The 72,089-nt window shown below is 36.8% G+C and overlaps 3 protein-coding genes and 3 pseudogenes across 6 annotated transcripts; 2 read left to right on the forward strand and 4 right to left on the reverse strand.

Moving 5' to 3' along the window:
- Positions 1-12,103: 12,103 nt before the first annotated feature.
- Positions 12,104-13,421, forward strand: LOC143610800 (enhancer of rudimentary homolog; annotated as a pseudogene). The gene is made up of 4 exons (XR_013149650.1): positions 12,104-12,159; positions 12,846-12,939; positions 13,118-13,238; positions 13,339-13,421. The product of XR_013149650.1 is annotated as an enhancer of rudimentary homolog (transcript).
- Positions 13,422-13,530: 109 nt separating this feature from the next.
- LOC143610801 (putative folate-biopterin transporter 6) lies at positions 13,531-19,241 on the reverse strand (annotated as a pseudogene). Its single transcript, XR_013149651.1, has 5 exons — positions 18,535-19,241; positions 18,336-18,439; positions 17,707-17,877; positions 17,584-17,641; positions 13,531-14,128 (listed from the first exon to the last, which is right to left on the reverse strand). The product of XR_013149651.1 is annotated as a putative folate-biopterin transporter 6 (transcript).
- Positions 19,242-21,791: 2,550 nt separating this feature from the next.
- LOC143610803 (E3 ubiquitin-protein ligase At1g12760-like) lies at positions 21,792-25,548 on the reverse strand (annotated as a pseudogene). The gene is made up of 4 exons (XR_013149652.1): positions 24,604-25,548; positions 24,405-24,530; positions 24,037-24,328; positions 21,792-23,235 (listed from the first exon to the last, which is right to left on the reverse strand). The product of XR_013149652.1 is annotated as an E3 ubiquitin-protein ligase At1g12760-like (transcript).
- A 2,930-nt stretch (positions 25,549-28,478) lies between these two features.
- On the reverse strand, positions 28,479-33,411 carry LOC143610802 (cyclin-A2-1-like). The gene is made up of 12 exons (XM_077085180.1): positions 33,381-33,411; positions 31,048-31,407; positions 30,644-30,929; positions 30,369-30,502; positions 29,994-30,086; positions 29,722-29,855; positions 29,567-29,642; positions 29,414-29,490; positions 29,272-29,305; positions 29,029-29,178; positions 28,820-28,951; positions 28,479-28,744 (listed from the first exon to the last, which is right to left on the reverse strand). The coding sequence occupies exons 2-12, from the start codon at positions 31,369-31,371 to the stop codon at positions 28,691-28,693; spliced, it is 1,494 nt and encodes a 497-aa protein (XP_076941295.1). The 5' UTR covers positions 31,372-31,407; positions 33,381-33,411; the 3' UTR covers positions 28,479-28,690.
- Positions 33,412-57,782: 24,371 nt separating this feature from the next.
- Positions 57,783-59,690, forward strand: LOC143610798 (tryptophan--tRNA ligase, chloroplastic/mitochondrial-like). The gene is made up of 9 exons (XM_077085177.1): positions 57,783-57,878; positions 57,997-58,109; positions 58,198-58,219; positions 58,327-58,392; positions 58,468-58,524; positions 58,675-58,721; positions 58,841-58,922; positions 59,036-59,125; positions 59,243-59,690. The coding sequence occupies exons 1-9, from the start codon at positions 57,783-57,785 to the stop codon at positions 59,375-59,377; spliced, it is 708 nt and encodes a 235-aa protein (XP_076941292.1). The 3' UTR covers positions 59,378-59,690.
- Positions 59,691-59,785: 95 nt separating this feature from the next.
- On the reverse strand, positions 59,786-63,080 carry LOC143610799 (lipase-like). The gene is made up of 11 exons (XM_077085179.1): positions 62,899-63,080; positions 62,730-62,820; positions 61,605-61,684; positions 61,409-61,474; positions 61,231-61,278; positions 61,078-61,145; positions 60,923-60,995; positions 60,687-60,848; positions 60,418-60,612; positions 60,219-60,307; positions 59,786-60,145 (listed from the first exon to the last, which is right to left on the reverse strand). The coding sequence occupies exons 2-11, from the start codon at positions 62,803-62,805 to the stop codon at positions 59,938-59,940; spliced, it is 1,065 nt and encodes a 354-aa protein (XP_076941294.1). The 5' UTR covers positions 62,806-62,820; positions 62,899-63,080; the 3' UTR covers positions 59,786-59,937.
- Between the last annotated feature and the right edge of the window lie 9,009 nt (positions 63,081-72,089).

A 72,089-nucleotide genomic window follows, 5' to 3' on the forward strand; every position in this document is an offset into this window, starting at 1 on the left:
AAATTATATAATTAGTAATTAATAAAAAAAAATAAGATGAAAATTAAAAATTTTTACAATTATAAACAATGAATAAATTAAAACTTGGATCGTTCTTAGAAAGACCATGACCCCGGCAACGGCGCCAAAAACTTTAATGTATGTGCGCTGGTGATGGTAAAATATAAAGGGATTGGATATTATCTTGTAATTACTAATTCGCTAAGATCAAGGGCTCTGATACCAACCTTGTCACACCCCCTTCTAAGGCCTAGGAGTATGACCAACAGTTGGTACCACAATTGTAAATAAATCAGAATTACGTGTTTAAGCGGAAATCTTTAAAAACTTGTGGATTTAATTTATAGAATTTACTTAACAAAAACGGGATTATAAAATACCCGTTTAAGTTATAACAAAAGCAGTACTTGTTATTTACAAACCACCATTTTAATATTTATAAGTTTAAACAAAAAGATCCGAGCCATCGGATATCTTGAGCTTCTTCGTTCATCAAGCGCTAACTTTGATTACATGCAAATTGTAAATAAAATACGTCAGCAACGAATGCTGGTGAATATGCTGACGCTAAAAATATTTTCTTTTACTTTATTACCCCTCGAGACTACATCTACCTAGGCCCATCGTGGCTTAGGAATAACAAAGCTAAAACAACACGATTATAAATTCAAGTATCTACACTAAATACCTAAGCAAACACCGCAGCGTTCAACTTCTAGGAAACAAACACGGAAATCGAGGAATCGGGACACGCTTTTCGAGGTGGATTGATAATATGAATATTGGAACTTAGAGAGATGTTAGAGAGAGAGTTATAAGCTGATTTGAGGTGTGAATTGTGAAGAACCCGTGGTATCCTATTTATAGGCAAATCTGGACGCCCGTAGCGATTCGCGATGGCCTCCTAGTCACCCGTCGCGTATCACGACGTAGGCCAGGACAGTCACCATATAGGTCTGCCATGTGTCGCCACGTGGCAGACGGTGTGCCACGTGTAAACACGTGGCGGACGATGTGCCACGTGTCGGGACACGTGGCAGACGGTGTGCCACGTGTGGACACGTGGCAGAACTTGTGCCAGATGTGTCAGGCCACGTCATCGCGATACGCGATGACGTAGCTTCCACGACGATCGCGTATCGCCGTTGACTTTCTTCTAGAAGGTTTGACTAAGCCCTTCGCGATACGCGATGGGATTGTCCTTTGTCCCGTCGCATATCGCGACGGGACAGAAAGTCTGAATTTTTATTTCTAAGCCCTAAGGTTTGGAATTTTGACGTTTTTGGTCCCTAGACTTTGGAAAGTTGACATTTTGAACTCAAAATTTTCACGATGTTACATCCTCCCCACCTTGAAATAAATCTCGTCCTCGAGATTGCATTCTTTAGAATAGATGGGGGTAATTCCTTCTCATTTCGGATTCGAGTTCCCATGTATACTCGGGTCCTCTTCGTGAGTCCCATTTTACTTTAACAATTTTCAATGTTCGTCTTTTCAATTTCTTTGTTTTCGAATCTTCTATTTGAATTGGTTTTTCAACAAATTTTAAGTTTTCATTAATTTCAACATCTTTCAGTGGCATCGATAGAGATTCATCGGCCAAACACTTTCGCATATTTGAGATATGGAATACGTTGTGTATCCCTTGCATTTCCTCGGGCAGTCGCAAACGATATGTGACGGTACCAATTCGTTCAAGTACATCGAAGGGTCCAGCGAATCGAGGACTTAGTTTTTCTTTCTTTCCAAAGCGAACGACGCCTCTCCATGGCGAGACTTTCAAAATAACTTTGTCACCAACATTGAATTCCAACGGCTTACGACGAACATCAGCGTAACTCTTTTGGCCATCACGTGCTGTCTTAAGTCGTTCTCGGATTTGAAGAATCTTGTCGGTGGTTTCTTGGACTATCTCGGGTCCAGATAATTGATTGTCTCCGGTTTCAGACCAACACACGGGCATTCTAAATTTACGACCATATAACGCCTCAAATGGTGCGACTTAAATACTTGTGTGATAGCTATTGTTGTACGAGAATTCCATTAGGGGTAAGTGGTCATCCCAACTTCCATCTAAGTCAATCACACAAGCGCGGAGCATATCTTCTAACGTTTGAATTGTCCTTTCGCTTTGCCCATCAGTTTGTGGATGATAGGCGGTGCTAAGATTTAGCTTTGTGCCAAACGCTTGTTGGAAGCTTTTTCAGAAGTGAGACGTAAAACGAATGTCTCGATCAGAAATTACAGATAGCGGTACTGCATGCAAAGCAACGATGTTGTTCACATAAATACGCGCTAGTCTATTCATTGAGTATAATTCATTGATGGGTATGAAATGTGCGGATTTTGTTAATCGATCCACCATAACCCATATAGCATTATGTTGTCGAGTCGTTTTCGGGAGTTTAGTAATGAAATCCATAGTGATTAACTCCCACTTTCACACGGGAAGTTCGGGTTGCTGGAGCAATCCCGAAGGCTTTTGGTGTTCAGCCTTGACCTTCAAACATGTTAAACATTTTGCCACATGCGAAGCGATGTCCTTTTTCATCCCATTCCACCAGTATTTTGGTCTAAGATTTTGGTACATTTTATCAATACCGGGGTGCATCATGTACTTGGACTTATGAGATTCGTTCATGATTTTCTCACGCAAGTCCCCAACGATTGGTACCCAATCCTATTACCGAGTCTAAGGATACCATCGTCACCCTTGACTAATAAGTCAATGGTGTCGTTACGTTTTTCATCGGAGATTTGGTTTTCATTGATCGCTTGAGTTTGGGTAGATTTGATTTGCTAGAAAAGATCGACTTGAAGTTCTAGCCGCAACGCTCGGACTCTTTTTGGCTTTTCATGTTCTTTACGACTCAAGGCGTCAGCCACAACGTTGGCCTTACCTTCGTGATAGACAATTGCGCAAACATAGTCGTTTAGAGTTTCCATCCAGCGTCGTTGGCGCATATTAAGCTCTTTTTGATCGAAGATGTGCTTTAATCTTTTATGATCGGTATACACGATAAATCTTACTCCATAGAGATAATGCCTCCATATCTTAAGTGCAAAGATTATGGCGCCTAACTCTAAATCGTGAGTTGTGTAGTCTCTTCGTGCAGCTTGAGTTGACGAGAGGCATAAGCGATTACTTTCTTGCGTTGCATTAGTACATATCCCAAGCCGGAATGAGACGCGTCACTATAAACAACAAAATCCTCAGTACCTTCTGGCAAGGCCAGTATAGGTGCTTGGGTGAATTTTTGTTTGAGTATATTGAATGCCTCTTGTTGTTTTGTTCCCCATTTGTACTTGATGTTTTTGCGAGTTAAAGAAGTTAGGGGAACGGCTATACGAGAGAAATTTTCAGTGAACCTTCGATAATAGCCGGCCAAACCCAAGAAACTTCGATTCTCGGTTGGCGACTTTGGAATTTCCCACTTCGAGATGGCTTTGATTTTAGCGGGATCGACATGAATACCATTCACATTGATGACAAGTCCAAGAAATTTCACTTCGTGCAACCAGAACTCGCATTTTGAGAACTTGGCGTACAATTTCTCGGTTCTTAGTAATTCAAGTAAGGTTCAAAGGTGGGCTTCATGATCATCCTTAGACTTAGAATAAATAAGTATGCCGTCGATGAATACGATAACAAATTTATCCAAGTAAGGCTTGCATATTCGATTCATCATGTCCATGAACGCGGCTGGCGCATTAGTAAGTCCAAACGGCATAACGATGAACTCATAATGGCCATACCTTGTTCGTAAGGTGGTTTTCGGAATATCTTCGGATTGAATTTTGAGTTGATGGTAACCAGAACGAAGATCGATTTTTGAAAAGAAAGTAGCACCTTGGAGTTGGTCGAAAAGATCATCGATTCGAGGGAGTGGATAACGATTTTTTATTGTGACTTTGTTTAACGCACGATAATCAATACACATACGTATAGATCCATCCTTCTTCTTGACGAATAGAATTGGGCTCCCATGGTGACGAACTCGGTCGAATAAAGCCTTTCTCGAGAAGTTCGTCGAGTTGTTTCTTTAGTTCCTTCATTTCGGTCGGAGCAAGACGATATGGTGCCTTTGCGATCGGAGCAGTACTGGGAATAAGATCGATCTTAAACTCTACTTCATGATCGGGAGGGATTCCAGGAAGTTCATCTGGAAAGACATCAGAAAAGTCGGAGACGACAGGTACGTCCTTTATCTCCTTTGGCTTGGATTCCTCAGTGACGTAGGCCATGAATGCTAGGCATCCTTGATTCAAACATTTGTTAGCTCTAACCATTGAAATTATGCTAACTTGGCCCGCATCTTTGTCCCCTTCAATTCGAATGGTTCGTTTATCAGGGGCTCGAAGTTCGACGGTTTTGCTATTACAAATGATACAATCATGGTTATCGGATAACCAATCCATACCAAGTACAATATCAAAACCAGCAAGAGTCATGGGCAACAAACGAATAGGCAAAATATAACCAGCTAAGAGAATTTTTCTGTTTTCAAGGGCTTCGGAGATTTTAACGATTTCGCCACTAGCAGTCTTGACGCTTAGAGTTTTATTTAACTTTGTTAAAGGTTCGTTTAATAGACTACAAAAGCTATAATCTATAAAACTTAAATTGGCACCCGAATCAAATAAAACTCTAGCATAGGTGTTGTTGACTAGAAACGTACCGGTGATGGTTTCCGGCATCTCAACAGCTTGTTTTGTTTCGAGCACAAAGACTCTTACGTTTCCTTTCTTTTTTGACCACTTCCACCTGCACCACCAATTGCGGGTTTGTTCTTCGGACACTCGAAACTTAGATGCCCCATCTCTTTTCAGTTGTAGCAGGTCATCCTTTTCTTCCAATAGTCGACCGTTGCATGGCCAGGTCGATTGCATGATTCACAGACCTTTGTAGGCGGAGCGAAATTACATCGACCCTTGTGATATCTTTTACATGTTTTGCATAGCGTGGCATTAGAATTGAATCGAGTTTGATGTTGGTTTACGCATTTGCCCTTGAATCGGGCGCTTCCTCCAATCCTTCTTTGGTCGTTAGGTGACACGACCTTTTTATCTTCCTCCTTGTTGCGGATCATTCCGCCCATCAGATAACTAGCCAATTCCATTGCGGAGTCGGCGGTTTGTGGCAAGTGTGACCTCACCATGTCGCGGATTTCCCGCGGCAATCCCCATATGTAACGTGTGACTTTGTTGGACTTAGGGTTAACCAGCTGGGAAACGAGTCGGCAGTACTCGTGAAATTTGGTGTTATACTCGCGAAGATTTGTTCCTATGACCTTATGATTAAAGAATTTGGTTTGAATTTGATCGGTCTCGTGCATTGGACAAAACTTCGCCATCAGCATCTCTTTGAATTCTTCCCACGTGATATTGTACAACGTTTGTCGTCCCTTGCTCATGATCATAGTGTTCCACCATTCTAACACTTCACCTTTAAACATTTGAGCTGAGTATTGAATCTTTTTTTTATCAGAACATTTACTTATAATAACTATTGACTCCATCTCTTCTAGCCACCTCACGGTTGAAATGGCTCCTTTGTCACCATGAAACTCCTTGGGTCCAAAATACTTGAAATCCTTAAACGAACAACCACTTATTTTCAACTTTTTGAATTCTTGCCTAACCACATTATCAGCATTTGACTCATGAACACTTTCTTCTTCAAGAGATGGTTTAGGTCGAGATTTAACGGATTTATGGGAAAGATTAACAGATTGAGAACGTATGGAATGTTTTGATTGAGATCTAGCCATATTTTCTTCCTTAAACGCTTCTTTAATCATTCTTTGTATTTGACTCATATACTTATCAGGGATTGGTTCATCTTGTTTATTCTCGGGGTCTTTCCTTTTTTCTTTTCTTATTTCGGCTTCTTTTCAAGAATCCTCCAAGTTGTTGCTTTGTTGAGACATTTTATCTTTTCTTTATCATCTTTTTATCTGAATTTTTAACAATTTTTTTCTTTAAACATACACTTTTTTATTTATTACACACATGTATATATCATAAAATGATATATATATTATTTTTACAACATACTTATAAATATCGTTCATTCGATATATATATTCACCTATCCTTATTTCTTATTACAACTTTTATTACACATAGCATCAAAAGCTAACTTAACACATAAGATTACATTAACACACACCACTTCCACATCACATCCTTCATTATCATCTCTTCAATCTCTCATAAAATTTCTCACCACCTTGGTTAATTTGTTTCATTTCCGAAGAAGCATCTCTCCTATCTTCTTCTTTTTCTTCCCATCAACGGCTATCTTCTTTCTTAAGTCATTCGTCTCATGCAAGGCGCGGTCCAAGTGTTCCTCCTGTGACTGTGGGATTTCGTTGGGGTATCCGTATCTTGGAGGTGGGTCGCGGTAAACCATCATCACCATGTCATAATTATTCTTCGGTTGTGGATACGGAGATGCAGTCACATCGGATGAGTAGTGGAAGAAAGCTTCGGCAGCCTTGTTTTGTTCCCGAATTTCATTGGCTTGCTCTTCCTCCGTCGGGATCGTGCCTTGAAAAGGTGGAAAACTTGATGAAGCTTGGTTCTTGAGTTTCTCGAGGTATTTCACATAAGGATCGACAGAACCATAGCTTGGGGTTTGGGAAGAGGGTGATTCCTCCATTGGAGTTGACACTTCGTTGGGATTATCAGGATATTCTTCTTCCGGTTCTTCCTCAGATTCTTCTTCAGGATCCTCTTCTTCTTCTTCAGGGTCCTCGTCTTCCTCCGGTTCCTCTTCTTCCATCAGTTGAACAGTCTCCTTCACAATGGGGGGCATTCGGAAACTTTCATACGGCATCTACTCTCATCTTGGGTTTGCGGGATGGTTCTGCGCCATTATTGGGATGGGAATCAATAGAATTGAAGGCAGAGCTTCCGGTATGCCATCTTTGTTGGTCGGAGTGGCATTGCATCCAGTCAGATGAGGGAGATCTTGGTTCCTCCTTGATGGGTCGGTTGGAGAGGAAGGCGTATGATGGGTGAGGATTTGGTGGTAGGTATGTGGAGACACCGGTTGGGTAGTATGGCGGAACCTCCGATGGTTGATATGTTGGGACTTCTGATAGGTGGTACATGGGTGTTGTTGGCGGATGGTAACTTGAGTGTCTTGGCGCTTGATATCCTTGCCATGGTGTATCATCAGGTAGATTGATCGGGTTTTGTTCAGTGCCGGGGAATTGAAATGGTTTGGTTAGGTCATGCTCCACGTCTTGATAGAAAAATGCTTCATAATAATCTTCACTCATATTATCCTTGAGTATTGGTTCGGCAATTCCAGCCTCCTTAGCCTTGCGTACATAGTTCTCCATCATGCTCTTGAACGACATCTAACATTTTGGGTGTTTTAGAGTGAGGAGGGAAAGAAAAAGGTTTACCGGCCTATCTTATCCCTATTTCAAATAAAACAAGTATTGTAAATACTTCCATATACTCGGATCGAAGCTTAGGTATTATCTTGTAATACCTAATTCGCTAAGATCGAGGGCTCTGATACCAACCTTGTCACACCCCCTTCTAAGGCCTAGGAGTATGACCAACAGTTGGTACCACAATTGTAAATAAATCAGAATTACATGTTTAAGCGGAAATCTTTAAAAACTTGTGGATTTAATTTATAATATTTACTTAACAAAAGACGGGATTATAAAATACCCTTTTAAGTTATAACAAAAGCATTACTTGTTATTTACAAACCACCATTTTAATATTTATAAGTTTAAACAAAACGATCCGAGCCATCGGATATCTTGAACTTCTTCGTTCATCAAGCGCTAACTTTGATTACCTGCAAAATGTAAATAAAATACGTCAGCAACGAATGCTGGTGAATATGTTGACGCTAAAAATATTTTCTTTTACTTTATTATCCCTCGAGACTACGTCTGCCTCGGCCCATCGTGGCTTAGGAATAACAAAGCTAAAACAACACGATTATAAATTCGAGTCTCTACACTAAATACCTCAGCAAACGCCGCAGCGTTCGACTTAGTTAAGTACCTGTATGTATACACATGGTCGTGCTCCCCGCAGGAAAGCGTCCTACGACCAGGTGTGGTGCGGTGCGCCCACCGCGTACTACCACATATGTAAGGATCCAGACAAACGTATACCACAGCCTGAGGTCTAGGCTTATACTCTTATTTATAACGGTTTTAGAAAGACATAGTCCCTTGTAAATCATTTTCATATAACACGTTTGACTCGTTTGTAAAGTTTGGGGGCGTATTCACCTTTTCAATTTGGGATCGGCTTCAAACATCGTCCGAGGGTCTTTCCTTTGCTATCTCGCACCTATAGTACGAGTATAACCATTTGTTAGTCGGATATACAATCCGGCTTAAGACCTTTAGTCTTATTTTATAATCTTTACCTCGATGAACCTTTAGTTCAAAATCTCTTTTACTTTAAAACCTTTAGTTTTAAAAGTAATTTATAAACCTTTAGTTTATTTATAAAAACCCTACGTTTCTTCTTCTCTAAGAAATGTATTCTTTTATTTTCTTTATTATTTAAGAATAATTATTATTACTTAAATAATATTTTCATAACAAATAATATATATACTTACACACATATATATATTTATCGATATTCATAATTCTATCTTTTATTCTTTCTTTGTTATGTTTTCTTTTCTTTTATCGAGGTATCGAGTATAACCTCGACTTAAGGTTTAAGCCTTTTATAATATTTTATTATTATTTTCATCGGCGTTACGCCAACCTTTATTGGCTTATGGAAACCCTAATCACTTGAGCAACACTCCAACGCCGCTTCACCTTCTTTTCCTTCTCAATCAATCCTTCTTCTTGTTACTCTTTCCTTGGCACGCCAAAGGACAAACACCAATCCTTCACCACTTGTCGACACGCCTTACGAGACTAACCATCATGATGTCGAAGAATAACAAACACCTTCTTGGTTGATACGTCGGTGGAATGTGGCACGTACTTCGAGGAAACAAACACGAAAATCGAGGAATCGGGACACGCTTTTCGAGGTCGATTGATAATATGAATATTGGAACTTATAGAGATGTTAGAGAGAGAGAGTTATAAGCTGATTTGAGGTGTGAGTTATGAAGAACCCGTGGCCTCCTATTTATAGGCAAATCTGGAAGCCCGTCGCTATACGCGATGGCCTCCTGGTCACCCGTCGAGTATCGCGACGTAGGCCAGGACAGTCACCATATAGGTCTGCCACGTGTCGCCACGTGGCAGACAGTGTGCCACGTGTAGACACATGGCGGACGATGTGCCACGTGTGGCCACGTGTCGGGACACGTGGCAGACGGTGTGCCACGTGTGGACACGTGGCAGAACTTGTGCCAGAGGTGTCAGGCCACGTCATCGCGATACGCGATGACGTAGCTTCCACGACGATCGAGTATCGCCGTTGACTTTCTTCTAGAATGTTTGACTAAGCCCTTTGCGATACGCGATTGGCTTGTCCTTTGTCCCGTCGCGTACCGCGACGGGAAAGAAAGTCAGAATTTTTATTTTAAGCCCTAAGGTTTGGAATTTTGACGTTTTTGGTCCCTAGACTTTGGAAAGTTGACATTTTGAACTCGAAAGTTTCACGATGTTACAAGAATCGACAATCACCAACTTTGAATTTTTGATTTAATATGGTGAAACATTTTTCATCAAAAGATAATTGCAAGATAACCATGTACTTATCCAAGCTAAACCACATGTTTTATATAATCATCAAGTAAAACAAAGCTTCTTTATAGATTTTAGATGGTAAATGGAGTTTAGCTCATAATGAGCATTATTATGAACATTAGGATGGATGATAATAATAAACACATGATTAAACTAGAACAATCTAACCAAATGTGGATGAATCTTCCTTCTTAATGATGATGGTGGATGGATGATGATAATGATTGATGATGATGACCTCCAAGCTTTCAAACTCTTCACTAGATCTTCAATGTGAGTGTTAGTGGTTAGTGGGTGTTTTATAAGTGAAAACCGGATAGAACTCTTTTCAAGGCACACTTCTCAAATGACACAAGAGCCTCTATTTATAGGTTGTCTGGAGGTAGAAGCACGGCCCCGTGCTTTATTAAGCACGGCCTCGTGTCTACGTGTCCCAGTTGCATGTTGTCAGATCGTACATGATGACTCACCACGGCCCCGTGCTTCCTGAGGCACGACCCCGTGCTTTTCAGTGACATATGCTAATTCTTTTTGTCGTTTCCAAAAGGTGACCACGGCCCCGTGCTTTTTAGTGACATGTGCTAATTCTTTTTGTCGTTTCTGAAAAAGGTAACCACGGCCCCGTGTCTATTGAAGCACGGCCCCGTGTCTAGTTGTCCACTATTTTGTCTTTTCTTGTAGATTTTTGTCTTTTCTTATAGGTAAGCACGGCCCCGTGCTTCTAGAAGCACAGCCCCATGCTTTCTGAAACATAGCCCCATGTTTTGCTGTTTTCTTGGGTTTTCTTTGGTTTTTCTTCGGTCTTCATTCGTTTCTTTGTTTGAGGCTTGGATTCACCTGAGAATACATTTTAACATGATAAGTAGTTAGTTTAACTATATTATATAATAGAAGTTGTAGTTTTTAGAGATTATTTAATGCTAAAAATATGTATATTTTTATATACATCATGCACATCATGTGAGGGCAATTTAGACTTTTTACCCCCTTAGGGGTTATTTATGTAATTGACTTAAAACTTTGGTCAATAAATAAATAAATGTTTTTAACCGTTATATTATTTCCCAAATATTTATAACCCACCATTAAACACCATAACCAAACACCTGGGCAACCACCCACCACCCATCATCATCATCATCATCATCTTAGAAACCCTATATCTACCAATTGTTACAAAGATCTAATCAATGTACCCAAAACATAAAGGAATCGTGTCGTTGATTGCATCCTTCCGTCGTTCACGGTGTCCTTCCGTCGCCGTCAATCAATCAATAATAAGCCCTAGCACAATTAATTGCAGTTAATCCGTACGGTTTTCAACTTCAATCTTCTCTGATTCCGGCATAAAATATAATTAATTCCCCTAATTTTAATCACCAATTCTGTTTCTTACTTTTCGATAACAAACCTAATTGTCGGTTTACTTTACTACAATAAGACTTAGATGAATGAGTGAATTAATTGTATTAGTTTATGGATTGTTGCTGTAATTAGACATCAACGAGAGTTCAGTTTAATGTTAGGGTTTTGAAAATTAGATGATTGTACATGATTATGTGGGAAGAAGGAGAAAGATGGAAGCTTGGGAGAGGCGGTGGCCGGAGGAATGGTGGTGGGTGGCTGCATTGATTAGATCTAACCATTGGTAACTTATTAATTAAAAGGAAATACTACTGGTAAGAAATAGACCTAATCACTTTGCATTGAACATTGATTATTAGATCTAATTAATGCTTTGCACAGGTGTTTGGTTATGATGTTTGATGAAGAAGAAATGGAGATGAGGATAAAGATTGGTGGGATGAGAGTGAGAGATGAGTACTTTTTCAAAAAGCCAATTCTTTAGTTTAATTACAAAAACAGTCCTTAAATGGGTAAAATGACCACACTGACCTCATGTGCAAAGCACATGACCATATTTAACGAAAAAAATTAACTGGGTTAGTACCAAAGGACGTAACGTGAACAAAATTTGAAACATGAAATACGTTCTCTGTCATTAAGTTTGCCAAAGGACGACTATTGAAAAATCATGAAAACATAAAGGACAAGTTTTATCATTTTGTCTTTTATATATTATATGTGAAAAATCCCAATTAAACCCCTACATATTCCAAATAGGTACAAAACACCAAACATACCTATACCTGTACCCAATTGTACCTGTATCGAAATTTAACGAGTACTAATACTCGTACCGAAAAGGTTAAATCAATACGCGCACGGTACAATAGCCTTAAATAATTATTCAAACAAAACCAAGGAGAAAGTGTAAGCATTTATTTATATTTTAAATCTCAATAAATTCCAAAAAAATAAATAAATAAATAAATAAAACCTAGGAGCAAACAAATTGTTATTTTCTTTCCTTTTAAAAGACGCCAAAAGAACAAGACTTCTTCATTCATTGTTCACTCCCTGGTCAACTTTCGGTCAACCTCTAATGGTGAGTTAAATTATTTACATCCTGCCGTTTGCTTTCTTTCAATCTTCATCATCATACAAGAAAGAGCCTTGATATCAAATTAATGGTTGTTTTGTTTTTATTGTTTCTGGCCTTGTATTCTATCCTAGAGTTTATTTAGGTCACTAGTAGATAATAAGCTGATTAATTTTTATTTTTGTTTTTTTACTTTGTATAGTTTGATATCTTATATAGAGTTACAAATGTTTGTCACCAAGCCTAGAAATAGTAAACCTCATCCTACGAAAAATAAAGTTTTGGGTCCTAGGGCCCCAAAAGTAACCCTGCCCAGACTTCATAATTAACTCGTGGCTCGCTCGAATAAAACTAGCTAAAAAGAATATGATTTGAAACAACCGTTGGCTCACTTTTGTAAATGAGCAAAACTCGTCCCAAGCTCGGCTCGTTTAACTTCAAAATCAAGCTCGAGCCTAGCTGAACTGCCTTGTTTAATTTCGAGCTCGAGCTCAAACCACAAATTAAGTGTTTGGCAAACTCTGATCTGTAAAATAATTAATTCAAATAAGTCATCAGATTTAGTTATTTTAGTTGAATTCATGATGAAACTGGTTTTTATGGCTAATTATGTGAGCCCTAGATGACTGTATCACAAGCAGCAGAATAAGTTTCTGTATTTGTAACAAATGTGTTGCTTTTTTTTAATGCAGTCGAATAGGCACACTATTATACTTATGCAGCCGTCTCAAAACCGAGCAACAAGGACGTTTATGGACTATGAGTCGATAAGCCAAGCAATGGACGGTATGTTTTTGTACTTCAGTTTACCTATTCACCTATTAACAAAATTTAAGATATTTTCTTCTGTTTAATATCGAGAGTTCGAGTCATTGACGTATTCATCAATCTAGCATATTCATTAACTAGTATATTGTGGAATTAAATGTTTTTATGTTATCTTGCATTTGGTTTGTATGTGCAGGTATATGTGCAATATACGAAAGGAAAATTAAGAATTTGAATCCGGTCATGAGAAACATAACCTATGACATCCAAGATCTCTATAATTACATTGATGGCCTTGCTGATATGAGTGTGTTGGTGTACGTTTTCTTTCTGTCACCGCCCGCAAATACCTCTTGTCGATTTTTGCCATATAAGTTTTATATACTTTTTAATCTAAATAAATGTTCTCCTCTGCAGTTATGATCATTCTATTCAGGCATACCTTCGACCGAGAATGGATTCGAACCAAAATGTTTCAACACTTGAAGAAATTGGCTTAAGCAATCCTGCTCCCAGTTTCCTGGTTTGTTTATCTGAAATTCTGAATTTGTGATCTAGAATTCGGACTATTAGTAATTCCCGAATATGTGACTTTGAATGTGACTCAACTTTTATTATGTTGCATACATAAAGTACATGGTTTTAAAACTATACAATCAAACTTCATGTCTCTCCTTTAATGGTACTAATTGCAAACTATCACGGGTCGTTTCAAGATCTGTGCTTTTGCTTTCGGGCTGCAAGATATCATTAGGATTTTGTGTGTCAAACCGAGTCGTGTTCGGGAGAAGGAAAATGAAACCCAGTGTAGCAAGTCTCAATAGATTCCTAATAAGAATGACCAGCCACAAGTTTTCAAAATCGGTTCTTGTGACGTGAAATACGTGTAAGATTACCGCACCACCCCACTTGGAGGAAAGTGAACCGAAGCTATCGATGCTCATTAATAATGCAAAAAACGTGCCTTCGATCCCGATGGGGCATAAACTCGTGCTCAATACAATCATAGGCATCCACCTAACTCGGGATACAACACGAGAAACGCATTCTTCCATGACTACAAATAGGTAATCAGGAAGCCCGAGAACAAGGTTCAACCGTAAGATGAACATGAGGTCTAGAAACCCCGAGAGGCCATACACGAGTTGAGCAAAAAAGAGGAGTTTTCTAAACGGGTAGTCTTTAAGAAGCTTGTGGTAGATTAGGACTCCAACTAGAGATGGCCAAAAAAACCGGTTGGGGAACCGGTTTACCAGTTTAAACCGGAAACCGGTTTTTACGAAAACCGGTTTTTTAAAACCGGTTTGACCGGTTTAGAAACCACCGGTTCGTCTTTCGGTTACAAGTTCTAGATCCAAAACCGGTTAACGAACCGGTTAATGGAAAAACCGGTTTTTTTTATTAACCGGTTATGGAAAAACCGGTTAACCGGTTTATAAAAAAACCGGTTTATAACGGCTATATGCCCGTTTTTTTTGTTTTTGGACCGTTTTTTTTTTTTTTTTTACCATTTTACCCCCACAAACATCTATATATAGTTTAGGTTGGGTATTGGTTAGATCACACTCGATTATACAACTCCAAACGCTCTAAACGTTTATTTCATACGCGATTATTTTGTTATCCCACGCTCAATTATACCACATTACCACTCCATACGCTCTTATTTCGTAGTCGTTTATTTCATACTCGAGTATACCACTCTTATTTCGTAGTCGATTATCATGGCCCCCAAAGTGCTGCTTCATCCGTCAACATGGGTGCCTCGAACACGAGAGAAACGGTCGTTCGGGTCATCCCCACGAAACGAAACCATGATGTTTGGCAACATTTCGACCTATGCGAAATGTCTAACGGTAGCCAAAAAGCTCGATGCAAACATTGTTTGAAGTTTTATGGCAAAGATGCAAACTCCACTTTAAAAGCGCATGTACAAAGGCCCTTTTGCAAGGCCTTGAAGGACGAATCGGGAAGTAGTTCGCAGCCGGAGATGACGAATCAAGGAGCGGTGTTTACGTACGACGTTGAAGCGGTACGTCAACAGTTTTCAAACTTTGTGATTCAACAAACACTTCCTTTCAACCACTTCGACAACCCTCAATTCACGGAGATGATGCAAAACTATGTTCAACCACGCTACCAACACGTAAGTCGTTCGACCCTTAGAAGAGATTGTCTTAAAGCATGGAAAAACGCTAAATCCGAACTAATTTCATACTTTTCAAACTTACAAACTGGTGTAAACTTAACAACGGATGTGTGGTCGGTACCTCATGGTTCGCCCGACTCATACATTTGTGTGACGGCTCATTGGGTTGACCCCGAGTCGTGGCAAATGATGAAACGAACCGTTGCGTTTCAATTATTTGATTACCCGCACACGGGTAGAAATATTTTTCAAATCTTGGATAAAGTCATTCGACAATACAAGATTGAACATAAAATCTTTTCAATTTCGTTTGATAACGCGTCCAACAATACGGCCGCGGTTGGCCATTTAAAATTAAAGTATAAACCTATTTGTGATGGAGCGTTTTTTCATAGCCGATGCATTGCACATATTATCAACTTGGCCGTGCAAGATGGGTTAAACGTGATCGAAACGCAAAGAAACAATTTTAAAAGAATGTTACGAGATGTTTTTAGCAACAATAAAACATTTTCAAGATACAAAAAATTTTGTGTAGAAGCTAATTGTCAATGGTTGGGGCCAAATTGGGATTGTCCAACAAGATGGAACTCGACTTGTAATATGTTTGAGAAAGCCATCCAACAAAAAGAATCATTAATTGCGTTTCATCAAATTTTGTCAAGTAGGGGTAAATGTGCACCGTACGATCCTAGAAACTGGTTATTGATTGAGATCGTTACGGAGGTCCTTCAAATTTTTAAATCTTGCACAACTAGTTTATCCGGGGTTTACTATCCAACAAGCCCCATTGCTTTACCAAAAATTGTTGTCATGTGCACAAAGTTGAGTGAACTTCATTGTAGGGGTGCACCTTATTTTGATATGGGTGTAAAAATGAAAGAAAAATTTAGAAAATATTTTCAAGAACTACCCGCTGTTTTGACATGTGCTGTTGCGTTAAACCCTTGCATCAATGTTGGTGGTGTTGAAGCTTTAATAGAAAAAATTTGTGATGAGCTAGGGTTAAACGACGATCAAAACCCCTATTATAGCCAAACTTTAAAGAATGCTTTCAACACCACCTTGTCAAACATGTATGATGTCTACCTTACAAAATACGGGTCGTCTTCCCAAATTCATGACTCGTTAAGAGCTGTTGCCCAATCCCAATCCCAAACCGACCTTGAAATGGGGATGTACTACATGATTTGGGAAGACGCCGGTAAACGTCAAAAGGTAAACACCCCAAGCAGTGAACTTGGAAGGTATGGTGGTACCAACTTTGTGAAACACATGACTCCGGATGAATTTAGAAGTCTTGATTTGCTGGCTTGGTGGAGAGGTAAGGAGGATGAGTTTCCGATCCTCGCCGCCATGGCCAAAGAGTTACTAACGGTCCAAGCTTCCACGGTAGCTTCGGAGTCTGCTTTTTCTGTTTCTGGCAGGGTTATATCGATTAGGAGGACTCGACTCACTGCACCAGCTATAGAGATGTCGATTTGCTACAAGGATTACTTGGACTCTTTAGATAGGGCACAACATCAACGCTCACTCGAGGGGGAAATGGAGTATGAAGCGGGCTTGTATGAAGACGAGGTCAATGAATGACACACTCAACCAATGACCGATGAAGAAGCCGCGTACGACGATTACCTAAGAAATAGCTCGGGATCGGGTAGCGAAGAAAATTAGTTAAAGAAACAGCAAACATGGAGGCAAATCATGAGTAAGAAACAGCAAGTTGTTCATGTAATCGTGTCTAAGCATTCTTTTTCCTAATATGTGCTCTTATTTACTTGTTGATTTGGATTTTTCTAATTTAGTTAAAGAAACAGCAAACATGGAGGCAAATCATGAACAAACTGCGATTGGGAACAACAGGAGCATCTGCTAGTTCACGATTTAATGTTTGTATTTTTGAGTTAAATCATGAACAACAGTTCTTGGCAGAGATTTCTTCAGTGTTAATGATTTAATGTTTGTATTTTTGAGTTACGAATATGCGATAACGATTTAATGTTTGTATTTTTAATGTAAAAACTATAAATGAAAGTTATGTGTTTTTAATCTTTGGTTTGTTGAAAACACATTCACCAACACACACTCATACTCATCTTCCAAGCAAAGAACCCTAACAACGAAAGCAAAGAATGGCTTCGGTCAGTCCGTTTTGCCTTGTAGTTACCGTTTTGCCTTGTAGTTACCGGTTTGTTTATACTGTGAAAAAATAATGGTCTTCATTAAGTACAAAATATAAAAAACAAATATTCGTATTTGAAACCGCGAAATTTAAAAAAAAAAAAAAAAAAAAAAAAAAAAAAAAAAACGGTTAATAAAAAAAACCGGTTTATTAACCGGTTCTAACCGGTTTCTAAACCGGTCCTAACCGGTTAGACCGGTTAGGGTTTTGACAGCAAAAAACCGGTTATTAACCGGTCCGGTTATTCACCGAACCGGTTTTTTTCCGGGCCAAAAATAACCGGTCCTGTTAATAACCGAACCGGTTTTTTTAAAAAAACCGGTTTGTGCACCTCTAACTCCAACAATAGAGGCTAATGCTCCGATTGCGTGTACCATGCCAACGAGTTCCTGTATATAAAAACTCAATTGGTCATTTTTGTTAGGTGTGTATAATAATGGGCCAATAAAAGTACCTGTGAAAATGCAGGACCCGCCTTCGAGTCGGTGTATCAATAAAACTGGCCTTCATGGGTGCTAAAACTTAGAGCTATGGAAAGGTACATGTAAAGTGATGGCTTCCAGACTTGTGGGAACTGGATTGTCTCATACATGCCTTTTAGTGCTCCTCCCAGGTTTAATAGTGCCTGAGATATTAGCTTATTATTTAAGACCATATAAGCAGTTTTCAGATATTTTTCTTTTTTTTAAAACAAACTGTCTTCAGGAACTTATGTCTACGCGCCTGCAGACATAACCCTCCTACAGACGTTTGAAGCAAAGACAAACACAACCTAAGTTTATCAAATGGTTGGTCTCATTTTCCCATATATACCATAACAGAAAAGAGATGCTATAGGACACCACTAACACACTATCCACACGCCACTAACTATACACGTGTGACAGGCGAGCCAAAACGATTCATTGGGGCCGGGGCCGTATGAGTTGGTGTTCGCCAAAATCATGTTTAATGATGTGTTTAATTAACACAGAAATAACTGAGACAACGGTGTACGCCATTGACAGTCCATACGCTTGGTACGACATTATTTTCATGTCATATGGCCCGAGTGATAACTTTTAGTTGACTGAAGAAACTAACCTGTTTTTTCTTGGCAGATAAGTCATCAGATGCTTTCTTTTCATAGATCACAAATCCTAAAAATATTTGTGATGCTGCTGGAATTGCCAAAATTCCCAAAGCAAGCATTATATACATAATACCATAGAAACAATTTTGTCACTATTTTTATAAAAAACAGAATAAGTTCAACAAATTACATGTTATAACAACAAACCAACCTGAGGACCAAGATGATCAACAAAGAACCCGCTGGTGGCATACCCGACAAGCGCCCCAGCCGACGAGCACACCCCACACAAGCTCTGCATATCCAGAGCCACTTCCTTCAACTCGATACTATTCCTTGCAATGCAAGCATCAATAGTAACATCCGCCATCGCCATCCCAGCCGCAATAGCTATCAAACACCACAACGCCGTCGCCACTCCCAGCTTCACACCACCCTCAGCCACCATAGCCGCAGCCACCACCCCCACGACACCCGCCACAACAAAATACGGACGTCTTCGATAGCCCATTATCGGAAACACATCGGTCATGATCCCCCAAACTGGCTTCATGACCCATGGGATGGAGTATAGTCCATTAAACACTTGCACCTTTGAAGGTTGTATTTTTTGGACATCTTTCCAATAGTAATCGGTTACGACTTTGAAGAAGGATCCGGAGAAGCCCTGGCTGAGGGCGTAAACGAGGAATATTCCAAGGATGAACGACGGGTTGAGTTCGGTTGATAGCATTTTTAGCCATTGGAATGGTTGGAATATGAATGATGTTATTGGGTTGCATTGGTTTTTGGTGGTTTCCGGTGGCTGGTGGCTGGTAGCTGAAGAACGTGGGATGAGGTTTTGGGTCTCAAAGTTAGACATGTTGAGATCTGATTCTCTTGCAAGTAGATATGTTGACTAATGGGGAAGTGTTCAAAGATCACAGTTGAAGGATAAGCTATTCAATGTGATTTGTTTATTGTTAAATTTCGAATCATTCATGTTTTTTAAGACTTGGAATCATTTCTAACAAATTCAAGACAAATACTTGTGGTCCCAGGCTCATATACAGATTGGGACATTTTTTAAGAATTTCTACTCGGTTAACGTTCGTGAACAGGTTTAATTCTAACAAACAAATATGAACAAGGTTCCGTTCGATTTGTTTACAACCCTACCCTCAACTCGTTTATATTAACGAATCGAATATTGAGCTTAAGTCAACTCATTACCCTTAATATTTTTTTATATTTGTTTTAACACAGACACTATTTATTTCTTTTTTTGAACGCCCATAATATAAAACGAGCCTAGCAAAAGCTAGCCAATGAAAAACAAAAAATTACTTGATAAGACGTGGATTTTTTATTCACTTGGTAAATTACTTGATAAGACGTGGATTTTTTATTCACTTGGTCCAATAGCTGACGCTGCATTTTCGATATCTATTTGTTATCCACACAAATGAATATGTAAGAATAGAATCGAAGATATGATTTCATTAAGGCCGTCTTTGAGAATTGTTAAATTTTTTGGGCCTTAAGTAAAAGGTTTTTTTTGTTGGGTTTAAACAACTAAATTTTTAAATAGGCTTACATGGTTATAATTTTGGTTGTGCAAAAAAATTTTGTTTATAAAAATAAGCTTAAGTTAAGTAATTGAATTTAAAAGAAAAAATCGGGCATAGCAGGGTGTTGGCCCGGTGTCGGTCGTCCACTTTGCCCTCCTTGAGAGCTAGCGTTGATCTATAAATAATGATGCTAACAATCACGGTTCCTCTTCTGTAACCGATAAAGAGTCAATCCAGATATTCGAAACTGAAAAAACCTGTAACAAAGGCATGTCAGGCCACTTCTCCAATAGCGATCCACACTCTACTCTGCGCACACAGGGAATAGTTTCAACCAACACCGCGTTTAATTTGAAAACTCGTGAAAACCAGTTTTTTTCATAATTATTATGTAATAATTTTGCAAACCACATATATTTATTTTTTTTATGTATTTTCTGTTTTGGTAAAGATTAAAAAAACGTATAAAAGTGGTTTTCACGAGTTTTCAAATACGCTACTGTTTTTATTTGAACAATTTCATGTGTTGTTCAAAATATCTGTGATCCCCGATGACCCATTCGTCTCATAATCGAACTAACTGAGTCTGGAACAAAACTTTTAGCTAAATCTTGTAGTTGAAATATATATTTTTAAATGTACTTAAACCTCCTCCAGTTGCTTGATTTATCAACATTTTTAAATATATTAAAACAAGATGAGCGTGTGGGACCGAGTTAGGTTTCCTTAATTTATCACTATGAAGAGCATAAAAACAATTAGGTGGATGTTAAAAGATCAAGAAAAAATGTCTTAAAGGTTTTGACGATATTGATGCTAGTGACGATATCCTTGAATTCGAAGTTCGTAGTTACTTCGACTGGATGAATCGTAGCAATGGAATAATTAAGTCATAGTTCATTAGTTAAATGTATCATTAACCATTTTTTTTTGTACGAGGAACTTATCATGAATCCACTGATTTCTGCCGCTTCCATTATTGCTGCTGGATTGGCTGTAGGGCTTGCTTCTATTGGACCTAAGTAATCGATACTACGCCTTCGCCCTTTGAGAAGTTACTTTGTGAAATAGGATTGCTCCCTTGTACAATTTCTTCATTTTAGATAGCTAGAGCTAAGCCTGTCCTAAGTATGAGTCGGGTAGGACCTTTCAGTCAAGTGCCTTGCCTTCCTTGCCTATTCATTTAGTCCAACAATTGAAATACCTATTCGCATTGCTTCCCAGTGACATAAAAAATACAGATTCAACTGTCAAAGTGGTAGAGAGATTATAAAGACATGGGTTACCTTCAGATTAAAAATAAATCTTTTAAGTCTCTTATGTGAAAAGATTGGTGTAACATTTCGTTTTAGCTGTTTGTTGTTCCTTTGGCATCTAGCGTCTTGCTAATTATGATGTTTTTTAATGAAAGTCGTCGTTCAAAACAAACAAACCAAAAATGTCTTAGAAGGTGTTTTTAAAAAAAAACGTGATACAAGAAAGAGAAAATCAATTACTTTGAATTTGATGTTAGCGTTTACTTACTTTGAGAAAACAATTTGCTTTGATTTTCCATTACTTCATATATGTGTAATCTTATTACACTAAACTAACAATCAAATTTTCTAGTTTCAGGTTACTTTTAGTTTAAATAAACAAAACGCGGTTGATAGAGACAGATTCGAGATGGTCAATCTCCCGATATACCCATAGAGTGAGTTAGACTCCAAAAACAAGATAGAAGAAGAGAAACCAAACTTAAGACAATTTTCTAATTATTTTTCTTATTGAAACGATTACAACTTAAAGGAAAAAGAAAACACATCAAATAGGAAAAGATAAACAATACGAAAACATAATTATAGTACAATAAGAGAACTAAATAAAAGATAAACTTTAATAGTATATTAAACTTTAATTAATATAATATATGTATCAGCGGCTCACTTCAGTTTAAGTTTCGTTAAGACAAATTGAGAAATTATCTACACATTGCATTTAACCCTTTTCCGGAAAAGTTGTAGCTCCGAATTCTTTTTCTTGATCGAATGACTGGCATCCAATCTCCGGCCCGCGGTTTAGGAAAATGATAGCTAATTCTAAGTCGGGTTCAAACCATTTGTAAGAGTAAACAATTCGCTCATGATACAAGCCAATGCATACATGAGTACCTAAGGCTATTGTAATGGGCTAATGACATCACCACCTCATTTAAGGTAATGAACACCAGCCAGACCCGGTGGGGCGTTTTGGGTTCATGGATGGGCGAATAAAAAGCGTCGAGCCATAGGTGAGGGTGTTTGTTAAATTAATTTCATTGACCAATCATATGCATACAACTTACATTCTTTTTATTTTATTTTTCTTAATTTAAAATTCATACGAAGCCATTACACACCTTAATGAATACAGTTAATGAATTGCCTAGTCCTAGAACACACTAGTATGCAACACAGCTTCCAGACTTGAATATTCAGAGGTTCGATGTGCATGGTCTTTTACATATAGCTTGTATGTTAGCGCCTTACCGGTAAATTGTTGTGCATGGTTGGTTTATCGCTATATACTGGTGGAGTGGTGGGTTAACAATATTATTAGAAGAATAAAGATGATCACTTCTTGAATTAATAAATATGCGCATCACGTCTATATTTCCACATAATGGTTGTAAAATACATAAATACAGTATATGCATCACAGCCATAAATTGCAAAAATACAATTTATGTTGCACAAGATGCACAAATTATGTGCATCACAATTCACAATTATATAGTTTCACATTATAGCTATATGTTTTAGTTTAACACATTAGGTTGATAAATTGGCATCTCACGCATACAATACTCTGCTGCGGATCAAAAACTCGAAGAATTACTGCAGAACTTTCATATTTTATGTTTATAACATGTCAAAGTATTATGGAAGTTTTTAATAATTATCGCATATAGTTTTTATAGAATTAACCCAACCCGCATAAAATAGCAAATAAAACTGTAGATTTGAAATGCAAGATCATGATGCATCTTACCAGAAGCAATAAACTAGTCATTAGTGTTTAGGGGTAGTATTCAACTATTCATTATGAAACAAGTCAACAGCAATCTTTAAACCGCCATGCCATATGCATATTAACAGATATATATGTAATATAAAAGCCGTGAACGAAACTAACCTAGCAAACCAGCCACTCATGTTTATGATTGCACCGTTGATCCTGTTAATGGACTCAAAGTGGTCTCCCCGACTTCAGCCTTACAGAGTGGGCAGGAAGCATTGATCTTTAACCACTTGTCCACACAATCCTTGTGAAAGAAGTGAGTGCAAGGTAACTCCCTTAGTTCATCATTGTTGGCATACTTTGCCAAACAAATGCAACATACCTATGGAATAAATAACAGTAAAAACACTTTTCTCCCAATATTATTACCTTTAATAAACAATTGACATTGTCAAAGATGAAGATAATAGTATAGTATTCATAATAAATCTAACTTCTTGAATGAAGTGACATATGTAGTTTTAATCATCAAAAGTATACTAGAGCTTTCAAAAAGAGATCAAATACTATGGGAAATTTTCGACCCATTTGACCCCTTGCTAAATAAGCCAACTTTTTTGGATTTTACCTGTTTGACCCGTTTGAGATAAAACATAACCCAAACTACCCATTGAAAGCATACATGCTAGAAATTAGAGGTGTTTATAAACTGTCGAAACCGACCAAACCGCCATTACCGAAGAAAGTTGGCACGCTTGGCCAGTTTGAAATATATATGGTCTGGTTCACGGTTCCTTATAATAGTTTGTCGGATTACGCTTTGGAAGTTGGTACTAGCTGTTTAATATTATTATTTTTCTCATTTTAGGACCATAAAGTTATGTATATACATATTACATATTATATTCATAAACAACCCTTATCATTTTTTATTATCTAATACAAAATTACGCTTTCGATAGAATGTTTTTTGTCTAAAACAACTAACTGCCAAAACCAAATCATAAAACCATGAGAAGCAGCTGGTTCGACCAACCCAACCAACCTAGCAGTTTAGTAGATTTACCAAGACCGTAGTTAGTGATTCAGCTCAAAATTTCCACCAAAACCGGTCAAACCAAACCGTGACCATAGTAGAAATAAGCGAGAAATAAACATGAAAAGGATTGACTGTTTGACTTACAGCATCTTCTCCAGACACAACCCGTTCTTTTTCTGTTCCTGCAGCCACGACCCCACCTTCATTGGCGCCCGCATGACTTTCTTTACTATATCCATGTTTATGTTTTTTAATTTTAAATTTATACGTAGGAAGAGAATTTATAGATTCGGTAGTGGCCCCTCTATTTTGTGACAAGTCCTCCCTGAACCCCAGAACTGAAATTATACAAGGAAGACAGCAGCAGATTGTGGCACATAATATGAATGGCATCGCATACCCAACACAGCTGAACGTAAGAAACACTAAACATAGCCTGTCAAAAGATGACAAAACAACGTCAAAGACAATAGAATTGATGAGGTGGCGGATAACATGGCGTTGACTTGTACCTGTACAGGTTGGGAGCATCAGCAGCAGAAGAATGACCTCCAAATATCCACACGTTCCCAACAACAAACCACACTGCAAAGAAACAATCCAAACCCATTTTGAAGTATTCAACAAGTACTTTGAGTCTGCAACAGTAACAACATGTTTGTTATCAGACATGTGCATATTTGGTAAAAGAAGAATTAACATGTTACATACCTTGCACTCAGTAAACCTACTATAGGTCTAGTGGTACCGGTGGTGTTGTGAGTGTTAACTACTGAAGTGGTTGCGTTTGAAGATGGAGTTAAAGAAGTGGCTATTGCGGAAAGGCTGCCAGAAGGAGGTCGAACAGGATCTTGATCTGATGATTGATTTCTAAAATAAAAACGCCACATTAGCACGGGAGAGTTGCAACACATCCAGAAGCATAACCAATGACCCATGTGAATAATGGAGCGTGAGGATGTTCATGTCTTGATAAGGATAAAACAATAATTGCTGCTATTATTTGACTAACTGTTATAACTAACTCTATAGATATCCAATAACCAGAATTCACCGGGCTTCTGCGCCTTCGATATGTGTTCCCTCTTCTAGCAAACGGTGTTCTTCTTTCATTTGTTCCATTTGTAGTCAAAAAAGGAAGTTGAAAAATAGGATTATTGATACTAGTGGAAGGTATATCTTCATTTTGCTGTGAGTTTGACTCGGTGACCGGTCTATCTTGTGTTATATCAATCACATGCCCACCATGTTCAACAGTCTGTGGTCTATCCATTACTAGTGGTGGTTTGTTTGTTTGGACTTTGGAATGTTGGGCTAATAGTGAAGTAGTAAACCCATGAGATAAAAATAGCAAAGAACGCCTTCAAGACAATCAAACGGCACACTTTTATTTTATGCTGTAAATCAACTTCAAAATTCAAAAAACCAATATATGATGACAATATTGTGAAGTTCAGCCTGCCAAGATGAAAAACGCATATCATGAAAAACAAACTGTCACTTATAAAGGTGGAAATTCAAGTTCTAAGTACTTTAATCAGCCATAACTAATAACAGCCCTCTTAATTAACCAAATTAATATCTTAAATACAGTACTGATAACTAGGCCTGTACACGAATCGAACGAACACAAAGGGGGGCATGCTTGTGTTCGTTCATTTAGCTTTGACCGAACACGAGCATATAATTAAACAATTTTAGTGTTCATGTTCGTTCATTAAGAAAACGGCCATGTACGTGTTCGTTCATGGTTGTTCGTTTAAAAACCTAAACAAACAGTTCATAAGCACAAACAAACAAACAAACTTAAACGAACATAATAGAACAAACATAAAATGTACGCAAATGAACATAACTGAGCAAACATAGCCAAGTATATGCGTGTGTGTGTGTAGACACATATAACTTAAACAAGCCCCTTTTATGTTTATATTTACATAAAAGTAACTACTTAACTATTCATTAAAATTTAAACAAACGTAAATAACCGAACATTCATGAACATAAACGAACGAACAAAACGTGTGTTTGTTCATTTAATCGAACGAACAAAGAAAACTTGTTTACGTTCATACGCTTATGACATAAACGAACTTCCCACCAAACAGTTCAAGAACGTTCGGTTCATTTGCAATCAAACATATCCCTACTTATCCACTAAGCCATATTCAACAAATAACATAATAGAATCAATATCTTGTAAATGCACCAAAACATAAACCCTAATTTACCAATAATTAAACATACACACCATCTGTTCAAAAGACAAAGCCCTATGAAATATTAACAATCCTCTAGACCTGTTAAACTTCCTAACAATACGTATACAGATCTTTGAACAAAACACGTAATTAATCAGCAATTAATCAATACAACAGTGAGTAATGAATTACAAACCCTAGCAGAGTAACATACAGCTGATTTAGTCACGAGAACGAGTCACCGGTGAGTACAGTGAAGAATCGGATGAATATTGTGAAGATGATCGATCGATTGGTTTACGAACACAGAAAGAAAGAAACGGAGTAATAATTTTTTTACTGTTGTATATCGGGAGATAGATACAGGTAGTGTGTAAGTATTATAGTGTCATGTTTGACTTTTCTATTTCGCTTGCTTGGTGACTGCGACTTTGGATATTCTTTTGTGTTGTGCGGCCATGCCATATTATTATTATCTTATTTAGATTTAGATTGATTTCAAGTTACGTTATCTTTTTATATTGTTATTATAAAATCTTCAACTTACAATATGAAATTATCTTCATTCATAGCTCTAAGAATTCGGTTGTGTTTTCATCGTTGTATGTTGTTGTATTACAGGATAAAAGAAATATATATTTAAATACTTGTAGTCATTATTCTTATAAAATAATATAATAACAAAAATAATGGTGAAGGAGAACGGTCATAAAGTTAGTCACATTTTGACCGTTATAATCTCAAACAAGGAAATGATGGAAATTGATCCTTGTGTATTCTTATTTTATCTTCTAACAGTGTTATAAGTATTTTAAAAAGTACCAGTTCGATACTTTGGTATGATAGAAAGCAGGTGTAGTGACCACAAGGTTTTTTTTTAGAACGGCGTAATGATCACATGTTGAAACATGTCTATGTAAAAAAAGAATAAAATATCATATTCACGCTATTTGTTTCATGGGGCTGGAAGCGGTTGTGTTTGGTAATGGAGGTAGCCACGACAATAATATGGTAGCGACAACATGAGAACCGACTACCCTAAAACTCGCGAAGCCCGACGATACCCTATTAGTAATGATATCCTGTAAATCAGACATATTTTGTGATTAAAAATCAATAAGTTATGATAGACATACAAGGCTTCTTGCTAGGGCTGTAAACGAACCGATCGAACACGAACAAGGCCTTGTTCATGTTCGTTTGTTAAGAAAATATTGTGTTCACAAACGGTTCACGAACACTTACCGAACGAGATTTTATGTTTGTGTTCGTTCATTAAGAAACTTAATGTGTTCACGAACGGTTCACGAACACAAACAAACAAATATAAAATCGGTAGAGGCTAGAGAATAAGACCGATGTATTCATCAATGTGAATATTGAAAGCCCGTAAATGAATTGAATGAACACGAACAATGGCATATTCGTGTTCGTTCATTTAACTTTATAATTAATCGAACAAATATTTGTGTTCATGTGCGTTTATTTAAAAATGGATATTCGTGTTCGTTTATGTTCGTTTGTTTAAAATCTAAACAAACATAACTAAACAAAGATAAACGAACATAAATAAACATATACGAACCAATGTGAATGAACACAAACAAACATAAACAAACTTAAATCTGAAAAACACATAAATGAACACAAATTAACAAATATAAAAACCTTTAAGCAGATGACATATCTAGATAATATTTAATTATTTTCTATTAATACATAAACGAACATTCATGAACATAAATGAACAAACAGAATATTTGTTCATATTCGTTCATTTAGTTAAACGAACACAAATTTTGTGTTCATGTTAGTTCGTTTATTAAATAAACGAACATAAACGAACTTTCCGTCGAACGGTTCACGAACAGTTCACCGAACATTCGGTTCGTTTACAGGCCTACTTCTTGCCATTTGTTAAGAGGGGATCATGTGCTGGTTTATTTGAACCATGTTGGCCCATATATGATAACATGTTTCACATGAACAAATAGATTTAGTGATTAAAACCTCATATCACTACTCTTTCTTTATTGAATAATAAAGACATAAAGTTATACACAAATTACATGGACTTGAACCATCTTTTTACCTCTTTAGCATACTATGACTCAAACTTCTAATACTTAGAACTTCAAACAACTGATAAGCATACAATTAAATCACACAATTTAACCAATAAACATAACTAATAAACTAAACCTATCTTTTAAACTTCTTACAGTTTAGCACTTTAGCACTTCAACTTTCACATATGAACTAATTAGGATTAACTTCCAATAAACTCATTCTAAAATTAGTAATTTGAATAGCAAACAGATGTAACCGATTTTCTTAACAATGGGTTCCCGGTGTACTCTCCAGGATATATAAGGTACAGTACATAAAATGTCTTACAGGTGTGACATTATGGAAACAACTACAAAGTACCAGAATCTGGTTACAACAGATGGTTAATTACCACTTACAGCATGGAGCCATAAAAATGAATGTGGCAAGAAGATCCCCGCATATAATTAGTCTCAGAAAATGAATGCGGCAAGAAGATCCAGCAAATAATTAATCCCATTGTTCTCCAAACATCAGCAACTTAAACATTACAACAGCGGTTTCACAGGCTTCTGGGAGACTAATGTTGCAACACCTTTGTACTGTCAAAATAAATAGTGATTATTAGACCATAACATAGTCCAACTAGTAATTTAGAAGGGTATTTAGCCATTTACCTTTTGTTGCTTGTACTTTCGGCGTATAGCATGGAGAGGGCTGACATTGTTAAGTTGCAGATCTTGGAGAGCCAAAACTGTAGCTTTTAGCTCCAGTGCCTTGTAATTAGTATAATATTCTAACGTAGCATTCTGCAAGAAGTTGAAGGTCAATTATGATATAATGACCATGACAATACACACACACACACATATATTTAAATGCTGACCCATGGATCTTCATCTTGGTCAAGTGTCCATTTGGCTAAGTATACAGATGACGCAGCAATGAGTGATGGTAGGAACTTTATAAAACTGTACTCGGTTTGAGTTAGCTCTGCTAAATAGTTTGCCAGGAATTCCAATTCTATAACTGGAGCCTGCAATTTAATGCAATTTATGTTTTTATTCCACTATTCAGTTTCTTAGTTTCATTTGTTGCAAATGATTCCTAAACAATTATATTCATTTACCTTGTAAGAACTTTGTGCTGCTAAAAGGAATCTCCTGAAAATGAAATTGAATAATTTAGCATCTATGACAGCCAAAAACCAGATAATTTTCGTGTCAGGACCCACAAAAAGTACAAAATATGATATAGATGAAGACTACAACCTCAGGAACTTTTTGATAGTTGGAACAGAAAGTTGAAAGCTCAATGCATCCAGTATTTGATGCTCCATTTCCAATACCTGCTAGGTTTATATTTAGTTATTAGAATATAGTTTTTTATGTTATGATGCTAAGTAGAAGATGTGCTTAATATACCTCTGCTCTTGTGTAGGTGCTGTCAGTGATGAAACAGAATTCTTGAACGCGTGGTGCACAAATTTCTTCATACTTCCTTAAAACATATAAAGACAGTTTATAAAACTTTCTAGAAGTTTCATGTATCTTAATAGGGGTAAAAGAAGAGAACTCACGAGGCAATAAGCATGCAGGTTATACCGACCAATTGGAGTCTTCGTTTTCCAATGCATTTCTTGGAAAGATAAATATCGGTTAGAGCAACTGTTAGGTAAAATGTTTCTGAAGCTAAGCCATATTCTTCACAGACCTACATACAGAGTTCAAACTCTAGTAATTAACAACTGACTTAAGAATATAAGGTTATATGCATATTAAAAACTTTAAGGTAATATAATGGTAAGAGACTAATGATAATATCAACATATGATTGTTTTCAAGAACTAACCTCCACAAGCCAATCTATAAGAATGCTTCGCATTTGTTGTGTGATTTCTTGCTGCACGGTTTTCATATAATCAGTCGAATGCCTCCACTTAAGCTGTAGGTGAAACAGGTACTTCATATAGTAAGTAATAAAAGAAAAGAAGAGAATAACAAATACACACACGAGTGAACATAAACGAATGAGCTACTATACAGATAAAACCTTATTTCATCTAATAAGTGTAACCAAAATTATGCATCGAGTAAACCGATTTATTATGATCAAGAAATGGCGCACTTTAATAAATGGTTGGTTGTTTTTTGAGAACACAAAAAATTATAGGGAAAGGAGGTATTAACCAATAAATGGATGTCAACAGCTATTCAGATTTCAGACCTCAGTGGCGCGTAAATTGGCATATATTTCTGCAGCATATAAGCTGCATCTTTGAGGACCTGTGTGCTTAGAATCAATGTCGACAATGGACTCATCATTTGAGGCTTCTACTTTACTAGTAATGGGGTGTTCTCCTGCATGATACAACAATAAGATAATGCTTGAAGAAGTTAATAACATGTAAAAGGGGAAAAAGCAGCATGCTTATAGGTTTGTACGGTGAAAGCTAAATATAAACCAATTGGCAAGATTCAAATTAAAACAAATAATCTGACCTTTCTGTGATGAGCTTCCAGGTCCGGAATGTTTGTTGGATACCCTATTAGCAAGATTCAAATCTTGCATACTACCAATACTTGAATTTTTGTATACATGTAACTGGATTGCTTTATCAATATCTGGTTTTGGCTGTGAATTTGTTTCACAAATTTCACTTATAGCCTGGTTGGTTATGCTTTCTGCTGCTTCTGCCTTTCTCTTCTGAACCAGAGGACCCACCAGCATAGATTGTGCCACCATGTCATTCTTCTTAACAGCACATCGTTTGACCCGCTTACTAATCTGACAAAAAGCAGCATCAACATAAAGTAAATAAAATGTGTATTCTAATTAACAAATATAGAAAACATATCAGACCGTTGTTTAAGTTTATTAACTGAAAGATGCTACAAATATGTACCTGTACTTTATTTCCATTAGGAGCTTTTATCCTGGACTCATCAAATGAGTTATTAGTGATGTCACTAAGAACAACCCTTCTCTTGGCTTGAACAATAGGAGCAACAGCATTAGCAGACTTGACATCTGATAATGTTCTTTTGGTTTTGGGTTGAAGGACCCGCTTGTGATCCTGTTTCACAACAGGATGTAACGGCAGCAAACCACCTGATGCGCCCAATGTTTTTGCAAGTGCTCTAGTAACTCGTCCAGCAGGCCCTTGGATGTTAGCAGCAGGTACATTTTCTATGTTCATGTCTCTTGGCCTTGAAAAAGATCGGTGCATGATGTTAGATCAACTTGCTTTCCATGAATGCTGTAGCTAAATCATTTACATTGTAGTTAACAACTATTATCATTAATGTGTAACTGTGTAAAAACTGAAAAACGTTTGAACATACACATACTAATGTACGAAAGAACAGTGACCCACATTTTACCATCTTATTCTAGCATTAGTATTAGAAACAGGTCATATCAATTATCAACACATCCAGAAATAACAGCTAAGACATAATCAATAGAGTACACGTGAAATAAAAATCATCAGCGAACCTATTGAGTTATAAGTTATGACAATCCATAAACATATTAAATTCCTGTAATTCATAATTTGTTAGCACGGAACTCATGAAAACCTAAACGGAATCTATAATGTATCATCATAGAGCTCTTCTATATGTATATAAAACTTGTATATATGCTAACACATAAAACTTGTATATATTACTAAATGAAGATTATATTATATACATAAGGTGGATCTCAAGATCCTAACTGAAGAGGTAGGTCCCAGCAGAGCCCAGTTGGACCCGCAAGACTCACCTTGAAGAGGGACGTCTGCGCAGAAACCAACTGGATCCGCAGGACCAACCATGCTCAGAGACGTGACGTCCTTACGCGCAGTACACAAGCTGTTCCCGCAGGAAATGCCTCCCAATGGTGAAGGACTCTGCCTGTTCCCGCAGCTGCGGATACAAGCCATCGGGGAAGGCCACCCGCGCAGCAAGGCTACACGCACAAGGCACTTAGCTCTCAATCACTCAGTGTCACCTGAAGGAATGAGCAAAGCCGGGAACAATCCCGCACAAAGGCGGGAGGGGGAATACTCCCGCCCATAAGCCAGTCTGTACGATACGGGAAGATCTTCTGTACTGTACCTGACGAGGTATGGGCAAAAGATCTGACTAAAGATACGACAGCTTATTGACAACAGTATGGCGAGCAGCATGCTCCTGTACTGTATGTCACTATTAGCCGCTGCCTACTCACCAACTCCTGTCATACCACGTGCATAGCCGGCAGTTGGTGGAAAAGGAATAGTACACAGCAGGCCTGGTCACTATCAGCCGCTGCCTACCCACCAACTACCAGCAGGGCACGTGCGTAGGCCACTGTTGGTGGAACAGGAATACTATTCAGCCGGCCACACCTCCTTGGAAACCTACCTTCGGCTATAAATACCCCAAATGGTATGATCATCTTATCTCAACACATTACCATCATATTATCATCATATTATACCTGATATCTGCTCTAGCAATCTCTTAATATACATTTATATTTAAAGAGCAATCTAGTCTGATTCTCACGCCGGAGGGTGGTCACAAGGAGGAACCCCCCCCTTCTCAGTGACAAGCTCACGGTGTCTGTTTTGCAGGTTATCAGAAGAACCATCTTTACCGGGTCTAACCCCTCATGGGAAACATCTATCTAACCCCCAGGTTACCCGTAATCTGCCCGGGGTCCGGTTAGTGTTTCTTCACTAACGAATCAAGAAGCCTCAGATTTTCAATCAGAACTATCCAAGTACAAAAAGAACCGGTTCACAAACACACTACATTCATTATATGAATTAATAGTACTGTTCAAAGAGTATTTAAATAATGAAATAATATTTAATACTAGTGTTCAAAGAGTATTTAAATAATTGAATAAAGTACAAAACAAAACAGAAGAGCAACAAAAAGTCAAAGACAGAGGGTAGTTAGTCAAAGCAGCTAATGGAGTACTAAATTAGGTTTTATTCATCTCACAAAATTGAAGTAACAACACATAAACAAAAAACTAATTAGATCTTATTTGAAAACCGTAAATCAAAAGTGAAAACCTAAGTCAATGGATAAAATTAGAGATTATCACAGATCTATGGAGCTGATTGATTTTAAACTGAATATACACAATGCGGATTCAACAACCGATTGAATTTGTAATTCGTAAAGGTGTAATAATATAAGATAATTTGCATTTTGAAGGTGAAAGAAAGTAAATGTGCGTAGGTAATTTTGAGCTCACAGTGTTATAGAGGTGGATGAGATTAACAATGGTGTCTGAATAGAATAGGATAGAAGAGTGTGAGCTAGGGCTCCATTGTTATATTATAGATTCAAATAGAAAGAGAGCGTGTGAGAGAGAAACAAAGATATATATATATATATAGAGAGAGAGAGAGTGAGTCAATTCAAAAACTTCTAATATTTGTTATTTTGTTATTTCCACTACTATTCAAACTGTGCTAACAAACATACTATACTATCTTCATTAATGTCATCATTTATTTTAACGGAGTTTGAAACCACTATTCTTAATATCCGGTGACGCATTCTGAAACGAGATGTAATTGTTTATACTGATTTTGGCGTTTCAAGTCTGACTCGTTAAAGTGGTAATATACTTTTATAATAAAATCTTATTGAGTCCGGTTTCAAACTTTGAGAAAGTTACTGTTAGCATATTTGTTTATAATCTTTCTCTATTTGTTATTTATAATACATAATTTTTTTTTCTTTTAAGTGTAGTGTTAAAGTATGTCTCTTTTAAATTATTCAAGATACAAGAGTGCGTGTACAGGTGGTTTATAAAGTATTTAGGAGTAGGGGGTGCAAACAAGTCGAGCCTGAGCTCTGCCAGTTTAGCTTACATAAAGCTCGAGTTCGGCTAATTTCGATCGTTATTGCTAAAGCTCAAGCTCGGCTCGTTTACTGTTGTTTAATTAATTTGTATATATTTTAAATTATTTTTGTTTTTCAATTAAAAATTATATATAATATATATTATTTAGTTATTTTGTTAATTTATTAATTATTATATATACATATATATATATATATATATGTTGGAGAAGCTTACACTGAAGGGGAGATCGGATAAGCGGAAACGATGTAGGTTTGCACATTTCGCTCTCCCTCTCGGGCCGTCCCACGCGACTCTCCCTCTCGGTTTCTCTCTAGACAAATGAACTGTAACACAAAACTCTCTAACTTTCCGGATTCACAAAAACCTAAACAAGACACACATATACATATATATAAACTTCGCGGGCTTGGGCTTGGGCCAGTAGGCGAAGTTGTTACAACTTCGCCCATAGGCGAAGTTAGAACAACTTCGCCTTTCGCCTATGGCGAAGTTGTTCTAACTTCGCCTATGGCGAAGTTGTCCTAACTTCGTACATCGTTTCCGCTGATCAGAATTGCATAGCGACGGTCACAAAATGCACCAACAGACTTCCCTTTGACCGTTGCTCTCAATTCTAACAAACACAAAAGATCATCTGTTACAAAATATGCACCAACAATATACATGTAAATATATATGTATATATATTATAGAAAATATACAAATGATAGGTCAAAATAGTTTAGTAGGCTAGGAAAGAAAGAAGAAATGATAGAGCGAAATGGTTGGTTGCCCAAAGAAAGGAAAGAGCAAGATGGTGGTTTTTGTTGTTCCCGCGAAGCGAGGATGATTCGACCAGCGAATGAAGTGGGTCAACTTTTTGTCTTCGGGCAAAACTTTTTTGAATAAGACAACCTTTTTATTTTTCATTTTTTTTTTCATATTGAAAAAGTATGAAGAACGGGAGGTGTGAAGTTTTTTATCATTCTGGCGTCGAGCTATATTTCCGTCAACGGGAGCTATTTTTTATCATCCCCTGGCTCTTCCACCGTCTGGGCTAGACTGCTGATCTTATGAAGTAGTCTGACCCTAGGAAAGAGACTGTCATCGCTGCCGATTGCTCTTTTTCGAGCTTCTTCTCATTCTTCTTTGGCACCTACGGTAGAGATCGGAGGTATTTGGCCCCCAAAAGGGATTGCGGTTTTAGATCCTCGGTGGCTGCTACAAGAATGTAATATTCCATAGCATTCGCTTCTTAAAGAATTTGAACTAATTGAGCCACAGTTGAGCGTTTCTTTCCAATCGCTTATACAAACGAGCTTACTTTTAGGCTCGAGCTCGTTCAAGCTCGGCTCAATTGAGCTTTTTCACGATCCAATCACGAGTAGCTCGGCTTGTTTGCACCTATATCTAGGAGTAAGTTAGTTTGTTGTTAAAACACAAAACATAATGTTTTGAGTTAATTCAAATACTCTGTTACATGTGTTTGGATTTATCTACATTTAGATGTAAGTTTTTTTTAAATCCTGACTCATTCAAATTTTCTAAAGAAACCAACTTGTATAAGTTTTACACAATTATTTTTTTTACATTGAAATTTAAGTAAAAGTAAAATATAGTGATTGTGTTTCTAAGTTTTATAAAATGTATTGAAAATTATAAAGAAAAAAATTACTTTAAACAATTTAGTTTCTTTTTTTATATGACTGTAACAAGCCGCTTGTTTAACTTCTTTCCTTTGGAGGCAAGCCTTCATCAAGGTTCTTTGTAGATCGTTAATTTCTTGTCGTGGTTATTTTGCAACAATCTTGAATGAGCTGCCAAAGGCGATTAATGAGGTAATTCTATTGTTCATGCATGTTCTTGACCGTACTCTGCTAGTAGCAGAGAGAGCATTCGGACTCTGAATTATTTTTGCTAGAAACTTAAATAAATATGAAATGCAAATATAAAAGAATGGTGCTCTAAAAATAAGTTCTAAAGTATAACTCCAAAAGAATATTAAATATTTTTTTGAAAAACAGATAATATAACTTTTTCGCTAAAAATTATATAATTATCTAATTGGCAACATGTAATAAAATATAGCACGTGAATTTTTTTTAAGTATAAAACGCACTGTGTAAAAGGTTTACCCAGAAGTGATTGTGCTTTATAAAATTATAATCGAGTATGAACGGGATTCCATTTGGTACAACTGAATAATGAAGAATTGTAACAAAATATAATATATTAAATCAAAAGAAAAAAAAGGTAAAAAAAATATTTGAACATGTATATAAAATGTTTTCTTACCGTCACCACTCTGGTTGGATGGCTATGGAGGTTTTCTCAAAATATAATATAATATATTTAAACACGTTTAAGGGCTATTTGGTTTTGTGAGACTTACACCCGTGAACTCGGATCAAATGCATACGAAGTCTTTTTTTACAAATAAAGAAATCTGGTGGCTTGAGAGAAAGTATGAAGCAACCATAGAGCTTTTAAAGGTTTCGTTAATATATATTTAAGATAAGATTTGAGTCATAACATTAGCTTTCGTTAAAAGTTTCTATTAAGTTTGTGTAAAGTAACTATTTTGTTGGATTTAATGGTCGGTTCGGGTCAAGTCAACGCGACCGACCCGAATGTGACCCGGACTGAGTTACACCGGGGGTGACGAGATAATGGCCTACTTAAATGTTAATTAGGCCCGACACAATAAATTAGATGGACTTGATATTGATTAAAAGGCTTTGTTTGGTTATTTGGGCTCAAGCCCAAGTTGGTTTAATTGTTAAACCCTAAACCATGTTTACTATAAATACATAAGCTTTATACTATTTATGGTAACCTGAAATAATTACAAACCCTAACACATACAAGAACTTCGGCGCCGAAATCCGGCCACCCGTTTTCCGGCGAGCCCATTCCGGCCGCCGCTGATACCACACAGCCACCGCCGCACATCCTTTTAGTCACTACAAACACCACCACGAGCTCCGGTACTGTTTAAACACCTAAATCGGTTTTCCGGCGACCTGGTTCTTCTTCTCCGGCGAGCCCCGTTTTTCTGGCGAACAAGATTTTGGGTGCTGCTGCTGTTGTGTTGCTGAGGAGTTGTTGTCTTGCTGTCCTAGCTGCCGTCTACTGCTTTCTCTACTGTTCTCCGCCGTCCGCCGCCGCCGCCTGTTGCACAGCCGCCGTCCGCCGCCGCTGTCAGCCGCCGTTCGCCTGCCGGAAGAGTTGGATCTTGGATTGTGTCATCCTAGCATCTCTCGTCAACCCTCAGTGTCTTCCCGGTTTGTGTATAACCGAGGTATATCGACATCTTTACTATGGTTGATTTATTTATTCGTTTAATCGTACTCGTATTGTTGTAATCGGATCCGGGTTCGGGTTTCCGTTTTTTTGGTTCATTTAAATCATTTATATCCGCTGCGTTTTTATAACTCGTTTATATATTTGTTTATTAATATTGATTAATAACTATCGAAACGAATTATTAACCAAAACGGGTTTAATAGCTTTATCCGTTTTCGTTCCGAACCACTGTTGAAACCCAACAGTGGTATCAGAGCCGAGGTTACAACGTACGAGTCGATCCCGGTTCGTTTAAAACCGGATCTACATCTTAAACTTTAAATCGTTTAAAGTTTATAGATCTAGATTTATTTTCGTGTGATTTTGAGTTGGTCAAAGTTTTGTTTATTTTATTTGACCAAGTTAAAACGACCCGAAATTCGTTTATTTTGAATATGTAAATCCGGCCCCGACATATGTGTTTGTTTGGTTGTGTTTGGTGTTTGAGCTTATTTTTGGCTATATAGTTGGTTCAAAAGTTGTAAAAAGGTTATTATTTAATTTTCTGTTTTCTTTGGCCATAAAGATGGTTCAAATTTGTAATAGGACATATTATGTTAGTTTATAAATTTGTAATTAAGAAGACGCGAAGATAACCGAGGACGAGCTCGAGGACATTTTGGAGTTAGTGGGAGTTCGGACAAGACGACGGGATGCACGGAGAAGTCCATCCTTGTGGTTGTTTGTGTTGTGAACCCCTTGACCCGATCGGTCTCCCTAATTGGCTCTAGTGAGACCGATCAACCTTTGGCCATAAGGATTTGCATTTTTTTTTGTTATTTGCTATTTGTGGTTGCTTGGTTTGTTTATAATAGGATTATAATATCACCAACCTAATACCAAATAAATTTGAAAAATAAACATTTTATTAACCAATTATGTTTTGCAAATTAAAAACGTTTTGATTTCCAAAACTAATAAGTTATTTTCTATTAACTTAAAATTGGTTAGTCATATCGCGACAAACTTAGTTTTTTAATAGGTTATCTAAAACTAAGTGTCCTGAGAGATGAAAGGGTTCATCTATTCGTCCCGATAATAAATACAGTAAAATTTGACTTTTACTCTATTTGGTAGTTTAAATTTATCCCAATTTAAAACCAATAGTTTATGCCAATCCTACTACAAGTCACACTTGAGGCATACTGCGAAATTTCGAGTGTTTGGAGCTAAAGCACCTCACTTGTTTTCTAGCCTATCCCATCAAGGTGAAAGCGTTTCGTTGACACATCCGGCCCTTTCACACGTCACAGTACTAGGACAACTATTACTTTACTCTCCTTTTACGTGCTAAAGGTGTCTGGAGACTTAAAGTTGGTAAAGATGAGGCTAAACGTATCTATACAGACAATCGTTGTCTCTATAGGCCTCATAACCAAGAGTTATGCTCTATTCACAATTGGCAATCGTTGTCAGTCTGCCTAACCACTTATTAATGTTGTGTGCTACAGCTGCCTTTAATAACTGGAAGCTAGATTCTCATACTTCTAATTAATTAATGTTATTGGGTCATTAATAATAGGACTACAACGTCGAAAATACTAATTAAATTTACTTTTGCTTAATTAATTAGATGTCGTCAAACGAATACTCACCCTACGCCCTTAAGACTATCTTTGAGAAGGATAAACTGAACGGTACCAACTTCATCGAATGGCACCGCAACTTGAGACTTGTTCTGACCATGGCAAAGCGCCTGTATGTTCTCGATGGACCAGTTCCAACCGAGCCTGAAAACAACACAGCCGCTGCACGAAAAGTTCTTGACAAGCATAAGGATGACTCGGCTGAGGTCTCCTGTATTATGCTAGCCACCATGACTTCTGAGCTTGCTAAAGGCTTGGAAGACTTTGGTGCCTATGAGATGCTTGAGAAACTCAAGGGCATGTTCCAGAAACAAACCCGTCAAGAACGTTTCGACACCATGAAACAACTCATCAGTTGCAAGATGGCAGAGGGGTCACCCGTCAGTGCTCATGTTCTTAAGATGAAGGGGCACATGATCAGCTCAAGAAACTTGATTATCCCATGCCCGATGAGATGACATCGGATTTCATTCTCAACTCTCTCCCCAACTCATACGACCAGTTCGTAATGAATTTCAACATGAATGGTTGGGTGAAGACAGTGCCGGAGCTTCATAACATACTCAAGACGACTGAGATGAACATTCCTTCTAGGACCAATCAAGTTCTGATGATTCGATCTGCTGGTGTTAAAAAGCCAAAACCAAAGAATCGGGGTTTTAAGGGAAAAAGCAAGAAGAAAGTTATTATTGCTGCCAATGTTGCCACCAACACTAACAAGGTAGTTGCAAAGAAAAAGTCGCCGCCCTTTGAGGAGCGCAAGTGCTACAAATGCAACCAAATGGGGCACTGGATAAGAAACTGCCCCGAGTACCTTGCTGAGATCAAGAAGAAGAGAGCCGATGGTGAAGGCTCTTCTGGAGGTATTTCCATATACGTTATTGAATTTTTCACTGTATCTAGCAACACATGGGTATTTGATACCGGATGTGGTTACCACATCATTAATGTCTTGCAGGAGCCTGAGAAGTGGAGGAAACTGAATAAAGGCAGCATGGAACTCATCGTTGGAGATGGGAAGAGAGTACCAGTTCTGGCAACCAGCTCTGGCAACTGGAGTATTTCATTTTACTTGTCCTAGTTTTTTCTTTAAATAATTGTTTGTATGCTCCTGGCTTGACCAGAAACATCATTTCAGTTTCATTGTTGTTTGAACAAGGATTTAAGTATGTTCTTAATGGCATGACTATTTCTGCTTACCTAAATGATATCTTTTATTTTGAGACTAAACCTCGAAATGGTATTTATGAGATTGATGTTCAACCTGACAATAACGTATATCATCTTTCAAAGCGTATCAAGACTAGCGTCAATGATACTTTTCTATGGCATTGCCGACTTGGCCACATAAGCAAGGCAAGAGTTAAAAGACTCCAATCCGAAGGGATTCTTGAATCCACAGGACCGGACTCTTTCAACAATTGTGAGTCTTGCTTAGCTGGTAAACTCGCCAAAGACTCCTTCACTAATAAAAGTGAACGAGCAAGTGATCTGTTAGGACTCATACATACTGATGTATGTGGACCTTTCAGAACCATGACTAGAAACCATGAAAGATACTTCGTTTCTTTTATCGACGATTATAGTCGATACGCTTATGTGTATCTTATGAAACACAAGCACGAAACTTTTGAAAAGTTCAAAGAGTTTCAAAGCGAAGTGGAAAAACAACTTGATAAAACCATTAAGATACTTCGATCAGATCGAGGTGGAGAGTATCTCAGCACAGAGTTCATCACTCATCTAAAAGAGCATGAAATTGTTTCACAGCTCACTCCACCTGGCACACCCCAACTTAATGGCGTGAGCGAGAGGAGAAATCGAACTTTGCTAAACATGGTTCGATCAATGATGTGTAGAACTAACTTGCCTTACTCCTTTTAGGGTTACGCCCTTATGACCGCCGCCCGCATTGTCAATCTAGCTCCAACTAAGAAGATAGATAAAACTCCATATGAGATATGGCATAAGGGAAAGAAACCCAAATTGTCTTATCTTAGAGTATGGGGATGTGATGCTTACATCACAAGTGAGTCTGATGACAAACTTGATCCCCGCGGCGAAAAAGTTATTTTCGTCAGATACTATTACAAGAGCGGTTATTACTTCTTTCATCCTGATACAAATACGATTTTTGTCAGGAGGAAAGGCTACTTCCTTGAAGAAGAATTTCTTAGTCAAGGAACTAGAAGTAACATTGTTGATCTTGAAGAAATTCAAGAACCACAACCAACTGCTGAGGAAGTTGGAGAGCCTGATCAACAAGTTGTTGTTGCTGACACATCAGACGTGAACACAAGCGTTCACAGAAGTAGTAGGACTCCCGTACCAAATTCTAGATACTTATGTCATCTAGATGGTCCCGAAGTCTTATTAGTAGCCGAGTCTGGGGACGAGCCTACTAACTACAAATCTGCTATCTTGGATCCGGAATCCAAGAAATGGCAAGATGCCATGAACGCCGAGATGCAATCCATGCATGATAACCAAGTTTGGAACTTGGTTGAGCTACCCCCCGATAGTCGGGCAGTAGGGAGCAATGGATTTTCAAGAGAAAAACCGACATGCATGGAAATATGCAAACCTACAAGGCACGGCTAGTCGTGAAAGGTTTTACTCAAACTCAAGGCGTTGACTATGATGAAACCTTTTCGCCCGTTGCTATGACCAAGTCAATTAGGATATTGCTTGTCATTGCTGCATACTATGATTATGAGATATGGCAAATGGATGTCAAAACCGCTTTCCTTAATGGACATCTTTCTGAAGATGTCTATATGGTTCAGCCTGAAGGTTTTGCCGATCCAAAATATCCTAATAGGGTTTGCAAATTGAACAAGTCCATTTATGGACTTAAGCAGGCATCTCGAAGCTGGAATCTTCACTTTGATGAGAAAATCAAAAAGTTTGGTTTTGTCAAAAATGAAGATGAGCCTTGTGTTTACAGAAAGGCTAGTGGGAGCACTATATCATTCCTCATATTGTAGGTGGATGATATACTGATCATTGGAAACAACATTCCTATGCTTAAGGAACTTAAGCAATGGTTGGAATCTTGTTTTGCAATGAAAGATCTTGGAGAAGCCGCATATATTCTTGGAATAAAGATCTATAGAGATAGATCTAAGCGTATTCTAGGGCTAAGTCAAAGCACTTACATAGACAAAGTGATGGCACGCTTCTCAATGGAAAACTCCAAGAAAGGAGCTGTTCCAATGACTAAGGGAACCGTGTTGAGAAAATCGCAATCTCCGGCAACGGACATTGAATCTAAACGTATGCAAGCAATTCCATATGCTTCTGCAGTTGGCTCCATCATGTATGCTATGTTGTGTACTAGAGCTGACGTCTCGTATGCCTTGAGCATGACCAGCCGTTTTCAACAGAGTCTTGGCATTGCCCATTGGACTGCTGTGAAGAACATTCTAAGGTACTTGAATAGGACCAAATACATGTTCTTGGTGTTTGGGGGAATGGAAGAGAAGCTCAATGTAAAGTGTTACACTGATGCTAGCTTCCAGACTGACCGAGATGATTCTCGCTCACAGTCGGGTTTCGTTTTCACTCTCAATGGAGGAGCTATTTATTGGAAGAGCTCCAAGCAGAGTGTTGTGGCGGATTCTACCACCGAATCCGAATATATAGCTGCATCAGATGCTGCTAAGGAGGCTGCTTGGATGAAGAAGTTCATCACCGATCTCGATGTGGTTCCGAGTATTCACAAACCAATCGAGATATTCTGTGATAACACAGGTGCTATTGCTCAAGCCAAAGAGCCAAGGTCTCATCACAGAAACAAGCACATTCTAAGGAAGTTCCATCTTATTCGGGTAATATTGGAACGAGGTGACATCGTGATATGCAAAGTAGACACATATCAAAATCTAGCTGATCCGTTCACTAGGCCGATGACTCAGGACAAGCATGATCAGCATAGAGATGCTATCGGGCTTAGACTTGCTAGTGATTTATTTTGATTTAGTGTTTGGATGTATGAACGTTTAATCAGTTGTACTTTTCTGTTCACTTTTGATTTAATGGTTAAATGCAAACGTTGAATAATACAACTGTGTTCATTTTAATACGTTTAATCCGTGAATATTGTATTCTAAATTATCCGTAGTCGGTCAGACTCGTGGGAACAATTCTGAATTAAGACTATTCTGACTTTGGACTCAAGCAGTTGACTTCCAAACTCACAGACCTCATTATGAATGACGTTGGATGTAACTCGCATCAAATCATCTTCATGGATCTTGATTATAAGATGTTTTGATAATAGTATGCTCATTTAGTATCCTTAGACCTGAGATACATATTAGAACTTTCGTTTACCGAGGAATATTCTTTGATCATGTCAACCGCTGTTGCGTAACTGCCAGCCATAAAGGCATTGGTTGGGAATGTTCTGGAGTTCAGTGGGAGTTGTATGTAGTCAAGATGGGATTCTGTACTCTTACATTTAAATGTAACAGTTAGACATATTGGCGCCCTCGTTAATTCAAACTGGTAAAGTGTGAGGCCTCACCCAAACTTACTGTGTGTTTGAATGGACCACTTTGAATCTACATCGAGAACTACAATAATTGAACACTATATGAGATTGATATGATCCATGTCTCATTGTTCAATTGATGTATTATACAGGAAGGATAGATGACAACGATTACTATAAATTCATTATCTTGCAATAAGGTATTCCAAGATACTTTGGTTATGGATTTAAAATATCATATTCGGTTGGGGACAGCTATGTGTAGCTAGAACGTCTCTGGTCGTTAGCGTTGTGATACTTGACCCAAATCCGTCCAAGTGGGAGACTGTTGGATTTAATGGTCGGTTCGGGTCAAGTCAACGCGACCGACCCGAATGTGACCCGGACTAAGTTACACCGGGGGTAACGAGATAATGGCCTACTTAAATGTTAATTAGGCCCGACACAATAAATTAGATGGACTTGATATTGATTAAAAGGCTTTGTTTTGTTATTTGGGCTCAAGCCCAAGTTGGTTTAATTGTTAAACCCTAAACCATGTTTACTATAAATACATAAGCTTTATACTATTTATGGTAACCTGAAATAATTACAAACCCTAACACATACAAGAACTCCGGCGCCGAAATTCGGCCACCCGTTTTCCGGCGAGCCCATTCCGGCCGCCGCTGACACCACACAGCCACCGCCGCACATCCTTTTAGTCACTACAAACACCACCGCAGCTATTCACGAGCTCCGGTACTATTTAAGCACCTGAATCGGTTTTCCGGCGACCTGGTTCTTCTTCTCCGGCGAGCCCCGTTTTTCCGGCGAACAAGATTTTGGGTGCTGCTGCTGTTGTGTTGCTGAGGAGTTGCTGTCTTGCTGTCCTAGCTGCCGTCTACTGCTTTCTCTACTGTTCTCCGCCGTCCGCCGCCGCCGCCTGTTGCACAGCCGCCGTCCGCCACCGCTGTCAGCCGCCGTTCGCCTGCCGGAAGAGTTGGATCTTGGATTGTGTCATCCTAGCATCTCTCGTCAACCCTCGGTGTCTTCCCGGTTTGTGTATAACCGAGGTATATTGACATCTTTACTATGGTTGATTTATTTATTCGTTTAATCGTACTCGTATTGTTGTAATCGGATCCGGGTTCGGGTTTCCGTTTTTTTGGTTCGTTTAAATCATTTGTATCCGTTGCGTTTTTATAACTCGTTTATATATTTGTTTATTAATATTGATTAATAACTATCGAAACGAATTATTAACCAAAACATGTTTAATAACTTTATCCGTTTTCGTTCCGAACCACCGTTGAAACCCAACATATTTAACCCGCGTGACTCTATTACCCTCATGAAAAACTATGCAAACTAGAGCTGTAAACAAACTAAACATTCGGTGAATCGTTTATAAGCTGTTCAACGAAAAATTCTTTACGTTCGTTTGTTTAATAAATAAACGAACATAAATTTTGTCTGATAATATATATGAAAGAATACAGGCTAAATGCCTAAATGGGTATATTATCTATTGTAAAACATGTTTATATAATTTAAATCATTATGAAAGGTTTTATATACATAACTTTCATTTACTTCTTAAAAACCCCTCAAATCCGATTCCTCATATATATATCTATAATCAACTATATACTACTATGTATCTTTTAACAATTTGTGTTTTACTAACCACATGCTCCTTATGGTTGCTATGTGGTTTTTACATGATTTAAACGACAGTTTAAAAGGGTCTAAAAGGTTATTGAGGCTTGCTAATCACACAATCAAACACACCCTAACAATAATAAGAGGGGAGAGAGGAAATGAAAATAGTAGAGTTGTCATTTAATCTGGATGCTTACAAAAAGAAATCCCCATAACAATAATACCATCCTTCTAAATATTTAAGATCCTTGATAACACAAGGTGTCATATACACCATTTTTCAAGTAGGTAACTAATTTCTTACAAAATACTTCATAAACCCAAGTCCAAGGGCCTTTACCTTCTACTAATTTACATACTACTACATAAACCAAACTCCAAAAGTCTTTACCTTTCAAATGCAAACATCACATGCCCACCTCAATTGCACCATTTCATTTAATCAGAAGCACATTCTCAGCAAAGTGACCAAGTTCTCCACACCGATAACATTCTTTTGAACCGTAACGACATTCACCCTCATGCATTTTCCTGCAATTGCTACACCTCATTCTTCTTTTACGCTTTCTCTTGACATCATTCCTCTCTTCTAACCGCCTATCGTTTTCACGCTCAATCAGCCTCACAGCCTCAATCATGCTCTCATAAGCAGTCACTTCACTTATTGAGATAAAATCTCTTATGTCAGCCCTCAACCCACATACAAAATCATATATCCTTCTCTTTTCAGAAGAAAGATAGTACCAAAAGAATGCTGACAAACTATGATACCGGTCGGTATACTCTCGCAAACTCTCATTACTTTCTTGTTTGAGTGACTTGTACTGTCCCACTAATTCCAACTCCACATGTAGCGGATAAAACTCTTCTTTGAACAGCTCCTTGAATCGGCTCCATGTCGTGATCATCTTCGTTGGAGCCCCGAGCCTACACGTAACCTTAACCATGTCCCACCAAACACGGGCTTCTGATCTCAACTTACAGACGGCACGCATTACCCTGTCCTCGTCAGCACACCTAAAAAGTCTAAAGCTCTCCTCCATATGAGAAATCCAACTCATCGCGGATACCGGGTCCCTTACCTCACTAAACTCAGGGTATCCATGAAGATTCGCCTCTTCATCCCTTGATTCATCCACTGCTTCATATTGATGATATATATGTCTACCATATCTTGTTGCTTCCATCCTGTTGCTAGCGTATAAGTAAAACCATATGTCTTAGCAATAAAACAGAAAAATGTAGCTTTTATTGGCTTACTTTGCAATGTAAGTCAATAATAAAAACATGCATAATATAAAAGCTTATGATAACACATTATAAAAGAAATCAACATGTTTTTTCTTATAATAATTTTTCATAGCAAAATAATACATATATATATATGCACACACAAAGCCTTTGCACCAAAAAAGCACATGTGTGTGACGTACAGCATGGAACAAAAAAAAATACATAGAACCCTTTAATCAACATATGATTTCATTATTCTTACTTGACAGATTTCTCTCAGACGGTAGCCAGCTGGAAGAAGCCGAAAGGTCAATTTAATATATTTATGCGTCCAAAATTTAAAACCCCCTAAAACAGGCCTCATGGGCTAGCTCATGGTACGTTAGCCTCAAATGTATTTTTATTTCTTAAGCTATTGGGCTCAAATGTATCGTTAGGTCTACAAAACCGGTTTTTTTCTTAAACCGAACTGGTTTCTAAATCAAACCGGCCAGGGTTTTGCATGGTTAAAACGGGTTTGATCTAAACTGGTTCAGTTTAGAAACCGGTTTCAGCGTAGAACATGTCAAACTGATCCAAACCGGTTTGGTTTGGTTTGGTTTGGTTCTGAACCGGTTAATATCCGGTTTTAGGAAAAAAAAACAGTTTTAAAATCGGCTTGATTGTGAAAGGGCCGAACCGCTATACGAATTGGCAGTTAGGTTTGGTTTAGGAACTGGTTTGACTGAAACCGATTTAGATGTGACCGGGTTACCTGGTTCGAGTCCTGCATGCACAACGTACAGGGTTTTTTGGGTCGACTTGACTCGAGCCTGGTCAACACATAGGTTGTTTTCACGACTCAAGCGGATGCCATGTGTGTCTATCTAATTGAATGGCATTCTATGATTTCTCTTGTTTAGTCGTTTACCGTATCAAAGTATAAGAGAATTTTTTTAGAGCTCTCCTGAGTGAGCTTGACACTCAGGTGTCCAAATTCCAACCTTATGGTGTGACAATCTAAGGGCCTATTCGTTTCAAAGATTTGTAAGGAATTCTAAGGAATGAGATTTTAAATCCCATGAAATGGTATGTTTGTTTCATTAAATGAAAGAATAGAAATGGAAACTAAATCCCATCAAATCCCACATTTCATGGGATTTTAAAATCTCACATATTTGAAATGATTGTTAAGGATTTTCTTATTAACAATAAAAACCCCTTCAAAAAAAATTCAAAAAAATTAATAAAAAATTCATAACCCAAAATATAAATCAAAAACGAAAAATGTAAAAAAACTAAAACGTTTCCGCCTTTGCCCTCGTTCTTAAAAAACCAAGAATGAAGAAGATTCCATTTCCAATACATATTAACCAACCAAACACATGATATGGATTCTCTAGCATTCCATTCCATTCCATTCCAATTCCAATTCCTATTCCAATTCCAAATCCTTTTAAAAAAGTCTGTGAAGCGAACGCGCCCTAAGTGTTACCTGCCTGCCTACCAACTAATTTATTTTTTATACCCGCTTAAAATATAAAAAAAACTGATATGCATTTTGCTTGTAAAAGGTTTTGTTTAACAACGATTAGAGATAACATTAGGGAACTTTATAGTACAAGCAACTAAAGCAACCACTTTACACCCCCAAAATATTAAGGGCCCTTAAGATTGAGAAACCTATTTTAATCTATTCTTATATGTGTCATAAAGGCTATTTGTTGTTGAGGTGTCATCCATGTCACATAGGCATAATGACACCGTAAACACCACCCCACTCAAAATAAACCAGGCGCCATGAAGCCATTTTTCCATTTCACGTTATTCCAATGGCGGCATTTTGTTCACAACTCACTTTTGATTCCAAGGAATTAATTGTCCACGCCAATAAACAATTCCATGTAAACCATTTTGCCATTTTTTTTTTCTTTTGTCTTTTTTATATATAATTTAATTATTATTTTAATAATGTAGTGACTAGTTATCCCACAACGCTTAAATTAACAGATGACTAATTAGTTTGGCAACACATAGCCTAACTAGTTGCAGTGATGTGGTGTGATAACTAGCTTTTGCTAGTTATCCCACAACATATAGCCTAACTAGTTTGGCAATCACAATGCTACCAAAACCCTATGTTTACATTTTTTATTGGCCAACAACAGTGAATTCAGCAAAAACCAGAGGCTTCAAACCAAGATTGTGCCATGATTACTAGGTTTCAACAACATTATCCACCAAGTTGAGTCAAATTTACACCTAAACGACAACACTATTGGTGAGCAGGAACTTAACATATGGATATATGGCATCTATCATGGACATGAAACATGAGACGATTGCATAGTTCTTACTTGATGGATTTCTCTGTACACCATTTATCGTGCTATTACGATGTGTTCCCGAGTTCCTTCTAAGAAAAGAACAGTTACTTTGGTGATCACTATTAAAGTTGTTAATCGTATAGGGTTGCCAAGTTGATGGTTCTCGGGTTGAAGTCTTCTACCTAACCCGACCATATACTTATTCATGTCGCGTTGTGTCACATCTTAAAACGGGACATCTTTCAACTTGACCCGTTTTATGTTTATCCACAAAAATGAGTAATAATATTTAGCAACTTAATAACACGTTTAAACAATTACTTATTTCGACCCCAAATGAAAAGTTTTTACTAGTTATTTGTTCATCTCTTATTCTCACTTAACATATTTGAATTTATATATTTCAGAGAAAATAATTTACTTTTAGAAGTTAATAGTTATAAAAATAAATTAACTCAAAAATATATTAGGGAGCACCTTTGGGTGAAAGATAGCTTAAACTTTTCCAAACACAAAGATGAAAATACCATCCATAAAGCTTTTCATATCAAACAAGTAATATTAAAGATCATCGTCGACACAATGTGTCACGTAAACCATTTTTCAAACTAAATCTTCCGGTTTCTTAACCAACACCATACGCTAAAAAAGAACTAGGCATGTACCTAAACACGACACTGCATACCCACACCGATAACATTCCTTTAAACAGAACCACATTCTCGAACCAAGTGACCAAGTTTTCCACAATTGCTACATACGTTTAGTCGCTTCTAACCGTCTATTGTTTTCGTATTCAATCATTCTGGCAGCCTCAATCATGCTATCAAATGTAGCCATACAACTTGTTGGGATAAAATCTTTAATATCGGCCCTCAACCCAGTCACAAACATGTATATCTCGCAGGCTTTCATTTTCTCCTTGTTTGATTGTCCTGAACTGTTCCATTAGCTCCAGCTCCACACGCACCGGATAAAACCTTTCTCTAAACAGTTCCTTGAACCGACTCCATGCCATCTTTGTTGGAGCCTCGAGCCCACACGTAGCCTTAACCGTCTCCCACCAAACACGGGCTTCTGATCTCAACATACAGACACCACGTGCTACCTTGTCCTCATCAGCACACTTGATAAGTTGAAAACCATCCTCCATACGAGAAATCCATATCATTGCTGCTATCGGGTCCTGTACTTGACTAAACTTCATGTATACACGAGAAAATAGCACTTCATCATCATCAGTAGATTCATCTAGTACATGTTTACCGTTTCTTCGTGTTACCATCCTGTTACACAAAGTAAAAGTGTAAAACCATATGTCATCATCATCATCATCATCGTACTCAGTATATCCCACCAATAGCAATGCTATGGTAGGGTCTGAGGAGGGTAAGATGTAGACAACCTTACCTCTATCCCATAGGGATAGAGAGGCTGCTTCCGGTGAGACCCCCGGCTCGATAGTAGTTTTGAATCAAGCCTTGGACATAAGACACATAAGACTCAATCATCGGGACACCGGCTGATTGGTGCATGTGCCCTTGTCTTTCGGCTATCAACGCCACCACATGATGCCTGATTAACCTTCCGCCACTTTTAACGTTATTTTCACGTGATTAGTAAAATAATGTCAAAATTAGTGCAATTTTACTTTTGCCCACCCAAGGGTTCACACATATATACATTATATGTGCGCACCGCAAGCAGGGCGTCGTAAAACCATATGTCTTAGCAATAATACAGAAACATGTCTTAGCATTCATCTGATACTATATCCTTACTTTGCAAAATCATGTCATTCAACAAAAAACATACTTCTTATAATTTCCATTCTCCATGAAATACGCTTGATTATATGGCAACTACATTCTCTTTACTAGGTTGTGCATATTTTCACCAAATTCTTGTTCACGCGTCAAAAAATGATCTCATAGTCATAGCAAAATGCATATACATATGCACATCAACAGCCAATAAACATTGCATATTATGCAGCATACATATGTCATACTATGATGTATCTCAATTTATAAAGTTATGAAACTTGCATCAGGCTCAACCAGTAATGTGCTTATTTTGTTACTCGCCTAAAAGCCGTAAAACTGTTGTGTGCTCTATATAAAGTCTAGTTTGTACCGTAACATGGATTATGAATGAAAAATGATGATTTAACGATCAAAGTCTCTTCCAAAAATCTATGATTTCTAATCTGGTTTCTATCTATTTTCTTTGGATCATTTGATTAACGAACGAGGTTCGTAACAAAAACACATTTAGAATAATATCCAGTTTTAGAAAGCCACCACCATTAACACCTATTCAAACTCCATCCATAGCAAATATCACCAAAAAATGACATGAATGATTATTATTATTATAGGTTGAAATGCAGCAAAAATGAGTGGGATCAAACAGAAATTATGGCATAATTACAAGTCATTATTTAAAATTTATTACTGTATATTGATTTGATTTGGGAATTGAACATGAACTTAACCTATTTTTGTATAATAATTATATGTACCTACAATAAATACATTAACATCTACAGCGTAAATTGACATGATAGTACAATTTCGTAATTCTTACTTGACGAATGATTTGTGTCACAGTTAACTAAGTTCTCTGCTGCTTCTGCGTTATGAAAGCAGAGGGAAAACGAAGCATCTATTTATAGCATCAAAGCAGGCCTCAAATTGGGCTTTGGCCCAAGTGTATTTTACAGTTATTGGGCTTGAACTATGTACCACGTCACCACACGTTCACACCCATGCTTACCTTACACAATGCCAACGTGGGTGGTGTTTGTTGCAAGTTATTTTCGATTTTATTACTTGTTGCTTAATTTCTGGTATGGTTATCTATTTATAATCATAAAATAGATATCATTAAAAAAAACTATTATTTTTAATTGTTGCTTAATTTCTGGTATGGTTATCTATTTATAATCATAAAATAGATATCATTAAAAAAAACTATTATTTTTAATGAAAAGTTAGTGGCTATCGTATGAAAATTGAAAAGTCCCTCATCTTGGTTTTACTATATTAACGCACTTCCTCTCCTTTTCTAAATATTTTTATGAATACGCTTTTTTGAAATCAAAGTATGTTTTTCTGAAACTGTCATTTAAAAGTTACTCGTTGTTATAATTGAATGTGAAAACATTGTTCGAAAAGAATTATTTTCTCTTATTCATTATCTATATCTATTTTGTTTGTCTAAATAGGATTCTCTTCATAAAAAAAATAAATTTAGATTTAGATAAACTTATCTTAAACATTCACACTTGTGAAAAATATTTAGATAGAATTATCAAGCATCATGTGGTGGTGTTGATAGTCAAAAGAGAATGGTGCATGCACCAATCGGTCAGTGTCTCGAGGGTTGAGTGTTATGTGTTTTATGTCCAATGCTTGATGCAAGACTACTATCGAGCTGGGGTCTCATCGGAAGCAGTCTCTATATTCTTACGTGGTAGATGTAAGACTGTCTACATCTTACCATTCTCATACCCTACTTGCTATTGATATGATATAGTGAGTATAATGATGATAACTTGTTACCCCTAAATTTGTCAAAATAATAAATAAATAAAAAATTATGGTATAATTTTTCTATAAAATAGTTCAATATCACTAATTAGTTTGATCCTCCCGTGTTACGGGACTTTATTTAAGTTTTGTGTTTTTAATCGTTTTGCTATTTTATGATGATTTATTTTATTTTTTAATGTAGTTTGTTTTAATTTAATACATATATATTAGTTTGTTATTAAATTTTTTTGCGTTAGGGTATTTTCAATTGAGATGTGCAGGTTTTTAACTTTTTAACGAACAAAAATACACGAACACGAACATGTTGATTTTTTTAAATAAACAAACATGAACACAAGTATTTGTCTAATGAAAAAGGGGACATTGATGTAGTTTACGATGACAGGTAGTATCGGAAGTTAACCGGCGATGGAGATGATATACCAGCAATGGAGAACATGCAAAGACGATAAATTAAATTAGGGTTTGAGGATGAAAGTATTTACCAATAAATAAGATCTTATAATCCATTTGAGAGCTATTAGGGTTTGTTAAGACCCATAACCCGTAGAAATTATTTCACAAATAATCGAGATGTTTTAACCTGTTTAAGGTTTATCCGGGTTTGGTGAGACCTATGACCCGCGAAAATTATTGTTTGATTATGAAATAGTTTCACAAATAAATGAGATGATATAACCCATTTAAAGACTATATGGGTTTGGTAAGACCCATACCCGTGATTACGGGTCAAATGCATGAAAAGCCTTCATTTAAAAATCAGGTAATCTGATGGCTCTAGAGAATGGGGGGGGGGGGGAACCTGAGAGCGACACGTGTGATTTTATGGTAGACAATTATATAAATAGTTAGATTAGATATTGACTGATTTGGTAAATGATGAATTAATTGTTATCTTAAATATTTTTTTAATATACGTACATTTTAGTATTTTACATAAGTTTAGGGATTTTACATAACAAACTAGGGTTGAAAGATTTTTGACGTGCTTTTAAACCTTAACATAAGAATTGGGTCGAGAGTGTTTCCCGTGAAGCAAGAAAAAGTATATAATTTTTTTTTTCTTTCATAAAATAACCCTTTATAAAATTTTAAATATTGAAATAGAAAACCACTTTTCGTTAAAAAGGATAAACTTTTACTATTTTAAGTTTTTTATGGTTTTCATAAATTCATATACAAACAAGCCAGGCCGTTTGCGAGCTACTCGAGCTCGGATCGATAAAAAGATCGAACCGAGACAAGCTTTTGCAAGCTCAAGCCTCAAATCAAGCTCGTTTATTATTGAGTCCGAGCTTGAGCCTAATATGGGATGTTTAGGCTCGTCAAACCTTTAACGAGTCTTGTGTGTTTTTAAGTTTTACATCTTTTAGGCTTCTCTGTATTAGTTTTACATTACCCAATCGAGGCTGAGCCGAACTTTGGCTCATTTAAAGTACTACACGAGTTCAAGCCGAGCTTAGACTCATTAAATGTTTTTCTCAAAATATATAAAAGTAATTAAAACCTAACTAACTAATAAATAATAACAACGCTGAGCCTGAACTTGTAAAAGCAACTAAGAGTCAAGCTCAAAGTTAAAGAAAATATTTTAAAACGAGCCAAGCCCTCATAAGTCAAAATCAAAACGATGTGAGCTCAATCGACCCGGTTCTAATTGAAAAAAAAGAGGCACTGATATGCAAAACACAGAATTACAGAAATTGTCCTTTATGTTTACACCAAATTTCAATGGGTGTCATTTATCTTTAAAAGAAACATAATTTATCGTTTACGTTTTAAAATGTTACAACGTTTGTCCTTTAGACCTAACCCGTTCCGTTAAGTCAGGTCATGTGCCTTACATATGAGGGCAAATTAGTAATTATACCCAATTATTTAAGAAAAACATGTTAATAAATTAACTAAAAAGAATATTATATGTTTTCTTTCTCTAACCCCCCCCCCCCAACCCCTCATTAACACCACCACCACAATCCTACCACCCACCACAAACTAAAACATTATCGCCGTCGGAGATTGAACCTCCAACATCGACCTAAATTAAATCCTCCGACATCACCCCCTGCCACTACACCGTCGTCGGAAACTCACAATCATGTTGTAGATCTGAACTACAACACACCTAAATTAAATCCTCATCGTCATTCACCGATCAAGAAAAACTCCTCGTCGTTCATTGTAGTCCGCATATCTGAACGAAAATCGAGCTTCGTGAAGAAACCGGCTGAACTACTCAACACCACCGTTGCCGCCACAGCTGTATAACAAAGGAGTTTGATGGTCGGTGGTCGGAGATTTGTTACAGGCGTGGTGGTGGCAGCTAGGGTTTAGCCTCAGCAACGCAACTACAGTGAAGGTAACAAGATCTGACGGTGGCGTCTAGGGTTTAGAATCAACCGGATTTTCCGGCGATCGGAGAACTAACTCGTTTTTCCGGCGGTGCTTTAGTCGACTGGTTCAGGGGTTCAAAGACCGATGATTGTTGTGGTCGTTTCAGGTGATGGTGGCAATGGCGAATTGGCGGGGGCAGGATTGGTGATGGTGGTGGCAGAGAGAGAGATGGTGGTGTGATTGGTGATGTGTAACATCCCGAAAATTCTAGAATAATATTTGATGTTATACCTGCGTTGGGAGAATTATTTGAGTTAGTGGGACAATGATAATAATATGATAATACAGCTTAAGGGGTAGCGGGCTTGGTTAATAGAATTAAAGATGGACCAAAAAGGAAAGATGGGCCTTAAGTCCACGGGCTTAAGGGAGTATAAAACCCCTTAAACCCTAATCCTTTCCATTTTTGTCTCTACACCATATAGCCTACACCTTGATAAACACACACAAATCTTATCCTATAACCCGAGCCAAGATCCGGAGACGAGAACCCGAGCTTTTTGGTGCTAGATCGTCGTAACGAACCAAAACAACATCAAAGACCAGCTCGTGTTCGTAGTTCGACTCGTTTACGGTATGTTTATATCAAGAACTTGTTCGTTTAGGTTTGGATTTAGTCTAGAAATCATAGATCTGTTTTAGTATGGTAAAAACGAATCCAACGAGGCTAAACTTACTTAAATTGATTACAGATTGATAGGTTAATCGTTAGTATGAAAAACCCGCATGTATATACATAAATCGCACCCTGTAAACCCGATGTTTTGAACGGTTGAATGGTTAGGATTTGTAGGCGCTGGCTAGACGATTCCAATGATACCTAAATCATGATATTTGGTTAAGAAACGAAGGAGTATTGCAGATCTAATACCTGTTGACTGTTATTCGTTCTTATCAATTTTGACTTTGACCTCTGAGTCAAAGTCTGGATAAGACTGATGTGATTCGTTAAGGAAAAGTAACGAATTGATTAGCCAGTTCCTTCTGGCAAGGTAACGAATTGATTATCCAATTCGTTCTGGCAAGATAACGAATCAGTTCACCAATTCGTTATGGCAAGATAACGAATTAGATCACCCATTCGTTATGCCCAGATAACGAATTAGCTCACCCAATTCGTTATGTTTAGGTAACGAATCAAGTCAAGGTCAAATAACGAATCAGAATGACGAACCAGTTGACGAATCTGGCTTAATTCGTTATAGCAAATTGGTTAACAAACTAACATAACGAATTAAGCTGGTTAACGAATCAGATCCTGTGAAGGATAACGAATTAGGCTATGTTTTCATAACGAATTAGGCTTAATTCGTTAAAGCGATTAAGATGGTGAATTAGATAATAAGTTAAAATCCTAATGGAAAATGTGATAAGACAACTATTAGAAATCCCAGCCAGGGGCTCTGTCCCTTGGACCCTGCTAGGGGCTGCCGCCCCTAGAACCCCCCTGTCAGGGGCGCTGCCCCCCGAACCCCCGTTCGTTGAGGGTTGTAAATAGACTAGAATCGTGATATAGATAGTAATAATTAATTGATATGTGTAATAGTTATACAGTTAGCCGTGCCAGCTAAAGAAATGATTAAATACTATCGGTGAACATAGCAGAATTCAGGTGAGTTTCTAGCCCCACTCCTTGTTATGTTTTCGGGGCTGTGTGCATACTCGATGTGATAGTTAATACACTTACCCTAAATTGGTAAGTGTATGCCATGCATGATTTATATTTTATTTATATACGACTTGATTGAGAATGAAAGCTTGTCAGTACGTGAACGATCTTCGGATATTGCACGTACTGTCAGGTTAATAAAATAGATATGAATATTGTGTGTAATGTAAAGATGAGAGCTTGTCGGTACGTGAACGATCTTCGGATATTGCACGTACTGTCATGTTATAAATATAGATTTGAATATTGTATGTAATGTAAAGATGATTGCTTGTCGGTACGTGAACGATCTTCGGATATTTCATGTATTGCCAAGTATAGTGATTGTCTCCTTATATGGTTATTAATGTAACATCCTAAAATTTATAATGTTGAATAAAGAAAGTTATGTTAGTGATTTCGCGTTTTTAATTATTAATATCGGGTAGGAGCGGATCAGGGACTTGGACTAATTGAGATGGGTTAAATGAGAATGGGATTTAAGGGATATAAATATCCCCTAAACCCAAAAATATCTTCATTTACATCTATTCCTTCACACTTCCAAAACACACACACACACCCCATACACAAGCCGACCGGCGGCCGAGATCCGAGGAGAGAGAGAGAGGCCGAGAGCCGTAGAGAGAGAGACCAAGATCCGAGAGAGAAGAGAGAGCGGTTGGTTGTGATTAAGCAAGGAAACAAGATCCAACAAGCTCAAAAAGGTAAGATTCTTGAACTTTGAAGTTTAAAGATCCAAGCTTTTTAGTGTTAAGTGACCGGAAATGGTCGGGAAGCGTAGTGGGTGATATTGAACCATAGCGGGGGTGTTAAAATCGCTCGAAATGTTGGACAGAAACCAAACAGCAGGCTGTCTGGGCAACTTCGCCTTCATCTGGGCAACTTCGCCTTCATCTGGGCAACTTCGCCTTCAAGCGATGAACTTGGCCTGCAAGCTAAGTTCGCCTGATGAACTTCGCCTGCAAGCTAAGTTCGCCTGATGACAAGTTCGCCTGAGGTTTAAGTTCGCCTGAGGTTTAACTTCGCCTAAAGCTAAGTTCGCCTGAGGTTTAACTTCGCCTAAAGCTAAGTTCGCCTGAGGTTTAACTTCGCCTAAAGCTAAGTTCGCCTGAGGTTTAACTTCGCCTAAAGCCAAGTTCGTTTAGAAAATAAATTAAAAATCTAATGAAAAATGTGTTAAGACAGTTAATGGAAATAAAATTTTTCCAAGCTGACCTGGCAGCTCGACCCCAGCCAGGGGCTCTGCCCCTTGGACCCTGCTAGGGGCTGCCGCCCCTAGACCCCCGCTGCCAGGGGCGCTGCCCCCCGGACCCCCGTTCGTTGTGAGTCATATAAAGATAGAAATACATTATGAGAAGTGATAGTTAATTGATACGTATACTTGTTATACAGTCAGCCGTGCACAACTGAAGAAAGGAATTACGATTAACTTAAAATTGTTAGTTTAGCTAGTTAACCAAAATAAGAGTGGTGAAAGTAACATATGGTATGTGCATTAGTGCTTTATAACCGTTCGCATTTTACTATCCTTCAATTCTTTCTTTTTATTATTTCAGTTTTGAAATTAATTATGGTTTTATTTTGCTTTTCAAAGGGTGATGATAATGTTGGGGTTGCACTTTTGACCTGTCCCGTGTTGATGGCTTCAGATATTCTTTTGTACCAGGTAAAGTTTTTTAACATCCCATACACAATAGACCATCATTAACTTTCAAAGTTTATTTTTTGGAAATTACAATTCTACTGTCGTCTTTGTTCTTAGAAGCCGTGCCTTTTGTTTTCAGTCTGATTTAGTCCCAGTTGGTGAAGACCAAAAGCAGCATTTAGAATTGACACGAGAGCTGGCTGAACGCATTAATCATTTATATGGTGGTAGAAAATGGAAGAAGTTAGGAGGGTAAGAAAATAATAATATAGGTAGTTAATGTTAATTACTGGTACAAGTCTACAAAGCTTGTTGACTACCCTTTTTATTTTGTTTGCAGCCGAGGCGGTTCAATCTTTAAGGTGAAACCTATGCTTGATCCTAATAATTACTATTTATTAGTATCTTCATTTTTCGTATCTAGTTGGAACAAATACAAATCTTGAATCTTTATTTTTTACTTTTATAGGTTCCCGAGCCCTTAATACCCCCAGCTGGAGCACGGGTGATGTCACTTACTGATGGTCTTTCTAAGGTACTTCGTATTAAGCTACACATAAACAACTTGCACTTACTGTCAATATTTAAAATTATTATTTTAATTTTGTAGATGTCCAAGTCTGCTACTTCGGATCAGTCTCGTATTAATTTGCTCGACTCAAAAGATGTGAGTGGGCTTGGCGTCATTTTTTCAGTTTTCCATCTTTCGGTTATTTTTTCAGTGGACAGATGAACCTTTGATCAATTAAATATTCATTTTATAACTTGTGATTTGATATAATTGTAAAGTTTCTACCTTTATATTGACTTCATTTAGGCAATTGCAAACAAGATTAAGCGGTGCAAGACAGATTCTTTTCCTGGGTGAGTTCTTTAAAATGCTCCCTTTTGTCATATCTTTTTAATTGTTTTGTGTTATTTAGATATATTTAATGGATTTGGATTTTGGTAAATATGTTCTGACGTGTCTTCTATACTACTAGGCTGGAGTTTGACAATGCAGATAGGCCCGAATGCAATAACCTTCTTTCAGTATATCAAATCATTACAAATAAGACAAAGGAGGTAACTGCTTTAGTTTTTATATAATTCAACAATATAATGTGTATTTTATTTAATTCTGAGCATTAAGTCATCAATAAAGTTGGGATATTTAACCTGTACTGATTTTATTGCAGGAAGTTGCACACGAATGCCAGGATATGAACTGGGGCACTTTTAAAACTGTTCTTACTGATGCTTTAATCGATCATCTCCATCCAATCCAGGTTTATATTAACTATGTGCTTCAAAGATTAAATCTTCTCAAATTATAAGCTTTCTTTCTGAATCAATTTTAAAAAAATATTAATGCACACAAATCATAAAATGTTACTTTCTTGCAGACAAGATACGAGGAAATTACGTCTGATCCAGGTTATTTGGACCAAGTTTTAGCAGAGGGTGCAAGCAAAGCTGCAGATATAGCAGATGTGACTCTTGGTAATGTATATCAAGCAATGGGATTTTTAAGGAGATGAGAGTGGATATCATAATAAACAAAACTCAAGATTAAGAAAGTTATCATACATTGATGCGGATTTTCGTATTTTACTCTGCTGGAAAAGCAAATTAATAGGCATGCTGGCATTCTTTTTGAGCATTTATTTTATGTATTAAGTCTAAAAAATGTTTTTGACTTGGTTGGTGATTGTTGCGGCTAAGAGCCTTGGTGCATTCAGGTCGAGTACAAAGTTTAAGACTCCCCATTGTAACAATGCTTCTTAACTCCACATTTTATATATGGTCAAACTTAACTTATGAATAATGCAGCAACACATTTGGTTTGACGATAACCGTGTTCGGTTTGTAATTTTTGAGAAACCAAGTGGAAATGTGAGGTGATAACAGTAGCAACATCAATAAAAAAAGTTTGGAACCCAATAATGCATTCTTCATAGCTTCAAGACTGAGAACACAACACATAACATGTTTTCAACATGTTTTACTGTCAACACTTAAAAAGAGTAACTGTACACCAACATATTTACACCGACCCAACTAAGACACACATAACCAGTACACGCACTGATCAATACGATCACTGGTCACTAATTTCTCCTTCCTTTTTCATTCTCAAGATAAACTTAGAAGGAGCTCTCGACAACACAAAATTACCATAACTGTCCACTTTCCCATACGAAGCAAGATTAGGGGCCATTACAATCCTGCATTTGCTTGATGTGTCACATCCCATTTCAACACCAAAGTATGTCAAATGGTCTGAAATACTGTTGCCCTTTACTGATCTGAAATATTCACAAAAAGTAGTTGATAAACAGATTTTCAAAAAAATAATAATAATAAACTGTTTTAACCTACCTACTACAATCAGGATCTTCACCAGAATCATCACAGATCTTCTCGACTTCATAAATAAGAAACCCTAATCCAAGGTTATATACCCACACCTGCATATTGGAAGAATATAATACCATTAAAAGTTACACACTAATTTGATATAACAAACAATATTAAGTAAATTAAATGCTACAAGTCAAGAAAGTCAAACAAGATTTACCTCTCTCGGGAAGTGATGATACGTCTTCTGTGGGAAAAACTGATAATAAGGAGGCAGATGTGGGACCATATCGTGTTCATGTGTCACTCTAAACGTATTTGGTACAACACTGATATAATATGATGCAAAAGCAGCATTGCCAATTCTAGGTTGTCCGAATGTCATAACTAGAACGTTCTCGGATCCATAAATAAGCTGTAAAAATGCAAATAAATCACTTGATATGGATCTAAAGGAGGTGTAAAGGTTTTAATATTAATCATACTTACCGCAAGATCGAGTCCACAAAACGCAGCCATTGCTCCGCCCATTGAATGCCCTGTCACCATAATTTTGAGATCTCCATATATTTCTCTTGCTCTACTAACACCATCAAGAATTCCCGACCGCACAATTGTATTATTGTAAGCATTAAAAAACCCATGATGCACCTGAAGCAATTGAGACAAAGATGAAATAATGAACACACGAGCAAACATGGTAAGAAAATTATTGCCATGCGTACCTTGCCATCAGTGCACCCGGGATAATCAAAGTCGAGCTGTTTCCAGAATAGATCCTCAATCCAATTTTGTATACTGGAATCATAAAAATGTTATCCGAACATGTAAATTGAGGTTTTAAACTCAATCTTATTTAATAAAATTATAAATTAAATACCTGGTTTCTTGAGTGCCTCTAAAAGCTATAACGATAGCATCAAGATCATCTGCAACCCCTACAAAGGCCTGCAATCAGTATTCAGTCACTATATACGGCAGTGGGACCGGGAAATATTATGACATAATGAAAAAACATAGTAAAAAGAGGTACCTGCAGGCAGTTTTGAACATCAACAATGATCTCTGCAACTTCAAATCCCTGATTCAAGATAACACCAAACATAAGCACTGATTTAAACGATGTTTTAAGTTCCACAGAAAGATAAAAAATTGAAACTTTAGTTTCTTAAAATCTCAAAACGTAGTGTAACTAATGCATCAAGAGATACCTTGGTCAGGCCATCACATCTTGAACAGGTCCATGTAAAAAGATCGGTTAGATCTGAAATGTAAACCTACATAGTTAAAGTTAACTTTTAGTGATAACCAGTGAATGCAATCAACTTAATAAATCCACAACTTCACAGACATATGTTAGCTTATTTCTTTGACATATTATCATTTTATAGTGCATAATGAACTTACTGCAGAAGCATATTCCACCAGGATTGTGGCGAGCGTGTGATTGTAAAGGGGTGAGTGAACCTTATGCATGATTTCAAGTCCTGTGTCCATAAAAATAACTTATAAATTAAGTAAACCCTAAATAATTCCAGAAAATATTGTCCTCAAATCTTTTATCCACATTATGCAATATATCATATAACAATTGTTGAAGGTATATATTACTAGCTACCTATGGTTGTTTTGATTCCCAATTTCTTGATATATAATTGGATAAAACCTAGGGCTGTAAAACAAACTGAACGTTCAGCGAATTGTACATAAATAGTTTGGATGGAAGTGTGTTTAGGTTCGTTCGTTTAATAAACGGATGGACATGAACAATAAACCACATCAGATAAATTAAATGAACAAGAGCATGGGAAAAAGTCGTGTTCGTACATTTATGTTTGTGAACATTCAGCAACGTGTTCGTATATGTCTGCTAATGTTTCGCTCATTTACGTTCATTCATGCTCGTTTGTTTATGTTCCTTCTTAAAGGCTTCTATTACTTATAATTTTTATATATTTAGTTTACTATCCAAACATTATTTTGTTTTAAACTTGGGTAACTTAGACCGTCCACACTTTTCCTGATAACAATACTTATGATTATTATGTAAAGTATTATTAAGTTAAACTTAATTTATCTTTTTGATGGTTATGTCTAAAGTTTGGGATTAAAAAAGTTATTTCGTATTTTCAAATTAATATATTCGTTACGAAATCTTGTTCGGTTTTGTCCCCGATCAATGAACGAACACGAACAAGGTTTCGTTCAGTTCGGTAGCAGCCCTATTTTTTTTTTTTTTGAATGTTTAAGCTTGCCTCATACTATTTACAATAAACCGCCATTGCCAGGGATCGAACCCTGGACCTCTCACCCAAAGACCTAAGCCTTTACCATCCCACCAAAGTGGAGATGGCGGTAGCAGCCCTAATAAAACGTAAACCTAATGAAGTCAGAAAAGATAAGTAGGCAGTCATCTACAATAACCTCTCAGCAATTTATGTACAAGATAATCCCTAACTCCTACCCAATCTATTATAATAATAATAATAATAAAGTGAATGGATTATTATTATTAATTAAATTAATAATTACCTCTAGCAGATGAAGCAACAACAGAGAAACACATAATAATAATCATCAGCAACATTATCCACCATCTTCGCTCCATATAACAACAAACCACCTGCAATTGAAAAACAAATACATTGAGTCAAACCCCAAAACCTTAATCAGATACAGAAAACAAGATAATCTATCTAACCCTAATTACCAGATCTTGGTGCGATTACAAATTGAGGGATCAAATTGGATTGAAATTTAGAGGTTTAAATAATTTATTAAAGTGGGTAAGCAGGGATTTTGGAGAATTTGATTAGAGTAATAATTAAGGTAAGGGAAGAGAATGAATCAATGGCGTGCGTTCGATGATCGTCTACAAGATGACTGCTATTTTGAATGAATGAATGTTAATTATTGTATTTTCGATACGTTACTATTTCTTATTGATAAAAACAAATATCATCCAATTTGTTGAATACTTATCTTTATTTCTTTTATTTTAAAATACTTTCATGATAAACTTATCTTTTTAATAACGTTTCAAATCACTTTTAAATACCATTACTATTACTCCCTTCGTCCAATTTTAAGTGTCTTAGTTTGAATTTTCAAGTCTTTCTTTTGCAATTTTGACCGTAAATATTTTTGTTCGTGTCATATAATACTTGATGAAAATTATATGAATGGATTGGGTTTTAAATGTATTTTACATTGATATAATTTTCATCAAGTATTATATGACACGAACAAAAATATTTACGGTCAAAGTTGCAAAAGAAAGACTTGAAAATTCAAACTAAGACACTTAAAATGGAACAGAGGGAGTAGTATCTTTCATCTCGCCCCTATAAGTACACTATAAAAACATTTCATTTATCTCTCATTTTCAATTAAATAATATTTTTTAATACATTTATCTTTATAGTTATCTATCTTCTCTACTCATAACTAATTCAACAAATATTAAAAAATAAATAGAGACGAACTTTGTTCCCCAAAAGTTACAAAATATCACTGCATTTTCTCTCTTCAACCTAAGATTTACACTCACAACCCCACCTTATAATTTGAAAACTCCTCTCACATAATTTTGGAGGATATGATGAGAATGCTCTGATATATATATATAAAAGATAAGATAACTTTGGTGTCGCAAGTGCCAGATTGAGCCACTTGGCAACACCTTAGTAATCACTTTAGTATTTTTTTTATTGTGTATTTTTTTGTTTTTTTAGTTCCGGTCACATAACGAAAATAACGTAAATCAATCGAATGTCAATTTATTTATTTTTTCTTTTTTTGTTTTAGTTCCAGTATCGTAAACAACGTGACAGTTGCCGACCGAATTCGCGTAGACTCACCGTATTTTGTTTTAGTTTTGAGGCTGTGACGAACTTAACGGAAACGACCAAACGCCAAATTGTTTTTTATTTAGTTCTAATTATCGTAACAAACGTGACAGAGACCAACCGAATTTGTGTAGACTCGCCGCATCGCCACCCCATTGGTCAACCTCAATTTTTTATACTTTTTTGTTTTAGTTTCGATATATAAAACACGTAGTCGAAACCGATGGAATTTGTGTCGACTTACCATCCCAACGTCTGGGACCAACATCGCTTGGGTTTTACTAACGCTAGGATTTTACCGATGTGCCATGGTGAAACGCGTTGGGTGACACACTAGTTATATTTAAAATATGTGTTGTGACGCGTTAAAAATGGGACACCAAATGATCAGGAAACCACCACACACCATTCATGAAGCCATGTGAAATGAGGCAAACTGTAAGAGGTCTGGCGGGGCGTGAAATATGTTTCTTTTTGTTGCAATAAGCCTGACGGCTTTTGATGTTCAACTTTAACTTGTAAACAAGTCAAACATTTGGCAACATACAAAACTATATCTCTTTTCATTCCATTCCACCAGTAGTTTTCCTTAAGATTTTGATTCATCTTATCACTACCAGGATGCATCATATACTTAAGACTTATGAGCTTTATTCATAATCTTCTCTCGTAAGTCATTTAACAATTGGTACCCAGATTCTATTCCCAAGTCTGAAAATATCATTTTCACCTTTGACTAACGAGTCAATGGTACCACTTTTGTTTTTCATCATCAATCTTGTTTTCTTCTATTGCTTGCTTTTGAGCATTCTTCAGTTGTTCCATCAAATCAATTTGTAGTTCTAATCTTAATGCTCTAACCCTTTTGGGTTTCTCATGCTCTTTTTGACTTATGCGCCTGCTACAACATTAGCCTTTCCTTTATGATAGACTATTTCATAGTCATAATCATTTAAGGTCCCCATCCATCTTCTTTGACGCATATTCAATTCTTTCTGGTCAAAAATATGCTTTAAGCTCTTCTGATCGGTGCACACTATGAATCTTACTCCATAAAGATAGTGCCTTCATAATTTTTATGCAAATATTATGGCACCTAACTCCAGATTGTGAGTTGCAGGGGCGGATCCAAGGCGTCACTACGGTGGGCCGGTGCCCACCGTCCAACTGCCGGAGTGCCACATTTACGTGTACACATTAGTATATTATAACTGAGCAATAAGTCCATGCCCACCGTCCAGCTGCGAGTGTTGCCCACCGTGGTTACCGTCATCCACGGATTTACATGGAGGTCTTGACATGCGGCGGCCCGGAGGGTCCGTTGACCCTAAAAAAGTTGTTATATAGGACTTGACCCCTCGAATTACTATATTCTAGAGATGTTGAGTAGAATAATGAAACAAAATGAACAGTTATTTTTCCGGCGAAGAAGGGCGGCTGTGGATACGTGATAAGACGATAGAAGAAGAAAGAGAGAGATTTTTTAAAATGAAATAAAAGCCTCTGTTTCTAAGAAGAAAATGACGACAGTATTTGATTGTAATATTCAAATATATTTTATTTTATTGCTATACATAAATATTTTATTTTATTGTCATACATGAATTATGTAGTATTTGTATATATAGTTTAGACAATTGTTTAAATGAAAAAAAATTCTTTTTCAAAAGATAATTTGTAATCCTCTGATTGTTATTAACTACACGTGAAACATGTATAAACCAATAATCCGTTTAAAAGTTTCTGGTTTTGTCACAAAAGATCGTAATAATGAGAGTGGTGCTTGGTGATAGTGTAAAATAATGAAAGAGGTGCATCCAAAATGCAAACGATGGTGTATAAAAAGATCAATTTACCCTCTCAAGTGTCCCGAAGGTTCATTTGGCTCTGGGCCTCTAAAATAGTTGGTCGGCTATGTTCACTTTAACCCGACCCATTTTTTACCGAATCCACTTTTGTGCCCATCGTAATAAAAATTTCTGGATCCGCCACTGGTGAGTTGTGTAGTCCTTTTCGTGTACTTTCAGTTGTCGTGAAGCATTAGCTATGACTTTGTTTATTTGCATAAGAACACAAACCACATGTGTGAGAAGCGTCACTGTATACAACAAAGTCTTCGGTACCTTCTGGCAAAGCCAAAATTGGTGCATTTGTAAGTTTCCGTTTTAGCATGTCGAATGCTTCTTGTTGTTTTGGTCCCCACTCGTTTTTAACATTCTTATGAGTTAATGAAGTTAGTGGGACTGCAATTCAGGAGAAATTCTCTATGAATCTTCTGTAATATCCTGCCAAACCTAAGAAACTCCTGACTTCGGTTGGTGACCTTGGGATCTCCCATTTAGCTATAGCTTCAATCTTTGTAAGATCTACTTGTATGCCACTTGCATTGACAATATGGCCAAGAAATTGTACATCGTGAGCCAAAATTCACACTTAGAGAATTTAGCATACAACTTCTCGTGTCTAAGTAACTCAAGTAAATTTCTGAGATGAACTTTCTGGTCTTCCTCTTATTTAGAATAAATGAATATATCATCGATGAATACGATTACAATTTTATCTAAATATGGTTGACAAATTATGTTCATCATATCCATGAATGCAGCTGGAGCATTAGTAAGTCCAAATGGCATTACCGTGAACTCGTAATTTCCATACCTTGTTCAGAAGGTTGTCTTGGGTATATTTTCTTCTTGGACCTTCAACTGATGACATCCAGAACGTAAATCTATTTTTGAAAAGAAACTCGCTCCTTGGAGTTGATCAAATATGTCGTCAATTCTAGGTAGCGGGTATCGATTCTTGATAGTTACTTTATTCAAAGCTCTATAATAGATACACACTCTCATTAACCCGTCTTTCTTCTTGACAAATTAAATCGAAGCTCCCCAAGGTGAAGAACTTGGTTGAATGAATCCTTTTTATAATAGCTCGTCTAGTTGTTTCTTTAACTCATTCAATTCTGTCGGTGCTAGTCAGTATGAAGATTTAGCTATTGGAGTTGTTCTGGGCATCAGGTCAATTTTGAACTCAACTTTTCTGTTTGGTGGTATTCCTGGAAGCTCTTCTGGAAATACATCTGGTAATTCGGCTACTACTGGCACATCATTGATTGCTTTCTTTTTGGATTCTTCATTTACGTATGCCATAATTGCTAAACATCCTTGGTTTAGACATTTGTTAGCTTTAATCATGGAGATTATGCTATCCTGACACAACATCTTTATCTCTAGCTATTTGAATTATTTATCTATCTGTTGCTCGAAGTTCTAAGGTTTTTCTGTCGGATATGATACGGGATTGGTTATCCGATAACCAGTTCATACCTAAGACTATATATCAAAATCAGCCAATGTCATGGGTAACAATTGGACAGGTATGAGATATCCTGCTAACAAAATTTACCATTTTCTAATACTTCAGAAATTACTACTAGGTCAACATTAGCTGTTTCTATGTTTAAAGTTTTGTCTAATTTGTTTAGGGTTCGTTTAATAGACTATAAAATTTATAATCTATAAAACTCTGGTTTGCACCTGAATCAAACAATACCCTAGCGTAGACATTATTAACTAGAAACGTACCGGTGATGGAATCCGGTATCTCTACAGCTTGTTTGGTGTTGAGGACAAATGCTCTGGTGTTGTCCTTCATTGCCTCTGGTTTGGTGCCACTTCCAATAGCACCTCTTCCCACTGTTATCTTCTTAAAGCAATCAAAACTGAGGTGCCCTATCTCCTTACAATTGTAGCAAGTCATGTTCTTCTTTCAACAGTTTTGAGAAACGTGCCATGGTTTCTTGCAGTTGTCACAAACTGTTGGTGCTTCAAATCGACATTTCCCCAGATGCCTCATTTTACAGGTTTTGCACACTCGGTAGGTGGGGTTAAATTCACTTTTCTTCTTTTCTATCCTTCTAGAACTGTTTTCCTTTTTCTCCTTCTTGTCACATGCTTCACCTTTCTTGTCTTATTCTTTATTTACGATGAGACAATTCATTAAATACCCTACCAATTCCATTGCTGAATCGGAGTTCATTGGGGGTCCGATTGGCCGGAAGAAAAAGAAGAGGAGACGGAAACAGTAGACATGATTGCGAAAAAGAAAATGAAAAGAGAAGAAAGAACGATACATGTTTGGCTGCTTGGATGTGTGGTTATAAGAAGATTAATATGATCACATATATAGGCGGCGGATAACCATCGGGTTTTTTGATAATAACTGCCTCTGACCCACGTCTAATCATATATTTTTTTTGCAGGAAATTCAAATTATAAAATGACAGCTGTTATCCATAAACAACCGTCATTTTGGGGGCAATTGTTAGGGCACAGATAATATATATTGAGGATAGGTTATCCTTGGGACATTTCTGGATCAATTATCCTTGACAAACGTTACGGAGTTGAGCCAGGATCGAGGATCCTCAGTATTTGTTGTTACTAATGATTGTTTCTTATGTGTAGGTTATTACGGCTGGACGACCTGTTCTAACTATTTAATCGCTATTGGACTCAAAATGCACGTGGTCAAAGAGATGGAAACGACTAGTGGGAGAGTGGCGTAATAATAGGAAATTTAGTTATTTGTTATTTTTGTTTATAATGAGATCATTTATCAGCTAGGTAAACACACTTGTTACTTCGTACACTTTAACAGCATTGAGAACTCTCTCTAGTAGTACACACACTTAGAAAACATTGTATTACTGATCATTATTTCCAACCATTGTAACCCGATTTTTTATTAATAAAGTGGTGATAGACGATTTGTCATCACCCGAGGTTTTTGTGCCGGCGATCCGACCAAGATCAAAGGTTTTTCCTCGCAACAAATCATTGTGTTCATATATATATATATATATATATATATATATATATATATATATATATATATATCGTTTACATATTCACCATTATCATTAAAAGCACTAAACCTCACCTTACAAAATTTGGTTACATTACCCTTAGTTGATTTTTGACCAAAACAATAACTAGTTTAGAACTTAGAAACACGTGTGTTACACAAGTTGAATCCCGAACTCTACAACTTGAAGTTATCTCCAAACTTATTTATTATACATAGATAGATAAAATAAATCAATAAGTAGTTACAACTTTTTAAAAAAATAAAATTTCTTTTAGTTACTAGCCTACTATATTCAATAAATATTTAATAACATAAATTTTATTTATTAATCCTAAATTATATGAAGTTATACTATATTATAATACGTTATAATGAATCATACATGTATTATTGATCATATTACATTAATGATTAATTTATTTTAGTTTTTGTCTTATTTTAAAAAGTTTTGAACCTTATGTGAACTTTATTATTTTGGCCTCATTGTTACAATTAAAATGGGAAATTGCACAGACACCCTCGATTCCTTAACCTGTCTCCAATGACATAATAAATTTTATTATTCACAAGTTGTATTAGATGAATAGCGGTTATTCCGTCACATAGCACATGTATTCGTACTAGTTATACATGAAGGGTTATGGCTCAGCGTGTTAATATCAACTCCTTACTCAAGTTTCCAGTCAAAGAGCTTGAATAGAATAACCCAATTGAAAGGATAACAATATATCTATCATTTTTTAAGGAACTTTGCTCTATCAAATGAAATTCAATTAAATTAACTAAGGAACTTTGTTATCCGGTATGTATTGTTATCCTATTTCAGTGACAAAAAGTCTTTTTATTTTTGTGAAAAAGAGTTTTCATACTTACTTAAAAAATAAAATTTTAAATATTTTTAACAATTCTATTTATTTTCATTGTCGATCTATTTAAATTATTTGCTTTACACCACTGAGAATTCCATTCGAAAAGAAAAAGAAAATGATCTTTATTATGATAATCAAATGGAGTCTTTACTGTAAAACTTGACTCAAATAATGATATAGAAGTAAGAAACTTTTTCAAGTATAAAGATTTGTAATGATTATTTATGGATTGAATCTTTGGGAAGTTTTGGGAAGTTGGAATTAGCAAGTCTATCTTATTGAGTCACTTGAAGAGGCAGAGTCAAATAGAATTTATTTTTTTAGAATTTCTTTATTCGTGTGATTTCTGTTAGTTATGTTATTTCTCTATTTAGATTTCTGGATATTTCTGTTAGACATATTTTGAGATAGAGATTTATATCAAAATGTTCCATTCATACAAAAAAGCCGGGGTCTTGCTAATATTTATTCATAAAAATATTGATTATCTATGTAGCTGTAGCTAAGAAAAAAGAGAAATAACTATGTCTCTGTACCGATTGAACCAATGACTATTCATGATTTCATAATTGAATCAATTCCATACTGGTTCGAAATTAGAGGAATGTTATGGTTAAACTTCGTTTAAAACGATGTGGTAGAAAGCAACGTGCGACTTGAAGGACACGATCCGTTGTGGATTCTTATCCACCATTTTATATAAGAATGAAGGTGCTCTTGGCTCGACGTCGTTTTTCTATTCTACTAGAACCCTTCTTTTTTTTTATTGGGTTGTAATTGTAATGTAAATAGTTTGCGATGGAGCTCGAGTAGAAAGTATTGATTAATTTCTCAGGGGCAACGATCTAGGGTTAATGCCAATCAATAAATTGGAACAACTTCGTAAGTATATCTTCGATATAGAGATAGAAATTGAAAGGATCCGATTCGAGCAAATTTTAAACAAATTTTAAATCCCAAAATTTTTGTTGGAACGGCTAAAACTTTTCGATTCACGGTGTATCGCGCACGAATAAACCATCGGTATGATTCTTTGATAGAAAGAAATCACAAAAAGAGGTATGTTGCTACCATTTTGAAAGTTTTAAGAAGCACCGAAGTAATGTCTAAACCCAATGATCTAAAACCAAGATAAAGGATCCCAGAACAAGGAAACGCTACTTCAATTGTCTCACGGATCCAAATACAGAATCCAAATCTATTTTAAACGAGACAAAAAGGGGGAGGGGGTGTTAAAGACCACTCAAAAAATAAAAATATGAATATCTTTAAGATATTTTAAAGATATTTTAAAATTCTTGAACTTGAGTTATGAGTACAAACGATTTTTTTCAGGAAGAAAGCTAAAAATGACTATGCGTTAAATTATAGACTAATTTATTTTATGGAGTCCTTTCCTATTTATTCTAATTTTATCCATAGACAAAACTTCTAATCATTTTTTCTCGAGCCGTACGAGGAGAAAGCTTCTTATACGGTTCTAGGGGGGGGGGGGGATTTCTTTTCATCTACATCTATCCCGAAGAGCCGTCTATCGAATCTTTGCAATTGATGTTCGATCCCGAAGAGAAGGAAGAGATCTTTGGAAAGTGGGTTTTTATGATCCTATCAAGAATCAAACTTATTTAAACGTTCCCGCTATTCTCTGTTTCCTTGAAAAAGGCGCTCAACCTACAGTAACCGTTCAGAATATTTTAAAAAAGGCAGAGGTTTTTAAGGAACTTTGCTCTAATCAAATGAAATTCAATTAAATTAAGGAAATAAAAACTAAGGACAAAAAGTCTTTCTATTGTTATCCTATTTCAGGTGATATTTACAAGTGGTATTCAAGCTCTTATTTTTGCAACTTTAGCCGCAGCTTATATAGGTGAATCCATGGAGGGCCACCATTAACTAGAAAGTCTTTTTTTTAACCTAAGGCAATGTGTGCGTGGCTAAAAAAAATTGACTTAGGGAATGAAAAGATACAACTACACTATCTACGATCAGAGTAATAGAAAAAAAGATTACAACAAAGATATTAGAGTAGAGAATTGAAAAAAAGGGGGAAAGAGATCTCAAAGATCTTTTTTCTAAAATTCTTGTTTGGTCCATTTATATCATAATCATACCTTCCCCCCAATGAATATTCGGTTTAGATTGGTCATCGAATCCGAATATTCACTATTAGGAGTCGTAATTTGACGAAGAAGTCTTCTGGTATTACCACGTATTATTAAATGCCATTAAAAAAAAGATGTTCTATAGAATGATTCCCCTTTTCAGTTCATTTTATTCGCCGATTGACCAAAGGAAAATATTAATAA

Source organism: Bidens hawaiensis, unplaced genomic scaffold (assembly GCF_021521415.1).
Source record: "Bidens hawaiensis isolate Kalapana, Puna unplaced genomic scaffold, B.hawaiensis_p1.1 tig00028094_1, whole genome shotgun sequence".
NCBI classification, from domain to species: Eukaryota; Viridiplantae; Streptophyta; class Magnoliopsida; order Asterales; family Asteraceae; genus Bidens; species Bidens hawaiensis.

What these genes read in the sequence shown, in the direction of transcription:
- LOC143610802 (XM_077085180.1), bottom strand. Translation starts at nt 31,371, where the DNA reads ATGCACCGATCTTTTTCAAGGCCAAGAGACATGAACATAGAAAATGTA. An exon ending in CTAATGGAAATAAAGTACAG is followed by an intron (nt 30,930 to 31,047) that starts GTACATATTTGT and finishes GCTTTTTGTCAG; the next exon opens with ATTAGTAAGCGGGTCAAACG. An exon ending in CAGCACAAAGTTCTTACAAG is followed by an intron (nt 29,179 to 29,271) that starts GTAAATGAATAT and finishes ATTAAATTGCAG; the next exon opens with GCTCCAGTTATAGAATTGGA.
- LOC143610798 (XM_077085177.1), top strand. Translation starts at nt 57,783, where the DNA reads ATGGTTTTATTTTGCTTTTCAAAGGGTGATGATAATGTTGGGGTTGCA. An exon ending in TTACAAATAAGACAAAGGAG is followed by an intron (nt 58,923 to 59,035) that starts GTAACTGCTTTA and finishes ATTTTATTGCAG; the next exon opens with GAAGTTGCACACGAATGCCA. An exon ending in ATCATCTCCATCCAATCCAG is followed by an intron (nt 59,126 to 59,242) that starts GTTTATATTAAC and finishes ACTTTCTTGCAG; the next exon opens with ACAAGATACGAGGAAATTAC.
- LOC143610799 (XM_077085179.1), bottom strand. Translation starts at nt 62,805, where the DNA reads ATGGAGCGAAGATGGTGGATAATGTTGCTGATGATTATTATTATGTGT. An exon ending in TGTTGCTTCATCTGCTAGAG is followed by an intron (nt 61,685 to 62,729) that starts GTAATTATTAAT and finishes TTATGGACACAG; the next exon opens with GACTTGAAATCATGCATAAG. An exon ending in AGAGGCACTCAAGAAACCAG is followed by an intron (nt 60,996 to 61,077) that starts GTATTTAATTTA and finishes TTATGATTCCAG; the next exon opens with TATACAAAATTGGATTGAGG.